The sequence below is a fragment of the Panthera leo genome, chromosome C1, assembly GCF_018350215.1.
Source record: "Panthera leo isolate Ple1 chromosome C1, P.leo_Ple1_pat1.1, whole genome shotgun sequence".
NCBI lineage: Eukaryota > Metazoa > Chordata > Mammalia > Carnivora > Felidae > Panthera > Panthera leo.
Window position 1 is genome coordinate 79,858,353 of NC_056686.1, and position 71,466 is coordinate 79,929,818.

Genomic DNA, 71,466 nt, shown 5'->3' on the forward strand with positions numbered 1-71,466 from the left:
ACCAGAGTGAGGGTTGTTGGCCAGAAAGGGGAATTGGAGGGAGGTGGTCGAAAGCACAACGGTCCAGTTAGAAAATAAAGCTGCACTAGGTCGGGCTGGAAAGTACAATAGACGACTAGCCAGTGCGGCTGTGAGATGCGCAGGAAAGCTGTTACGGGAGTCGGTCCTAAGAGTTGGCAGCACAAGGCGAATTTTTTTTTTCTTTTTATCCTATCTGTGTGAGATGATGGATGTTAACTAAACCTGTTGTGATCATCATTTCACAATATGTGAAAATCAAACCATCATGCTGTGTACAGCATGTATACCTTAAATGTATACAGTGATGTATACCAATCATTTCTCAATAAAACTGTGAAAAAAACCTGCACAGATTTCCAGTTCTGTAAGTCTGAGGTCAGGGTTATAAATTTGCTTTGCTTTTTTGTTTTTTAACGTTTATTTTTGAGACAGAGAGAGACAGAGCATGAACAGGGGAGGGGCAGAGAGAGAGGGAGACACAGAATCTGAAACAGGCTCCAGGCTCTGAGCTGTGAGCACAGAACCCGATGCGGTGCTCGAACTCACGGACCGTGAGATCATGACCTGAGCCGAAGTCGGATGCCCAACCGACCAAGCCACCCAGGTGCCCCTAAATTTGCTTTTCTAACGAGCTCTGGGGTGATGGTAATGCCGCTAGTTTGGGGATCCTCACACTTGCAGAACCATTGGATTAAGCTAACGCTGGACCACAGCAATGGTTTGGAAGTATCCAGGAAACAATACAATTTCTTTCAGGGAATCAGATATGCACACAAGATTTAATCTTTGCCAACACGCAGACAGCTTCCCTTTAAAAGGAAACAGTGTGGTTTAGCTGTTGGTCAGGGGAGGATATTAAAAATGTGAACAAGCGGGAACCCAGGCATGGAGCAAAGTGTAAGCAGTATTTTTTTAAATGTTTATTTATTTATTGAGAGAGAGAGAGAATCCCAAGCAGGCTCTGCACTGTCAGCACACGGCCCAATGTGGGGTTCGACCCCACAAACCCGTGAGATCATGACGTGAGTTGAAATCAAGAGTCCGACGCTTAACTGACTGAGCCACCCAGGTGCCCCAAAGTATAAGCCGTATCATGGGCGGATGCCGGAAGGGCCAGGGATCTGTCCTACAGAGTGGCAGACCTGCATGTGCTCTGATTTAGGACAGAGAAAACTCTTCTTCTGTCTCCACAACAGCTGATGAGTGAAATCCCACCAGCACTCTCTCATTCTTCTTCAAAGTGTGACTCTAGGTAAAATACTGTGATGAGTCACTGACCCCTTACTGTAAGTGATTTTCAAATGCTTTTTTTTTTTTTAGTTGGGACAGTGGGATGATGTGCTCTGAAATACCCTTGACCCTTCTCCCTGTTCAGTCAGTCCGCAGTCCTGTGCTCCTTGTTCGGGAGAGATAACAGGAGCCGAAAGCAGAGAAGAGTGGAGTTTCCTCTGGTTCTGGACAGTCTGGACAGACAGGACTAGTGCACAGACAGCAGATTGAAAGAGGACATGGCCGTGAGTACTAGCGAGGCTCCTGCCACCTCCAGCCCACCACGCCCGCCTAGAAAAGATTTCCTTGAGCAGGAGGGAGAGACTAGACACGGGAAGTGGAGGGACCCAAGGCAGGAACAGTGGCAGTGGACACAAGTCCAGGGAAAAAGTGGACGTCCCAGGGAAACGCCACATTACTCGGGATGGTTTCTACCAGCTGGTGCAAAGAGAGCCTAAATGAAAATTAAGTCAAGTGTTAAGAAAATGAAGAACAATCCTCCACTATAAGCTTCTGAATGAAAGTCACATTGCAACAGTGATGAACCTCAGGCAACCCTTGGAGAAGAAATAGCACGCTAAATACACATGTCCTAGAACAGGTAAAAATTGCATTTGGGAACGAGTTTATTTCCTATTTGATGGACAGAGATCATTGTTCATTTATATAAGAGATGGATATTTGGATTATAAGCCATCAGTTGTAACTAGGGTAAAATGTCTTTGGATTTCACAAGTCAAACTTCATCAGTATTTTAAGATCATAATTTAAGGTCATAGAAATCCCTTTTCAAAGCTTGGAAGTTGACTTTAGTAACAATCAGCTTTATGATACTTTAAGGGCCAGGCTAAGTAACGAAGTATACTCTGGCCCCCTGGAGGGCAGTAGTCTCTGGATGCCCGCCAGCCAGGACTCTAGGCTTTTTCAGCTCCCAGCGCTAACTGCTGTGTTGATTTTAGAGGCAGCTGTTTAGTCTCAGCCATAAGGACAGGTGGGGAAACCTGAGGCGCAGCGACAATGTGCGGTATGAAGCCTCCCAAACGTGGCCTCGTCGGGATGTGTAATGAATTCCTTCCCTGTGAACAGCCAGCCACCTCATTAGCACCCGACCTGCTTTCACTCGGCCTGTGCTCTCTTTAATGGGACCATTCAAATTCCTTAGATTAGGAGGCCGCACGGTCACGTAACGCTGCGATTATGCCTGGCAGGGAACAAGCAGCTTGATGGAAAGGCTCCGTCAGATGCCCTCTCTGGGAAGTGTTCTTCACCCCTCCCCCCCCTCCCCCACGTCTAGTGCACTAAGCTCTTTGTCCTGGCCAGCGCCGCATGAGCAGGACTTCCAGGTACTGGCCCAAGCACACCTACCTCAGGACATGCGCCCCTGACAAGCTCTCTGTTGTTGACACTGCTGCACACGCACACGCACCCCGTCCGTTCTCTGGCACGCTGCAACAGGGTAGACCGAAACGCTGCAACAGGGTACGATTCAGCCTCTCCCGCGTCGGTACGGATCGTCCAAGGCAAGCGCGCCAACAAAACTAGCCCAATAAACCAACATGTTCTCCTTGACGTCTCCAAAGTTTCGACCATGTATTCGCCTTTCAGGCTACCACTGGTAGGGGAACAGCAAAGGGGTTTTTGCCCATTCTTCCACAGACTGTGATGTTCTATCACACATTTCATGTTTAGAGTTTTACTGATAATGCTTGGAGTTCTTTGGAGCAGAGGAACAGATGAACTTAAAATTTATGAACAGCTGGACAGTGAACAGATTCTTTGCTTTTTTTTTTTTTTAATGTTTTTATTTATTTTTGAGACAGAGAGAGACAGAGCACGAGCAGGGGAGGGGCAGAGAAAGAGGGAGACACAGAATCCGAAGCAGGCTCCAGGCTCTGAGCTGTCAGCACAGAGCCTGACGCGGGGCTTGAACTCACGGACCGGACCGTGAGATCATGACCTGAGCTGAAGTCGGAAGCTTAACCGACTGAGCCACCCAGGCGCCCCTCTTTGCTTATTTTAATGTCAGCTCAGGTCTCCTTGGCGGGGCGCTTCCGGGTGGGTGTGCCATCTGGAGGCTTTAACTACACTGACTGCACCGGCCCAGACTTTCACAGTGGGAAGCAAACACGGTTGAGGCCCAGCTACGTGCTGGGAAAGTCACTTCCATTTCGAGTTAGAATCCTCTTCCAACACATTCGTGAGATCAAGACTTCTGCTGCGTTTTATTTGTATTTGAATATTTCCATTTCTCTTCTCTAGAGGGAGCTAATGCAGTCAGTTGGACTGAGCCATGACTAAGAGCCTGCTGGCCCCGCCACCATAAAGGGGAAGTAAATGTGAGCCAGACCCAGTCCCACTCACAAAGGGCTCTCCATTTAGTTTTTCTTATTTTTAAATGTTTGTTTATTTTTGGGAGAGAAAGAAAGAGAGAGGGAGTACAAGTGGGGGAGGGGCAGAGAGAGAGAGGGAGACACAGGATCCAAAGCAGGTTCCAAGCCGATAGCAGAGAGTCCGATGCAGGGCTTGAACTCAGAACTGTGGGATCATGACCTAAACCAAAGGTCATGATGCTCAAACGACTGAGCCACCCAGGTGTCCCTCAATTTAGTTTGCTTTTAATGAACTCTAGACACTCCACTTCTCTATCTTACATTGTCCTTTTGTCCAATTTTCTTTGAAGACAATAATCCAAAGAATTTTTCCTTTCTCCTCTCCAACTTTCATCTCAACTCAAACTGATGCCCATGGGAAGAAATCACATCTTCTAAATCTGCAGTCAGTTGTATCATTTTCTGTCTTCCCTGTAATGCCATGTGTCCCTGCCATTGCCATGCGACGGGGGGTGCCTCCTTGCAGGCAGAGTATTGTCAGGCGTGGTCGGGGCAGTTGCACGGGAGCAGAAGTTTTGTGTTTTTCTTTTTTTTAACAATTTCTTTTTGATTTTAATTTAATTTAATTTTATTGAGAGAGAGAGAAAGCACATGCACAAGTAGGGAGGGAGCAGAGGGAGAGAGAGAGAAGTTTTAAGAGGTGGCTTAAAGCTTGAAGATGTGACTACTCTTCCTCCTGTTTTTTGCTTTTCCCTCTGCCCTGACCCAAACAGAGCCTTCACCTTCGGTGTGGGTTCTAGAATGAGAACCTAATTAAGAAGAGCTGTGGTCAACTTGCAGCCGCCAAACTAATGTACGCGAGAATTCAAGGTAATGCTGTTGTGAGCCACTGAGAATTTGGGGGTCATTTGTTACCACAGCAGTGCCAACTCGTACAATGGCCAAATCGTAATCAATATGTGGAAGATATAATCAAGACGATAGCCACAATTCCCAGTCACCTTTATTTATATAAAAGTATATTAAATAAATTATCTCAATATATACAAACAGAACAATATTACTTCTATAAATAGATAATCCCCATGTGTAAAACCTCTTAAAAATATATAAATATACACAATATTGGCCATAAAAGCTCGAAGTACCTTAAATCATAAACTCTATGTGGTTTGTATAGTAGTCTTATAAAAATATAGTTAATTGTCAAGTGCTTAATCAACAGCACGGAAGTCAATTAAAGTGCTACCCCTAAGGTGCTTTAGGAATGTGCCCCAAACAGAAGTCTTCTGCATTTCACACATTCACATAAACGTTTGCCAATTGTTTTGAACCTCCAAGAGAACTCAGAAAAGAAGCAGCAGAAGACCCTAAACACCATATATCACAAAAGCAGAGACACAGGTTAGACAAGTCCACCCAATTTCCATTTTACTCTCCTGTGTGATTTGAAGTCAGCTTCTCAAAAGCCTTCCAAAAGTCTACCCAGGAGTTTTTTGTTTTTGTTTTTGTTTTAAGGCATTTGTTCATTCGTTTTTGATGAGACAACCTGGTTTCATCTTGGGTGTAGAATATACATTCTAGAACATGATATGTGCAAAGGATGTCATAGTGTTAAACAGAAATTTTAAAAACTTGGAATGGGTTGTACCGTTCGTTACATTCCACAGCGTCTAATGCTGCTGTCGAAACCAGAATGCTAACTGTGAGAACAGGTCAGATAAAGAGCTATTGTTGAGCCCGAGAGTCTCCGTGCTCCAAAATACTCATTTGTGTTTCCATATATTCTATTCTCTTCAAAGTTCTTGGTCGCAGTGCAACATGAACTGTGCCGTGGTCGGCAGCTCCAAGGGTGTGTTCTTTATGCAGCATTGAGTGGGGAGCCCTCCTTCCCGCCTCGCCCCCTGCGCACCTTCCTGCACTTGTACAGGGACACCCCCAGGATGATGGTCAGGATGATGACTGCAAGCACCACCATTCCAATGACGAGGAACATTTCTGGAAAACAAAAGGTCCCAGTCAACTTTGAGAGCTTGAACCCCATTTATCAGCGGGCAGAACGGAGGGTGTAACTCTAAATTACACCAGCCTGCTTTTGCGTAATTTGAAATTTCTTTCTTCCACCCTTTCCACCACAACATATTTTGATTAGGAAAGAACTGGTCAAACCCTAGATGTTTTAGGGCAATTGACAGTGGCGAAATCATTCAATGGGCTACTTAATAAACTGGATAATGTTCACAGCCAGGAGATGGTACACGTAAATGGGAGCAAGAACAGCTTTTGGAAACAAGTGGCTAAAAATAATGCTGGGTTTGGTGGCAACAATTATCATAGTAGAAGATAAATGATCAGTGCAAAGAGCAAGATGCAGAGTGCTGGCAGGGTTCAGGTCAATAGAGATGATCATTGGTTGGGGCAACAGGAAGGGCTTCCTGGTGGAGGAGGCATGTGAGACCGTTCTCAAAGACACATTTCAGTAGATGGAGCAGAGGCAGGGAAGCAGTGATCTGGGTGTGCATGAAGACAGAGAGGCAGCAGAACTCCAGCTGGCTTGAGGGAGATGGCTGTGAGGACTGTGGGTAATGATGGCCCAGAGGGGTACAGGACCAGAGCGAAGGCCAGCCCTTTTCTTCCATCATGGTTAATCAACAGGAAAAATTTGTTTAAAAGTGCTTTTAAATTTTCAAATCTCATCTTAGCAAGGAGCCATCCTGTGACTCTTTTGATCCCAGAATGTCCTCAGAGTACTATCCCTACAAAGCCCGGAGGGAGACTCAGGCTGTCAGCTTCATGGACGAGTCTGAACCCCTCTCAGCACTGCCAATTAGGAACTAGTCCTCACAAGGGGTCTGGGCCCCATGTAGGCACACACACTCACGTAGGTATATTTGCTAGAGGCAATCCCCTCCCTTCATGGGTTAAACTTTCTGTCTTCTGTGACAACAGCCCATAGCAAGTGCTCACAGATGTCTATTGGGTGCAGCTGCAGCTGGCCCAGAAACTCCCCCATAACCCGCAAAATCAGAATTTAAGTATGAAAAAAATAACCAGAGAAATCTGTGATTTGATGCTAAATGCTAAACATGTACAGTGTGTCCATTGCTCAGCAGTGAGCTTGGCACACAGTAGGTGCTCAAGAAAACACTAGCTAAAACAAGGGAACAACGCAGAAACATTTTCAAATGCCTAAAATTGTAAGAGTCTCCCCCAAACAACATGACCCAAACAAACAAACAGCAACAACAACCAAAAACATGGCTGTTTCTCCCTGAACAAAAATACTTCCTGGTTCTAAGGGTGCACTCGAACTCTGGAAGGTCTCCATGCCTCCCAGAAGAATAACGGACAGAGCCATTCACCTCTGGACATACCTTTCTCTTGGCTAGTACACTCGATGAGACTTTCTGGACTCTTTTGGTTTACTTTCCGTGATGGAATCACTGCTTGAACATTGAAACAGTAGCTTTCTCCTTTATCCACATCAATCAAAAACTCATTAGTGCTTGTCTTGGCTGTTTTCTGTTAAAAGATCAAGAGTTCTTAATTTATCTGGGCTCAGAGTGAATTCTTTCCCCTTCACTAAGTCAACTGTGGAAGCAAAAGCCTGCAGGGGCGCACCAGACATATAATGGATTAGAAGTGACTTGGCTGGTCAGTTCCCCCTGATAACTGCTAAGGATGCTTCTTCCTAGACCCAAAATACCCAACTTAAGCCCATCCAACCCAATTTAGCTCCTTTAGAAGATATTTGCAATAAAGGGAAAAAGGAATGAGGCATTAGTTGTGAATGGAAAACAGACTTTGTCTCTGGGATCCTCAAGAGAGGAAGAAATGGGAGAGCCAGTAGGAGCCTCAGAGAAGACCTGGTCCAGCCCTTGGCTGAGCAGCCTGTGTATCCGAGGGGCCACGCCCAGAGTCACAGAGCCGGGACAGCAGGCACCCCTGCTCCTCCACCACACTGCTCTCTCAACCACCCCATTCTGGCATCTTTGAATTGAGGGAAGAAGCGGGCTGTAAAGTCAAGGATCCACAATTTAAAACAAGTCCTAAAACCAAATGAAAGAATCCTCACCTTTCCCGTACTTGAAGCTTTCCAATAATAAAGTGTGTAACTTAAGTCTTTCCCAAAAACATCCCGGAGGCTTAGGAATGTGCCGTTCATCCTGACTAAGGTATGTGCATCTTGTACGGTCACATTCAGTTTTGTCCCAACTTGTTTGTAACTCTGAATCATGGGCTGTCCGAGCTTTGCTAAAACATAGAAAATGAGCTTCATTGGAACCAAAGAATTCTATACCAAGTAGAATCGCATTTAGTTATCACAGTTAATAACAAGCCAGTACCCACCCCCCCATTGTAAAACAGCCCCATAGAATATGCTCCCTGCAGGAGTTCGCTCAGTGGCTCCAGAGCAGGACATCCTACGGCAGTGCTATCCAGTGCAAATATAACAGCCACAGATGTGATTTAAAATTTCCTTGTAGTCGCATTAGAAAATGTAAAAAGGAACAGCTGAAATTAAACTTTAATAATACATTTCATTTAATCCAAAATAGCTAAAATATTATCATTTGGCATGTAATCAATAGAAAAAATTTTGGAGATATTTTTCAAAATCCAGTGTGTATTTTATACTTACGGCATTTAGCTGTGGGTGCTCAGTGGCCATATGTGGCTAGTGGCTGTTGTATTAAACAATACAGTTGTATACAGTTCCATATTTGAGATAGAGTAAATTAGGGGCTGTGGAAAGCCCAGGAAATGTCCTTGGTACCTCAAGGAACCAGTGTTAACTGGTCATCTCCTATGCTTAGGCTGAAGGACAGTAGAATAATCCCAGTAATTTCACACGAATTATATGCAGTTATATGTGTGTGTGTGTGAGCACATGCAAAATTAATATATAAAATACTTTCTCACGTCAAGGAAGGATTTGAAGTGGCTTAGAAGAAACTCAAGAATTATAAAAAGGGGAATGAGTGTCACTGAGCCTGCACTGTCACTGAGGTGGCTGTGGCTGTGGTGGCCATGCTCCAGCTGAGGGCCCAGAGAGACACGGGAGCAAAGGCCACAGAGGAGTTTGAAGGCAGGCTCTGGCCAACAGGGGCTCAAGAAAGGCACACAGATTCGCTCAGGGGTCAGGCCGCCCCCTATTTCCACCCTCCAAGTAGATACCTGAGGGACCAGGTGGTTGACGGTCCCTCCCCCCTCCCCCCTCCCTGCCGGGAGAGAGCGTTTTCACTGGGCAGCCGCAGGGCTACACACAAAAGCACCAGATAAAAAACATGACACGCTTCCATTCTAACCTTTCGTTCTAATTCTTCTTAAAAGAGCAGCTGATTTCACCCAGCACGATGTGCTGCATCTGTTTATTTAAAATACCTAGTTCTGACCAAAAAAAAAAAAAAGTTGAAATCTCCTACTTGGCAGGAATCCTCTGCATTCCGTTTTTAGATGCTCAGGTCAGCTTACTGGGACAAAGGCTGGGGAGGAAAGCATTCCTCATTTTCAAAACCAGCACGAAGGAGGCAGGCTGGGAGCCGGCCCAGCAGGGCATCACGTGACGCGGAGCACGGTCAGGTTATTTAAAAAGGTCAGCGAGCCTGATTGTGGACTCAGAGGGACACCGGACTTATCCCCTGGATTTGTGAGTGTTTGTGAAAACCCGAAACGGGGACTTCTGGTCTGATAATGGAAGAGAAAATTCAGGAGATTTAGTTGCATCTGTAATATATAATGTAAATGTCCTCCTAGACGCTGAATCTCCAGCTTTGACGGATTTCCTACTCCCCAGCCCCTCCATCCAGGCAGTTGCTGGGAGGGCCTGGTGACAGACAAAAGTTACTCAATGACACTGTTACCAACTCCAGAGTTCACGTTCTGTGAACCTCCTAGCACGCCTGGACGGAGCCAACAGCGCTGTGGCACTTACCAATTTCTGAGAAAGAGAACATGTTTAAGGATGAATATTCTTTTCTTTTAAATTTATTCTTATTTTTTAATTTACATCCAAGTTAATTAGCATATAGTGCTATAACGATTTCAGGAGTAGATTCCAGTGACTCAACGGATGAGTATTCTTTATGGAATAGCCCCTGCAAGTCACAAGCTCACAAAAACATTCAGACCACGAATGAAAGGGTATTACACATTGAGCACTTACTCTCTAAGTAAGGTGTGAACTCTGGGGAGTTTGTAAACTGAGGCTCCCCAGCGTAATCGGTGGCATCAGCTGGGTAGGAAAAGACCCGGGCCAGGTACGTCTGATTCACATTGTTCACGATCTCGTCGGTGAGGTCACACTCCGTGTCTGTGGTGTAGAAGCATTTGCTTTTCCAGTTGCCTAATCTGGGGCTGAAGGAAGGAGGAGGAGCGTATGAGGATCTGCAGCTGAGACAGACGGCTTTCTGGTGTGGTGCCGGGTTCCAACACCACTCACAAGCAGTCTGAGTAGGCATTTGCTACGCCGAGTCCTTTGGACATATCTGAGTCCTCACAGCAAACTGGGGATGGCTCTGTAATTACTGTTTTCACAGATAAGGCAACTGAGGCAAAGTGAGACTGGGTGACCAGCTCATACAGCAGGACTTTGGGCCACACAGCACTTTGCCTGCCGAGTCTGTGCTCTTAACCATTCGTTAAATGTCTTTTTTAAAATGTAGACAATTTGTTAGAGTCACACAGGAGAGAGAGCAACATCCCATCAAGACCCAATTATTTGTTCTAGTCTACTTATTATATCATTGTATAACACACGTATCTTTATCACATTCTATAGTCTGTGTGGAACATAGCCACTGTAGTAATAATAGAATCTACATAATAATCTATTCTATATCTTACATTTGACTGACCATTGCTGGTATGGTTATTTATCATTGAATCTACTGTATGCCAGGTACTGTACAGGGCCCTTTACACAGGCTACCTCATTTGATAGAATCCTTTCAGGAAGGGATTGGATCTTTTTTACATATAAGGACACATGCTCAGGACCACTAAGTGACTTGTACAAGGTCACCTAGCTGATGAGGTGCGGGCTGAGTCTGTCCATCTCATTTTACGACATGCCTCCCTCACTTTACAAGATATGAATACAGCCCAACAAAGTTTACAACATAACAATAAAGGCAGGATCGGAGAGTCTGAGAGACTAAGAGACTGGGACAGACCTTTCTTTTGTAAGACGCCATTGAAGGGGAAATAGTTTAAAGAACTGCTAAACACGAAATTATTCTAAAGGACCAAAACAATTTGTAGATGAATGCCCCTGCTCCTGGATCCACACACTTCTGACCCACGTATATTGACAGCCACACTGTTCTCTCCTTTGGCATCATGGACCTCCAGAGAGCCCTGCCCACCATTTAAGACCATGCTCCAGTCCCACTTTCTCCAGGAATCTCCAGATCTCCTTTCTCAGAATTGACCTCTCTTCCTTGTTCCCAGCAATGATACCTCCATTAAAGCACTTACTGTGAACTTGGTCCCACTCCCCATTAAGCAGCAGGGCTAACTTGAAGGATCACACATAGCTGGGCCTTGCTGAGTGTTAGGCAGTTTGCACTTACGAGTTGGATCAGGGGGAAAATGGAGCTGCCATAGGATTCGACTGTCTCAGTCCACACACGAGAGCCGTAAGTACATATTTTTTTAAAAAATCTGAACTAAATATCCAGGCTAAGAGGATGTGGGCAAACACACTCTGCCCTAAAATTCACAAACTGAGATCGACACAGAAATATTTTGGTTTTCTAGATTTCTCTTTCTGTGAAAAAGTAGAGAGTCTGTCTCAATTCCAGAATGACAAAAATGCTTTTTTAATAGTTATATCACTTCTCTTTTACACAGTGAATCAGAGCATGACGATTCTTCTCCATCACTGTGGCACACACACGGTTCAGATTATCAGGGGAAAGACTCCTGGGCTCTGTGACTACGTTCCATCCGAGAGACAGGTATTGGGCTCCCCCAGCTCACTCGTAGAAATCACAGTACTCTATGGTGAAATTTAGCACAAGCGCCTGGATCACTGAACGTCGTAAAGTAATGTGAACAGGTAATGAAGGGGCGGTTCTGTACTACATTCCTCTAAATGCTATTGCCAGCATTAATATTTAAAAGACTTCAAGGTTCCTCTAGGTATTGTACACCCTCCTGACTTGGAAATCATAAATGTCCCATCTGAATTACTAAAAAATTCCAGCAGAATCCAGATTCACCAATTTAGGAGCAGGTTGTTTTCTAGAAGGTGTGGAAGTTTAGTGTTAGAATTCAGAACATTTCTGTGGAATCAACATCACAGGTGGTGGTTGGGTGCTAAGGCTTGAGCCAACAGCACTTCCCAGCTACCTCTAGAAAGTGTTTCCAAAGAGGAAAAGTGCAGCTGGATCTCCAGGCACAGCAGTGGCACCCATGGCTGGGGACAGGCCGGCAGCGAGGTGGCGGGGGGGCGGGGAGTGGGTGAAGAGGGACAGTAGGTTAAAATGCTTTCTCTAGGGACAGAGAACCGGGAAGGAAGAAAGCCCACAGAGGAGATGCAGTGGGAATGACCTTCCTTCCTCCTCCCAGCCTTGGGGCCTCACATCAGACTGTGGCAGACCCACCCAAGTAGGTGGTGGTATGGGGTCCTGGGGAGACCTTGGTTCCAGACCTGGGTGGGCACCCGTTATCAGGGCAGGCAGTCACGAATAAACCGCTCACTTGCCCATGGCAACAGTGTCCTCTTCTATAATAGGATTGCTGTGGTCCTTTTCACCCAGGAATCCTACTTATTCATGGGGAGGCTGCAGGAGAGTATGTGTCTCCCAGGAGCAGGATTGGGGACTGTTCACAGGCCTTGGGGTGCAGGGCCAAGAGTACAGGGAGATCCCTCTCTTGGCAGGAACTCCCCACCCCTACCCTCAGGCACCGCCAAGCTTCAGCTCAGCTAGGATGTGCGCACATCGCTCTTCATGGGGCACGTGTTCATTTAAATATTAGCAGCCTTGCAAAGTCTAAGAACTTAGGGTTAACTAAGGCTTAGGTTTAAAAATCAGGTAGGGGCACCTGGGTGGCTCTATCGGTTGAGGGTCTGACTCTCAATATTGGCTCAGGTTGTGATCCCAGGGTCATGGAACCGAGCCCGTATTGGACTCCATGCTCAGCAGTGGATTCTCTCTCACTCTCACTCTCCCTCTCCCTCTGCAAACCACCCCCCACCCCACTCTTCTCTCCTGCTTGTGTGCTCTCTCTCTAAAATTAAAAATAAAAAGAATAATCTTGGGAGATTATTTACAATTGTGACGGGGAAGTGATTTATTAAAAAAGAATAAAAAATAAAAATCAAGTAAATCATAAATGTTTCCACATGTTCACCAAACATAAGACTGAGTATATTTAGGAGTAAGCATTCTTCCTAAAATCTTATTTTCTCAATCCAGAAGGAAGGTGTTTTACTAAAGTAAGCTTCAGCTCTCTATCAGAGGAATTAATTACTAATTCTCAATTAGTGGAATCTGAATTGACAAGTGTGACCACAATTATAATTATTCCCTGGGGTTATGAAACCCCCGTATCTCTATACATGAACGAACACACACACACACACACACACACACACACACACACACACCACACACACACACACACCACACACACACACACACACACACACACACACACACACACAGATTCTCCTCCTTGTCTAGCAAACAGTCGTCATGAAGTTCATTTTGAAAAACAAGAACATCCACCTAAAAGACCCACTGCGTATTTAGGAGCTGTGTTCAAACACAACAGCAAAACATCTTTAATTCTTAGCCAGTGATACTATTGTGCCTTTATTCAGTTAGTGTTAAAATAACTTCCACAGCAGCTCTCCTCTATTTAATAAGATCTCTAGCAAGCCTCCTGAACATTTCAGAAACCCCAAACTCACCAAGAATATGGTGAAAACCATCAAGGAACAGAGATGGCACATGTCCGACATTCAGACTGAACGTGCAAATCACCAGCTCTTGGAAAGAGCTGCCAATCAGAGCAGGATGGATGAGTGCAGACAGAGGAGGATTTCTCCCGGGCTTAGTGAGTCACAGATTTGACCTCCGAGATCATGGATGCAACTGAATTTTGAACCAGTGTCTAAAGATTAATGAATCAAATACTGCTTAAGGGCAATGTACACATTTGTACTCCTCCCCGCTTCCTCCTGAACATGTTAGATCTGGCTCACAGTCTAGACAGCGAGGAAAAAGACGGGTGTGCTGAGAGGATGTTAGTTATCTTCAATTGTGACCCACACCTACCCATGCTGCCATAGTCTGCTCAAGAGAGTTCACCTACCTACGGCTTACACTCCATTTGAGAATCTTCCCATCCTGTCCAAAACCAAGTAAAACATTCTATCAGTTTAAGCTGAGGAAATGTTGCAGGCTTCATAGACTATGCCACTGGCCAGCAAATTACCACCAATGCCCTCTTTGTCATCTGTTAAATACTCTCATCCATTAATCAGCTTTAAAGACGTTTGTATTCAGCACAGGAAAGTGAAAACATCAAAAACCTTAATTTTCTTTCTTTTTTTTTTTTTTTTGTACGTAGCTTACCTTATCTGAACAGTGTAGACATGATTGATGGGTTTGGGTTCCCACTCCAAAATTGTCTTGAAATTAGTTGATTTCCAAGTTAAATTATATGCTGCCACTACATCTGTAATGCCTTTAAACAACAGAGAAACAGCTATTATTACGTGAACTCAGTACATGATTTCATGTTGATGCTATAAAACATCTTCCCATCCCTCCCACATCACTATAAACTTCATATTAATTTTTTTTTGCAACCACGAAAGCTTCCATTCACTACTGAATTATCAAGACAAAAAAACATTCAAGTTTTTCTTAATTTTCTTAAATTCTCTTAATTTTCTCCTGGCAAGATTGACCTTGTAATCTAAGAAAATCCTTGTTTGAAATGATTTATGGAGGAAGCCCTGTGATAACCTGACCTAGCACACAGCCCAGGAGCTATCAGCCTCCTGGGAGGTCCCAGGCCAGCCCAGGGAAGTACAGGACTCCAGAGGTTCCACTCACCAGGGAGGGCCATGTAGGATGGGTTTGGGGTAAGCTATGGAAGAGAGCAGATCCCACATGTGTGAGAGAGGTTAGGGCCGCATACCATAAGAAAGTCAAATCTTGACTTTTCTCATTTGTATCTAGCATGTCTCTATACTGAAACTTTCAGAGAGCCAGGCGGAAGTGTGGCCCGTCACACCATCGGATATATTCAGTTAGGACGCTTTATTATTAAGGTCTGCTTTGCCAATACGCAGCAGGTCACAGTCTCTGCCCTGCCCCCCCACACCGAATAAGCATAAGGGTCATGCACCATGTGGTGTCTACGCCAATCCAAGCGACTTTTTGCCACAGGATTGCCTCTAATTGAATCTAGAAGGTGATTGAGGAACCACAAGTGCCTCTCCCGCTCCATCAGGGAACGTGGACGCGCAGTGAAGGATGGTATCTATCCAAACCCTGCACGACGCTGACCAGTGCAGGTGCGGGTCCACGTCCACCACCTTCAAGGTCGCGGACCACTGGAACAGACTGGTTAAACTTAGAGCGGGAGCCACACTCCACGTGTGCAATCCCAGCGGCCGGACACCGAGCAAGCCTCTCCAGCAGAAGCGGCAGCCGCCTCCTACCCTCCAACTCCCGCCTGCGCGCCCCGGGGGCCGGCTTCGCTGACACGGGTGAGAGCTGCCGCTTCAGGCGGGCGAGCCCATTCCTCCGAGCCTCGCGCTCCTGGGCTTCGGGGGCGGCCGCCACTCACCGGAGGCTCCGGTCACCTGCAGGAGGACCAAGCCAAGCAGGAGCATCCGAGCGACGGTGTCCTCGAGGCAGGGAGTCCGGGGTCCGGGGAGGGTCTCCATGTCCACGAGCTGGCGGTGAGGTCGGGAGGATTCCGTTGCGCCGCGAAGACTGGGGAGGCTGGGCTGGAGGCCCCTTTGGGCACTGGCGGCAACGGAAACGATCCCGGAGAACCCCGAGTCTGGGGGAGCTCTGGCCCCGCGCGCTTTAAAGAGTCGCGCGGACGCCGGCGCCTCCGCAGGTCCCCGGCCCGCCCCCGCCGCTCCTCCCCACTCCCGCCCCCGGCCCGATCACTGGCAGTCGTGCTGGGCGGACCCCGGGACCGGTCCCCACCCCTGCTCCGCCCCCTCCGGGTAGGAAACTCCGAGGAGTGATTCACGCGTGATTCAACCGCGCCACCGAGCGCGGTGCTGCCCTTCGGTCCGGCGGCTCCAGGTGCTGCGGGGAACCGGGTCCCCTGGCCCCCAGCGCTCCCCGCCCGGTCCCCGGGTCGCCGAGGCCGGCGACCCCGACGTCCGGCCTGAGTGGGCAGGTCTTGGGGCTGAAAGCGGGGGCGCTTTGGAAGCAGTTCTCGAGGTGGAGGGAAAGGATTCTTCTCTACCGTTTGGAGACCCAGTGCTGTCCCGGCCGGTGGGAGCGGCAGCACTGACGGGGTCTAACGGCAGGTAGGGGCTCCGGGCTCGGTATTTCCCCCGCGCTTCGCCCATGTGGGGCCGAGCCTCGGAATCTGCAGCCAGGTGGCCGCGTGACTCTGAGCAGAGCTCCCTCCCAGCCTTCGTCTTCTCCCCCGAAAGCAATCATACCTGGCCTTCCCACCTCACAGGGCCCTTAGCGTGGGCCGCGAATGCAGGTGTCTGCCCACTGGTCCGGAGGTCAGTTAGCGAGGCTCAGGCCAGCCCCGCTGGGGGTAGTAACTTGGGAAGAGCTGCTTCAGGCCGGCAGTTTGCCCCTGGGAGAATTCCAGCATGACATCTGCAGCCCTGTGGTTCCCGAAAGGACTGCTCTCACACCGAAGAAGAAGACGTTCGTGGGACTGAGTCCCACCCAAGTGTAGAGAAACCAAAAATGAAATAAAAAAATCAGACTTTTTTTTTTTTTGGCCACTAGTCCTCAGCATTGGTTTTTGGAACGTATTTCTGGCTTCCTCTTCTGGGCTTTCCTGTAAAATTGTCAGGCTATAGGATGTTACCGTGTATTCTACTAAAGCGGCATTGTAGAAAGCCTTGTTAAAGTATTTGCCATCATTCCTTTATTATTACTCCTTAGTTGCCTCCAAGACAGACTGGAGAGGTGTTCGGGAGAAAGTAGATAGAGTCTCCCACTTTTTTCTAGGGAAGTCAGCCTTGCATTTGCATTTAGTGTATACTAAATACTGTATATTTCCATATAGCCCGGGAAACCGTAGCATACACTCATTTTAAAAGAAATAAAACCTCGCAAAAGTTTTGTTTTCTCCCTTTGCCTGAACTGAAATAGCACATCCAGTTCTTGTTCTTTTTTCCTAGAAGCTGAACTCTGCACTTGGTGGTTTCTTTTTGTGGTCTCTTCCAGCTCTATACCCCACAAAGTTTGTATTTGCAAAACGAGACCATGTGGGCCTCCTTTTTGTAGTCTCCCGCCTGAGTCATTTTCCCTAACAGATCTTTAGCCCAGCCTGGGATGTGATTCTTTGTACCGGAGTTGAAGGTACCTAGGAGAAAACGTTACACTTGCTTTCCGAGACTCAGGGAATCGTTGCTGTGTCTACAGAGTGATTGGCTCCACTCGGAGTCCCTGACTCTCCTGAAACATAAAGGGACTTAAGTGTGTCAAGGTCAGCAATTTGGCAAGAAAAGTATGTTTCACGTTAGACGGTGACACAGAAGAAATGCCTTAAAGGTTGATACATTAGATACTTATTTTGCAAATTCACCCAAATTATCAGACAGGGAAGAAAGGAATTTGTTGAGTTTCTGCGTAGGTTTTTGAGTAAATATAGAATTATATCCTTCAAGGTTTGAAAAATGCTAAAATTTTTTTACTACTTCCAAGAAAAAGAGGAAGCAGACTGGCTATAGTAAATAATATCTCTGTGATATTGCACTCAATCAGACTGTGGCCAGACGATTTCTAGATCTCTGATGCTTGGCACTGTTAAAAGAACATTCCTAAAATTTCACTGTTGATATTTATTGCACAGAAACCAAGTGATTGTTAAAAATTATTCCCTACCCATACACATTTTTTTTAACCCCCTTCGGTAAACCTGAGCTTAGCAGTTACCAAAGTTCCCTCCGGTTTGGTATATCTTGGAGACTCTGAGAAGTTGGAAAAATTCTTAAACTATAATGATAATCAGGCTGGCTGTACCACTCCCTTTATGGTTAAGTCGTAGAGTATCAGAAGGCTGGCGGGGACCTCACAAACATTCTTTTAGGGATGAGGGTCCTACAGACAGCCTCACCATGCAGCTCTGGTCTTCTGACCTCAGGAACTTTTCTTTCCACAACCAACTTTCCTCTGTTCCAGTGCATGGAAATAAGACTGGCTTATAAACCGTGACTTACTTGATTAATTTATTCATCCATAGGCACTCAACAATGCTCTCCAAGTAGGTATAGAAAATGCTTGCAGTTTGGGGAACTCACTGTTCTCCGGAGGAAATATCCTGATGGTTATTCCTTGAAGCGTGCATACATGGAGACTTGTGGAGCAGCTGCATAGCTTTTGCATAACCAGTGATGCACTGTGGTTGATGAGGAGTGTGAGGATGAGGGCCATGTTGCAGCCCTTCCTCTGTGCCCCCCCCGAGAACTTCACTGACTTGATTTCATGGAGTACTTCACTTGATTTCAACTCTGTGTTTGTTGCCTTTCTTCCCCACTAGAGCTCCTTGGGGGTAGTCAGGACTGGATTTTTCTTCTTCACATCTCTCAACCCTTTGTGCAATTACCAGCACAGGGTAGGCTTTTATACATTTGAATCAATGAAAACGTTTTTTTGGAACCATGCATGCGGCCAAATATTTTCGCTGGCATTCAAGAGATGAGATTTGCCATTGAAGTTTTTCTGTCTAATGGCTGGGCGGTGAGTGTTCCATAAAGCTCAGATTGGTAAGAAAATACGAATCCATCATGGGTTGCAAGGTGTCCCTTGACAGTAAGCTCTGGCTGTCTCACTAGTGACTAATGATTCTTGCTATAGCAAGAAAATCTAATCTGGAGGAGAGGTAGCCGAACAGCAGAAAACAAATGTGGAAGTTTGGAAATGGTTAGCAGTTTTCTAACAGCCTGGATTCTGGGGTGATTCAGAAGATTTTCAGTCATATGATGAGGCTGTTCTTGCATGGAAAGGCTTCACGACTTTTCGGAAGAAACTGCACAAAATGTATATCTCTCCAGGAAGGGGACAGGCTAAGCTTTATGATCGCAGGTGAGATTGAGAGTAATTTATGTAAAACTATTATATTCATATAGAATGGTAAAAAGAGCAATGGATCCTTTTTACCCCAAATTCAGGAAAAGGGCTAAGTCTGAGAAAAGGCCAGAGGGACTTAGGAGTGGGAGGGAACACAGAGTTCTGGAAAAAGAAAATATGACTTAGCAGAACTTAAAACAACATCTGGGAGGGTATAGTTAGTCATGGAAAAATTGGCAGTCATGATTGTGCATTTTATGAAAATAATTATGTACTAGTTCAAAAGTTAGCGTTTACACTGAAATTAAATAGTCGAAAGCCTGTACGATGAACTCTATTATCCTCGCCATGCAAAAATACTTCTATTAGCTGTCTAAAATCATTTACAGGAAGCTTTACCAAGTACGTTATCGCACAGCACCAATATTTTCAAAGCATAATTTTAGAGAAATAACTTCCAGTTCAAACCTTACACAGGATTAGTATTTTCAGCACAAAAATATCTTTATAAACCCAAGGCTTATCAAACAGCCTGTCAACCTCCATTTCATGAGCAGTAAATGTTATTTTTATTCTGTACGTACAATGTTGATAAACTAGATACATCCTAAACACAAGTCGTGGATATTGTTTTAGCAACAAAAAGTCATTTAAAATGAAAACCTTTAACGTAAATTCTCATTAATATAGCACATATACTTTTAAAGTTTGTACATGGTATCATTTTATGTAAGCATCCCTTAATTCCCAATTTCTATAGCTCCTTATGCTTGACATATGCACTAACTCGATGAACAGAAATCCATTCATTCAATAAATACTTGACTGTCTTCCTGATGCTGGGTTCTCCCTAGACCTTGGATATACAGAATAAAACAAGGAGTCTCTTTCCAATTAAATATATGAGCACTCCTACTTACTGTCCTGGTTTTAATTGTTTGAATGACTTCCTGTCAGCATTTTGGATTGGATATAAAACAATCTTAATGTTATTTATTAATAAATTTTCTTCCATGCCAAAAAAATTTATAAGGTTAGGCATGTCATGGTCAATCCATCGAACAGGTGTCTTCAACTCAGAAAATTATCTGTAGCCTTAAAATCCATGTACTTTATCAGTTTGAAAGTATGGATGAACTTTCAAAATTTTGCACGTGGAAAAAAGTCAATATCCCAATATACAGAGCCATGTCTATAAACAGGCAAAAGATAGCTAAGTATGGGATTCCTCAGATGACGAGTTAAAAAAAAAATTGGTGAAATAACTAGTTTAAAAGTACTCGCATCTGGAGGCCTTGTTCTTTTTTAGATAATTTATTTGTTGACATTTTATAAAATAGCATAGTTTACAGACGCTGTAACATATTAGCTCGCAATCCATCCAGTCACTTGCCGCCTTTAATGGATGATACTCCATCCTGTTACAGCAATGCCTCTTTCACACAGAGCTTGCAAGCTGGAAAGTAATTGCTGAATAAGCAAAGTTTTCTGCACATTGGAAGCATGGTTATAGCATTCGGCTAGTTGTACTTGCCAACCTAAACCACTACCCTCTGCTACTGTATTGCAGCAACTCGAAGTTCTAAATCAGCTACACACCAACCACAAAATGACTCCTCTCCCCTGTCATAAGGACCATAACAGGACATAGACTATAGAGGGAGCTTGTGGTACCATGACAGGACTGGGTTTTCAGGATTTGGTAAACTTTATAGACAGCTGTTAAATTGACCAAATCAAAAGGATGGGCCTTAAACCTGGCCCTTATTTTTAAAAATAGGTTTTGTCTTACATCTCCTATCCTTTATGGATTTGTCAACCCAGATCTTCCCGTATACAGGCTAATAAATATGTACTGAAGGATTACTGTGTGTAAGGCAACGTACTAGGAACGTTATGAGTCCTTTTTTTTTTTTTTTCTGTTTATTTATTTTAGAGAGTGAAAGGGCGGGAGCAGGGGAGGAGCAGAGAGAGAGAGAGAGATCCAGAATCCAAAGCAAGCTCTAGGGTCTGAGCTGTCAGCACAGAGCCAGACGTGGGGCTTGAACCCATGAATGTGAGAACATGACCTGAGCTGAAGTCAGACGCTTAACCGACTGGGCCACCCAGGCACCCCATGAGTACTTTTTCTAGAATATCTTGCAAGCTAGTCAGAGAGCTGAAGCAAATGTGTAAGCTTCCACAGGAGAAGGCGGGGGGTAAGTGAAATGCGACACGTCGCCATGTCTCTCACTAGTAGATTGAGAGCTCTGTGCCAGCAGAGTCTGCTTTATCTTTACTGGCATCCCTAGTGCCTGGTGTAGTGCCTGGCACATAGTGTGTCCTCCACACCCATAAAGCTTTGTTTAAAGATATAGGAGATATTTGGGACTTCGAGGAGACAGTTCACTGTTGTTGTCTTTTTTTAAGTTTCTTTATTTATTTTGAGACAGAGAGAAAGGGTGAGGGAGGGACATGGAGAGGGAGAGAGAGAATCCCAAGCAGTCTCTGTGCTGTTTGCGTATAGAGGGGTTGAACTCGCAAACCATGAGATCGTGAAATGAGCCAAGATCAAAAGTCAAACGTTTAACCTGCTGAGCCCGCAGGTGTCCTGAGAGAATTCACTTTTCACTGGGATGATGAGAGAAGGTTCCCTGGAGGAAAGCGTTATCTGAGCTGGATCCCAGGGGAATGGGTAAGGGGGGGATGGGTAAGGGGGGAAAGGGTGAGCCAAGGGCTGAGGCCTTTGTGAGCAGAGTGGGGGCCACACACACCGGGTTTGGAGATCCTGCAGGTGACAAGTGTTGCCAAAAGCTAGAACATTGGGTCATGGGCAGCTCTGGGGGCTCCACTAAGAAGTCTGGACTTGGTTCAGCAGACGTTACCTTAAGAGGCTTACTCTTCTGGTCGTGGAATGTCAGAAGAATTGAGTCAAGGGGCATAGCAGGAATCTAACCCCCTAACCCAAATGGTGGCTGAGAAATGGAAAGGAAGGACAGCTGTAGGAAACTGTATGAAGGAAGAAGCTGCAGGACTCAATGACTGATTGTGGGTGCGGGCAGGAAGGAGAGAGGAGAGTAAGGTCTTGGGGCAGAGAAAAATGGCGGCACAGGTCAAGATGGAGCCTGGAATGGAAGGTTGGCAGCTCAGAAGCTGTGAATTTACACATGTTGAAGGGGAGGGGCAGTGGACATCTAGGAAGAGTGCCCAGCACAAAGAGTTGGGAGCGGGGCACTAAGGCTTGCGAAGAGATTGAGGGTAGAGCTAGAAATTGGGAGACATTTGCCTAGAGGTTTGGTCAAAGATGTAAAAGTGGACAAGGTCTCCAAAGGAGGGTCTTTAGTGACAGTAAATCCCTTAGCAAGCACTAACAACCTGCTCAGCCTGGCTCAAATCAAAGGGGCATTTACAAGTTTATGAGTCTGGGAAGCTCATAGCCCAGTGGAAGGGTTACAGAACCAGGGCCTCTGAGACTGGGTTTCTCTCTTGCTCTTGCCTGCTCTTTCTCCCATTGAAGCTGGTCTCCATTTGTGTCTGCACATGGACTCTACGTGGTAGGGCCTGGTTACTGCCAACAGTGTAGAGCAACATTCTCTCAGCTCTATCACACCAGGGTCCAGCCATCATTCTGGGGAAGGACTTTGTCCCTATTTGGGGCATTTGTTCACTCCTTGGCCAGTCACCATTGCCAGAGGAATATTAGGCCTGGCCATGTGTCCACTCCTGGGGTCAGGGAGTGGGTCTCCTCTACTAGAAAGAACAGGTCAATAAAGTTAGCCATCAGACAGAAATAATCGCTACCAGTGGGTCTAGAACTGAGGCTGGGACATGACTGGAGGAGGAAGATGACCTAGGGAAGAAAGTAGAAGAGAGTCCGGAGAGATGGGGGAGGACAGATGGGACCCCAACACTGAAGGAGAAGAGTTTTAATAAGAAAGAAGGGGCCAGGGCACCTGGGTGGCTCAGTTGGTTAAGCATCTGACTCTTGATTTTGGCTCAAGTCATGATCTCACAGTTTGTGAGTTTGAGCCCCCCTCCAGCACTGTGATGACAATGCAGAGCCTTCTTGGGATTCTCTCTCTCTCTCCGTCTCTCTCTGCCCCTCTCTCAAATAAATGCGCGCTCTCTCTCTCTCTCTCTCTCTCTCTCAAAATAAATAAACTTATAAAAAATTTTTTAATTAAAAAAAAAAAGGAAGGGACCATGGCAGCTAACAGTGAGCAGAAAACCAGTTATGTATGTAATTTTAATGGGTACTAAAAAACAACCCCAACTCCTAAAATTAACTTGGCTACCCATCTTGTCAAGTTTCTTATTTCTTTGGGTTAAAACTAGAAAGATCTACACGGCTGAATAGGGGAGAGACACATTAGGTTTTCTTAGTCATTCAGATCAATTCAATAAACTTTTATTAACCCCTTTCCCCTATGTGGTAGGCGTGATGTCAGGTGCTGGGGACACAAAAAGAAAGATGTATTCTTGCTCTGAAGATTCTGAGACGAAGGACAACCTGAAATTTACAACAAAGCACAGGAAGTGCTATGTTCCTTAATCCCATGAATGTTTATGGAGCAGCTACTATGGACTTGACTAGTGCTGGGTACTTGGGGGAGGTCCCGTCTTCTGCCTGGTCAGTGGCCAGAATCCCGATCTCACCCTCCTACCACAGTTAATGCCCTGTACTGAAGTTAGTTGTGAGGTCATTCTCTTCTGCTCTGGTCTAAGCATCATGCAGGCAGGAACGTGTCTGCCTTGTTCCTGCACTGAAGGCCAGTAGCTTAGATGCTAGTATCACATATTTGCCAAATGAGAGAATAATAAACTATACATAGCCCTGACATGATGTCATTTTCGAGAATCCAGGAAACATGCAAAATAACTTTGTTCTCTCTACATTTTCTTTCTTCTTAGCTGATATCATGCCGCCAGTGGAAAAGCGAATGGTCATTTGGAAGCATTCAGCAGCCCTCAGTAGCTGTCCATTTCTATTATTTGTGGCGAGTAAAAATCACCAGAAAATACTATTCTAGCATTCTCTAGGTATTAGCTTATTTAATCCTCACAACAACCCTGTGAGATGTAGGTAGAATTTTATACACGTGAGTTAACCCAAAGCCCAGAGAGGTTAAGTAACTCACTCAGGGTTACCCAGCTGGCAGGTGGCGAGAGCTGGGATTTGACCGTAGGCAGTTAGCTCCGGGGTGCACCTCCGCACCCACTATACCAGGCCACCTCTCCACAGGGGCAGCGTTAAGGTGCGCACCTTCCCTGCTGCACATCCCTTTTCCTTTTTCCCAGTGTTTCCTGCCCTTGTGCAGCTGGCCCTCTCTGAGGTTCCTGGCTTTGAAATACGGGGAATTTCCAATAGAAAACCATGGCAAAACCAGGCCTTAGTTGAGAATAAAGGGCTCCTTCTTTTGCTTTGTTTCCACCTCATTTAGTCCTTAATATTTTTTGACATCCAGATTTTTTTTTTTCTCTCCGGAGTGGGGAAAAAAAAGGAGACCCTAGCCTGAAGATGTCTTTTCCCCCCGCTGACAACATGAAACAAAAGCTCTTCCCTGTTTCTGTTTTTCATTAAGAAATAGGGGTCATGATGATAATTAACAAACCAGAGTTTAGGTTAGGAAGGCCCTTCTGACGTACTTCTTGCTTATGCCATAACTGAGCTGATGAGCTAGTTGAATCTAGAATCACCTCCACCCATCGATCCACCTTCCACATGCCTTTTCTAACATGTGAATTCTCGCCCTATTTGATACACATGTTCAGGCTTGAGATGGAACTTGTCGTAGAATCACTTATATTTCTACTGGTCTATGTGTACGCTGATTTCTCCTTATTCGAGAGCCCAGAGGGGATGCTCAGGCAGGTAAGCTCCCTCCCTTGGGATGCAGAAGCCATCTCCACCTCTGTGGCCCCTCACTTGCCCACACCTTCTGCCTCCTGCTAACCCCTGAGCTTGCCTCTGGAAACAAGCCAAGTGGCCCCAGTGCCGGGGTGACAGAGGCCTTTCTTAGCTGAACAGCTACGATCTTTTTGCCTTTCCTATGTGGTCATTTCCACGTCACCTTTAAAGCATCTTAGAAAAATGTTGATGGTATCTGAGATGGTATCTTCTCCCCCCTCCCACTGGAAACATTTTTATCATTTGGCAGTCAGGTTCCAATAATCATTAAGGGCATCCACGAGGCAACACCCCCTGGGGGCAGCAGGAGCTGAGTGAGACAGCGTGTGCGATGTTAGGGGGCTACAGGGAAAGATAGGGAGAAATCTGTGTTTGTAATAGGGAGGAGTTTGGGTCTGACTCTCTGACATGAACCACAGGTTCCCACCAGCTGCCTCCGAATACTCCAAGAGGTACTTCGGGGTATGTGAACACTTAGTCCCCATACCCGAGGAAGTCACTTTGCCTCTTTTTATGTGGGGCAGAAAGGTTGTGTTGTAACAGGGGATATTACTCTGATGCTATCAGGCAGTACTCACAGACTCTGATTCCCGCTAGCTGTTTAGCCCAGTGGGGCAAGGATGGTCACCGCACTCACGCCGTGATGGGTACCAAGAACATCAGGTGTGTGAGAGATGCCATTCCATGGGTCTTTCACAGAGAGTTCCACCCACCCTGAGTTACCCAAGAGAGCTGCTCCCTAAAGCGCAACCTCGGCTCTCGCTGCCACGCTATTTCCTGATAGTATCTGGTGCCTCTCCAGATAGCCTCCACTTCTCTCTGCCTCTGCTTTGATCTCTAACCTCGGTAAGCTGGATCTGACATCGGCTCCATAAAAATCTGGTCCTGGACCTCTGACCAGGAACTTTGTGTCGCTAAAGAAGTGTGCATGCAGGCTCCTTGCTTCCTTCTGTGCCTGTGACCTGTTGGGCAGGGCACTAATTCTTTAAATCAGCATTTCAAAGAGAAGATTAAGAACAAGTTAAGCCTTTAGTTCAAAAAGTTCAGTTAATCCTAGAGCAAAGCACACTGGGTTTTGAGGCCATGTGAAATAGCCAAGCCTTAAAGTCAACAGTGGTCATGGAAAAGTCACACACAGTCCTTCCACTAAGAGGGAGAAATTTATATGGTGAGTGTGTGTGTATGCGCGTGCATGTGTGTGCACAAGCTGTTTGATTTCTCAGGGTTTTCCTTTTCCTATCTGTAAAATGGGCACAATGAATCAGTGGTCCAGATGTCCGATCCTCTGTTTTGCTATCTTAGAGACGGATGTGTGGACCAGAGCTTTTCTTCCTGGCTGCTACATGCTTGTTGTATCAAATAGTTACTATTTCCAATTTTTTAAAAAAGTTTTAAATTGACATTTGTCTTCTTCTAAGGATTATATAGTTTATAGTTTCTGTGAACATACCTCCTAAACTGACTTGGTTCAAAGCATCCAGTGGTTCCAGACAAACTGGTTGTGCGAGCTGGAGACCAAACTGGAATTCACTCAGATATTAGGGGCCATTTACTTGTGAGTCTGCTTATTTTATCTCGGCATTGGCACATGCAGTATTATGGTTATCACGGTCTCAGCAATACCCATGATTTACTGAGGTCCAGACATGCAGTGGTGCACAATGGGTGCACAGCTCTCGGCGCAGATAAACCTAACCAGGTACACCAGTAGGACACATCACTCAGAGGGGGGAGGCTTGCTGGCAGCTGATTGCATGACAAGGTCTGCACCTGTTCCTTAGTGCCCATCTCTTTCCAAGGTCAGCGGGAGGTGCTGTTCCGGGAGGAAGAGAACTTGAGAGGGAACGTCTCAGAAGGTGAAGCACAGAGCATTTTCTGCGACTCTCCTACGTGCCTGTAAGACTCTTCTGCGAAAACTAACTGGGTTCTCCCTTCACCTAAAACCTCCTGAAACCTCCATTCTTCAAAGTCTTCTTCATCAAGAAGGGATGTTCACAGAAACTATAATCCTTAGAAGAAGGTAAGTGCCAATTTAAAACGTTTTTTCACAATTGGAAAAGGTAAAAGCATGTAGTAGCCATCGAAAAATGCTCTGGTCCACACGTCCGTCTCTAAGATAGCAAAACAGAGGATAGGACATCTGGACCACTGATTCATTGTGCCCATTTTACAGATAGGAAAAGGAAAACCCTGAGAAATCAAACGGCTTGTGTGCGTGCACGGGCATGCACACACACACACACACACACATACACACACACACCATATAAATTTCTCTCTCTTAGTGGAAGGAGTATGTGCGACTTTTCCATGACCGCTTTTGATTTTAAGACTTGGCTATTTCACCTGGCCTCAAAACCCTGGACAAGCTGGTGGTCTCTCCCCAATACCCACCTCTGAACACTCCCCTCTTTGCGAAGCACCATCTAAATGAGGAGGTTTTCATTTGCCCGAACACTTCATAAATAAGTAATTGTTTGGCTCGTATTGATGAACTTTTGCATCTAGATCATCAAGATTTAGTCACAATAACCATGTACTGGGATGATCTAATTTACGTCTGATGAAAATCCTGGAGAGCAGGTGCTGTAATTTCCCCCTGTGAGAAAACTGAAGCGTAGCAAGGCTAAAGTAACCTGGTCAAGATCACACACTGGGACGAGGCCGAGCTCACTCTCAAACCAGGTTGTGCAGCTCCAGAGCATGTACAGTTGAGCACGACCCAGCCTGCTAGCACCTCATCCTGGGCCCTCACTCTGCGCCCGCTCAGGGCCAGGTGCTGCGGGGAACCGGGGAGAGCAAGATGTTCCCCCTGCCCTCACGGGGGCCCAGGGAGGTGAAGGCAGCAGTGTGTGCTATAACATGGGAGATGCCGTGCTAGGTCCGTGACCCAGGAAGGACAAAAAGTGCTGCAGCGGCCTGAGAAAGGAGTCCTGAGTTCTCCCCGGGGAACTATTTTATCTTTTCAGTCTCACCTGGCTAACTTGAATTTTTTGTGTATTAAAAGGATGACTCAGACTTTGTAAACTGGGAGAAAGTACCTATACAACAAAACAAAACAAAATAGAAAAAAAAAAAAAAAAGACTTTATGGCTTTAAATAAAACCCCTTGTTTGCCTCCCCTGGTGAGTGGCAGGTAGTCTGGGACGCCCTTCTGTTTATTCTGTTTGCCTTTTTCTTGTATTGTCTGTTCTGCCCAACGGTGAAATTCAGCTTCCTTCAGCAGCTAACTTCATTGCCTTGCAAGGCATTAACTTTGATAGAAAATTTTCTAATTAACGCCGAGGAGGAAGGGCAGGCTCTGAAGCCTTTCCTGCCCTCCCATACCTGTTCAACGACTCCGGCAGCTTTCTTCCGCAAGCCAGAGAAGCAAACAAACGGAAAATCCAGCCCGTCTTCAAGTTTATCCCAAAACGGTTGTTGCATTAATGTATGAGGTGGACTTGACTGCTCCAGCCAGTGACGGTAGTGACACTGTTTTGAGCTTATAGACAAAGCCTAAACCTTCAGCGATGTCTCCAGGTGTTGAAAGTAACAAAACCCCTTAAGGAAGTGTCATGATTAAAATACCACTTAGGAATGGGCCTGAGCGGACTTTTTTTTCCTTGACAAATTCACTGAGAATGAGGCAGCAGGAAGCCATGGGTGGGGAGGGGGTGAGCAGATCTACCCTGGGTCAGAACAGAGGAGAGGTGCTTCCTGGGCAATCGGGCTGAGCTCCAGGCTGCAAGTCTGGGTGAGGGTGAAGGGTAAGGAAGTCCCCCACCCTAAGCAGGCTTCCAGCAGCCCTTATTCTTTCTGGAAAACATAAACAGATTGAGGGCTCTGTACAAATTGCTACATGATACCCAACATCCTGTGTCTGAGTAAATGGACATGGCTAGCTCAGGCCTTGATTGTGCTTCAAAATTTAACCTCTCAGGGTGCCTGGGTAGCTCAGTCAGTTAAGCGTCCAGCACCCAACTTCGGCTCAGGTCATGATCTTACAGCTCCCGCGTTTGAGCCCGGAGTCCGTTTCTGTGCTGCGCATTCAGAGTCTGGAGCCTGCTTTGGCTTCTGTGTCTCGCTCTCTCTCTCTGCCCCTCTCCTGCTTGTGCTCTGTCTCTCAAAAATAAGTTAACATTAAAAAAAATTAAAATAAAATTTAACTTCTCAAGGCAAACAGATGCGTAGGGAAGCAGAGATTCTATACCAAGGATGTTCGGGTTTGGGCATGACTTATTCTCTCTTAGGAAACAGAAACATATCTTCACTTTGAAGATAACAACAGTACTGTCCCAGGACAGCATAATACCAGGAGAAACAAATATCTTAAATAACAAATAGAGTCTTCATTTCCCCTTATCGGTCCAGAGGAACACATTAAAAAAAAAAAAAAAAAAAAAGATTTGCAATGTAAGAAGTCTTGTCCAGACGTATTTTCCCCCTAAATATTAATAAATCAAAAAGTAAATTATGGTACTAGACTATTTAAATTAGGTATATTTTTGCAAGGCATTAATATAAAAGGAAGAAATTAGAGTCAGATATACTGGGCTCTACTCCCTTCCTTCTTCCAGAAGGAAAGAAGGACTGTGAGTCCTCCCCAGCCCCACGGGACCGTTCGAACTTCTTCAGGCCTCAGCAGAGCAGTGCAGGGTCCCGTCTTGTGTCTGTCTGGTGGCTCCAGGGAATTTCCTCAGCTGCTTTCCTGCCTGAACTTCTTTCCTTTTTTTACTCATTTAAAAAAAATTAAGACTTTATTTTTTTTTAAGAGCAGTTTTAGGTTGACAGCAAAATTGAGCAGAAAGTACAGAGATTTCCCATATGCCCCGAGGCCCCCACACATGCACAGCCTCCCCCATTGCGAACATCCCCACCAGAGTGGTACGTTTCTTACAACAGGTGAACCCACAGTGACACATCGTTATCACCCAAAGTCCGCAGTGCACATTACGGTCCACTCATGCTGGTGTGCATTTTATAGGTTTGGATAACTGTGTAATGGCCTGAATCCATTATTATGGTGTCAGAGTATTTCACTGCCTTCAAAACCCTCTGTGTTCTACTCACAAAAATAGGGAATGTTTCATGCATTCGTGTGTCATTCTTGCAGGGGGGCCAAGCTAATCTTCTCTGTATGGTTATAGCTTTAGGACATGGGCGGCCGAAGAGGGCACTGACCTTCTTATGAGGCAAAACCAAAAAGACTCTCCCTTGTTGAAAATCAGCCCTCAGTGCCTGGAGGGCTGCAGAGTTGGCTCAGGTCAGCTTTGTGTTGCCCTGGCCGGTATTGCCACCCCTTTGCCCTGGTGGGGAAACCAATCTCCATCCTCTACGTGAATCTGTGGAGGACTCAGGTCCCTGGAAGCAATTTCTGGGTTTGGAATTGCATGGATTCACCAGTCTTCCTATGCTGAGGGCAGGTTCATTGCTTTTCTAATAAAATGTTCATAGCTCTGGTTCCAGGCAGAGAATTGGCACACAGTAAGTGTTTGTTGAGTTCAACTGAATAAACTAGAATTCAGGGGAGAAATATCATTGTTCTTTATAGTAATATCTCTATTAATGAAGCAGGTGTATCCCTAGTGCATGTGTAATTGCCATTAACGTGTCCGGCAGAGCCAGGAATAGCAGAGGAAGTGGGAGTTTCGGTTTCTCTCTGACCACATCCTTCCAGGACATTCCCCCTTCCCTCTCCTCCAGATAGAGTGGATGGTATTGCTCTGGCTCATGTGAAGGGTTGAGGGGTTTCTATTCATCTGCAGTGCTTAGAGTAGTGCCTGGCACACTGCAAGTGTTCAGTGAATTTCTGTGGAATCAACGAATAAACCATGGTTCTGCACCCCAGCAATGGGAGGGCCTTGGGAAGCTGCAGCCTGTGCAGTGCTTTTGCAGTTTTGGAATTAGACCCATGAGAGTCCAGACACACAGCCATCCACCCTCTGCCAGAGCTGGGGCTGATTCTATCCTGTTTGGCTCCTTAGCTGCTGCTTTCAATCTCCATTCTTCTAGACGAGCTTTATTAGAATGAGTTGTATCTACAGGAAGCGAGTTCTGTTTACCTTCTGAATCTTCTACTTTGCAATCCAACCATGCATTATGATTCTTTAATACTCCCTTGGAGTTCATGCTTCCTGGATTTCAGCCCAGTCTCATGGCCATCTTCCTCACTTTCCTAAAAGTGCTTTAATATATTTGATAATATATTTGATAAAATATATATGATATTTGTTGTCATGGATGAGCAGGAAAAAGTCCTTTGTGCCACCTAATCCTCTTTAATCAGTGGCCTACAGCAATACTTTCAGGCTCTCCTTTCCCCACCCCATCCTACCCACCACCATATTTGCAGCCTATTCACCGCCCTATTGTTGATTTCTGAATAGTGTATTTCCCATTAGATTAGAGATTGGTCCTTCTCTGTCCAGCCCTGTATGGTAGGGGAGTACATTTCCCAGGCTCCCTTTTAGCTTCTTAGCATAGTCATTGGGAAGAAGTGGTAGGAGACTGATGGGCGACAAGAAGGGAGAAGCCAGGGTATCTCTCTCCATCTCTAGCCCCCACTTTGGTCAGCACGCCCCCTGTCAGCTGCACCTCCTCCGTGGACCCAGCATGGCAGTTCTATCCCTGGGATCTGGTAGCACTACCTACTGTGCCTCCATCCCTAGGGATAGTGGCAGATGTTTGCTCGTGTTCTTCTTGAGATTGCTTCCCTGTGTCCTCTTTGGTTTCTTAGCTCTTCCATGATCTCTGTAACCAATTCCATGTATTAAAAAAAAATGTTTATTTACTTTTGAGACCGAGAGAGAGAGAGGGAGAGAGAGAGAGAGGACCATGTGGGTGGGGGGAAGGGCAGAGAGAGGGGGAGACAGAGGATCCAAAGTGGGCTCTGTGGTGACAGCAGAGAGTGTGACACGGGGCTCAAACTCATGAACCGTGAGATCCTGACCTGAGCTGAAGTCAGACGCTTAACTGACTGAGCCACCCAGGTGCCCCATGTAACCAATTCCCTGTATTAAATCCAGTCTGGTTTGAGACACCTAGAGTGGTGTCTGGTTTTTGACTAGACTCTAATAGATACAGCATGCAAATACTACTGCTGACTTCATGTGAACTCCTCACTTTTCTTCTGACTCCTCTGTGGACTGAAGCACTTACCTCACAAGGTGTTGTCATAATAAGTTGTTTGTGGAAGATCTCTGAGATCCTGGAGTGGCTGGTAAATTATAAGCAAGTGCAATATGTCATTAATTAGCTTTCATCCAAATACTCTGTGCATGCTAAAGAAGGCTTAATTTCTATTCTTTTTGGAGGGACTATTTGAAAAGTCCCTGGTTGAAGAGGCTGCAGCACTCCCTTGACAGTGCTTTGGCTTAGCTTCTAAGCCTGGAGGCAGTTGTGGTACCTGACTTGTCACTCACTCAGTGCTGGGTCACCTTGCACCTGTCCCAAAGCCATTCATCCTCTCAACTTTGGGTTCCAGTGAGCACCCAAACCTATATTTAGGGTAGCTGTCCCAAGGGACCCGGCAAATGACTCAGGTCTGCAGGTTTGGGTGGAGCACAGCTTTGAGGGCTGGATACACCTGGATTTGAATCCCAGCTTTGTATCTCCTGAGATGTGTAAGTTTGGAAAAATTACTTCACTTCTTTAAACCTCAATTTTTTGTTTAATGTCAAATGAAGAGAAGAAAGTTTCACATCAGGCTTTACATTAGATGGTTGCCTCAAAGAAAAAGATCTATCTTAAGGCCCCAACCAGAGTTTACAAATATTAAGACTTGGCTACTGAGAGTTGGATCTTCTCCTTTCCCATCAACACAGTATGTAAAGTAATACATGTTCTGTATGGTCTGTGGAGAATCCAAATCCAGATAGGCTCGGAAGTAACCTAGAACCTAAGACTTTTTATTTTTATTTTTTATATTAAAATGTTTATTTACTTATTTTTGAGAGACAGAGAGTGCATGCAAGCAAGGGAGGGGCAGAGAGAAAGGGAGACAGAGAACCCCAAGCAGGCTCTGTCAGCACAGAGCCTGATGTGGGGTTCGAACTCGTGAACTGTGAGATCATGACCTGAGCCAAAATCAAGAGTCAGAGGCTTAACTGACTGAGCCACCCAGGTGCCCCAAACCTAAGACTTTTAAAAGAATACAATAATTATGTTTCTGATAAAACATCAGCCTCCTTAATTTATTTCTTGTCTGTGTTTATTCACCTTGCCTATTTATTAAACATGTTCGATTTCTTATTCTTTGCAAGTAGGATATGAAAAGGGAGAGATAAGGAATGCTTAACTTTGTATAGCTCTGATTTCACACCTGGTAAATATTGGATGGTGTTGACAGGAATCCAGGTCCTGAATGTCTGACCTTGAGGGACTAGGCAAGAGTCTTTCATTATGAGATGTAGTCTAAGCTCTGGCTTGACCAAACTCTAAGCTGGAGGGCATCACATTGGCATTATGCTTTTGTTTTGAGCTCCCTTGAAAAGAATTGATTTCTGCTGTTTGGGGGGAATGGGCAAAATATGCCACTAACTTAATTTTATTTAATAACTCTGTTAAATGGTTTTAGCCAGTGCTTTCACTATTTAAAAGGGAAAATGTAAGCCAGTCAACCCACATTATGATCTAAAAAGCAAACCCTGTTAGATGAATGGGAATGTGGAGGAGGAGGAATTCCACATCTCAAACTATCCTACCAAGTGCTGATTTGCATAGATTTGAACCGCCTGGCTGGGAAAGAAACTGGGGCACAGCTTTGTCAATGAGGTATCAGAGATCTAAAGACTGAGATGTTCTCAGATGAAGAACCTCAGAACCTTAACTCTCGTCAAAGAGGGACTTTCGCCATAGGAGGTGGTCAAGGGACTTTTGGGGCAGCTGAAAGAAGCCTTTCCCCTTCTTGCCCTTTGAGGAGTCGGGGGAAGGGTGGGCCAGGTGGTGTGAGGAATTGCTGGTCTGTCAGAATACATATTGCTTAAATAGCAGCAGAGTCAAAGTTCTTCTGACTCTGAAACAATTCAAAAAGCAGCATGTCTCTGGGGACTGGTCCTAAAGAAGCCCCCAACGAGAATACGAGGAAAGCCCAGGTAAAATCGCCCTTATGTAGGACAGATGTGATCAATGTGCTTAGCTTCTCTTTCTAGCTTTCTTGCCCAGCCTGCAGGTTTGCAAAGGAGCCTTTGGATAACATGTGTGGTCATATGTTCACTCTCATGGGCCTAAACCAGGCAGCACCCAATTGAGCCTTTTTCATTCTGCAATCTATTAAGTACTCTGGATTCTTCTTACCTGATTCTACTGTTATTTTTCAAAAATTTAAATAACACTTCTCTCTTTCTAAAATGCTACGTACATATTTTTAATTTTGTTAAATGATTGTCCACCCTCCAGGACTATAATTTCCTTGAGAATAGATATCTTTTTGTGCTTTATTCGCCCACATATGTCCCCAGCACTTAGAACAGGGCTTGAAACATAGCAGATCTTCAATAAATATTTGTTGAATGCGTGAGTGAATAAACCACAATCCTGGTTTCATATTTTCAGTATATCAGAAGGCTAATAATAGAGACTTACATTTAAAAAACATTCAAGAGTAAGTAAAAATTCAGCTCAGTATCTTTTCCCTCTCTATACCTATAGTCTACACAGCTGGTTGGACCTGTGTAGATTCCAAGTTGGATATCTTAGCCAGATTAGAACAGGATTCTTTGTGCTCACTGCTGGAGATTGTACTGGAAGGCAGTGGAATTTGGGGACACAGAGGGCTCTCAATAGGAGGGATACATTAGCTGGACTTAATGAATTTGCCACTTGAGTAAGTCGTATAGACCGGGAAACACAATTCATTTATGTGCTTCATTATGTAAATGAACTCCATGCTTAAAAATTCATAAGAGACTACTATCTCTAATCATAAATTCAATTAACTTACCAGGCTGGAAAAACAGAATTCAGGCAGACAAGATAATCAAGCCAAGCTTACTACATTGGTCTCTCCCATTGGAAAACTGTGCAGGAAGGCAATGATCACCTTAGTAATGCTGGATTCAGAGCCAGGTATCTTAGTTCTAGAACTCAGATGTTGGAGCCCACACTCTGAGGGCTGATGTGTGTTTCTCCACAGCTGGGCACTCTACACCCCCATTGGCCTCCATTCTACTTCCAGTCAAGACACCCTCGGGTCTCTTGGGATGGTGTGTGGATGGGCCAGCCAGATTCTGAAACTTCCCCTTTTCTGTGCTTCTGTAGGTGATTAACACATTCCATGAAATATGTTCATGCTTCAGTCAAGTCTTGGTCTGGCCTGGGAATCATTCCATCTCACTACTTCTTAGATTAAATATGCATGCAGATCATATTTTTTGAGTGTTTGCCCCATGCTGACCAATCCAAATGGTTCTTCTGTGACCCACTGGATGGTTTGACTCTTCAGAAGTTATCCATTTCTGTTGTTTCCAAATGTTTGGGATATCCCTCTATCTCCCCTATTCACTGTCTTTGCCTATGAAGTAAGCTCCAAATACTGATGGATCTGCCCTCCTGAGCAGCCTCTCCCCCAGAGAGCAAAGTGATGACTCTCTGAGCCAAACCTTCTGATCCCTGATCATTAGTTTCTTCCTATAAATCAGTAAGTTGTCTTTTGAGTGTATATGACCACCTCCAGTGAAGTGAACTCCCCTCTAGTGAGTTCAGCTTGTTCCTCTAGAGCTTGATCATTCCTGGCATATTGGAAAGTCACCACAGGATTGAGAGATGTGGCCTGAAGGAAGCTCACATTAGTGGCTGTCTCTGCATGGGTTCCCCCACCCATTCCCACACCACAGCCTCTCTCGCATAAATCCACCCACCTTTAGAGCCCCTAAGCCCCTGTGCAGCGGATCCGCCCTATAGTTTGGGGCCCAGCCCATGACTTTTGGGAGGTGAAAAGCTGAATTAGCAAGATGACAGATAGAATGATCCAGAAAACCCTGTCCTTCTGGGAAGTCACTGGTCTCACACCAACTCTTGAGAAATGTGTTCCTATGGTCCCAGCCAAGAAACCTATTAAGTTCATGTTCTGAAACCTGTGAAGCTAAGGACCCCAAGCCCGGGGCCCCTCCATGGGCAGTGCCAGTGTGGGAGAGCCATTTTCACCACCCTTACGACAATGGGGCCACTGAGTAATGTTTAGAACAAAGCTTTGATGATGCAGAATAACTGACACACTCTCCACGTTAATGAAAGTAAATTCAATTACATTAGTTATACTTTGCATGGTTTTGTTTATTAAAACTAGGAAATGGACAATACACTTTGGAAAAAAAACATTAAGCAAGGCTTGAAATAACAAGAGATTTCTTCAAATAATTCAGTTTATAATACCAGGGCTATCCAATAGAAATATAATCCACACCACAAATGTAATTTAAAATTTTCTAGTAGCGATATTAAAAAAGTAAAAACAATTTCCCTATCTACTTTTGTCATATCCTAGTAATAGAAAAACTATGAAAAAGGTAAAAAGAAACAGGTGAAATTAATTTCAAGAGTATGTTTTTCCAGTCCTGAGGAGAACGTGCCTCCTCCCGGTTGGGCAGATAAACCTTCATCCTAACATATGGAATCATGGACCCTAAGGCAAGACTTGTCTACATTCATCACCGACAGCGGGGGACATTCAGGACTGAATCTTGGCACAAAGAATGATTAACAGCTGTGGGGACCAGAAGTAGCAGGTGAAAAAGAGCCCGTAATCAAAGCTTCTGACTTCATTTGGAAAATGTGGTCCTAACTTAAAAGTGAGATTACTTTCCCTTATCACTGCTTTGCCAAATTAACTCCTTTGAGAAGAAAAGCCACGTTATTCTTTTTTTTTAATGTTTATTTTTAATGTGTATTTTTGAGAGAGAGCACGCGAGGGCACGTGAGTAGGGGAGGGGCAGAGAGAGGGACAGAGGATCCGAAACCCACTCCAAGCTGTCAGCAGAGCCCCCCGACGCGGGGCTCGCTCGAACTCACCAACCACAAGGCTCGTGACCTGAGCCGAAGTCACTCAACCGACTGAGCCACCCAGGCGCCCCCCACGCTATTCTTTTTATTGCAACTTGTCCATAGGCTGCTGTAGGAATGACCGTACATAGTAAGACAAACTGGATCTCGATAATTGTGAGAGCAGCTTGCCTGCAGCTTGGCTGGCATTCATGGCCTTCCTTTTGATACAAGATCAAGCACTTACAAAGCACATGTTGTGGGACCGACAGGGTGTACTGGGCCCTGTAATGTATAAAGAAAAAAACTAAGCCCTTGTCATTTTGCCGAAGTTAGGCTTTTTTAGAAAACAATACAATATCTAATATAATGCTAATTATGTGGCATGCACACTACATGTAATAAAGGTTTTGAGGAGAGAAAAAAAATATGTTTCACTCAACCAATATATCCAAAACATTATCATTTCAATATGTAATCATATAAAAATTATTAATGAGATTATTTTATATTCTGGTTTTTGGGAGTTTTGTTTTTTCTACCAAATCTTTGAAACTCAGTATAATTTATACTTCTAGAACATCTCCATTTAGACCAGCTGTATTGCAAGTTCTCAATAGCCACATGTGGCTGGTGGCTACTATGCTGGACAATATTAAGACCCTTCCATCCCACAAACTTTTTTTTTTTTTAATAATGTTCATTTATTTTGAAGGAGAGAGAGAGACAGAGCATGAGCAGCAGAGGGGCAGAGAGAGAGGGAGACACAGAATCTGAAACGGGCTCCAGGCTCCATGCTGTCGCACAGAGCCCGATGTAGGGCTTGAACCCATGGACCGTGAGATCATGACCTGAGCTGAACTCAGATGCTCAACTGACTGAGCCACCCAGGCGCCCCCACAAACTTTCTGATTAATTGAGATTCCGTGGTTTTGAACTCAAAGAAGGCATTATTAATTTACCTTGACCTGGGCTTCCGGGCACAGATGACAAAGCTCATGTTAATAATGTGCTAAGGAGCTACACCCTGGGGTTGTCCCTGGAGTATTCCTGCTTCTGTTCTGTTTTGCAGACACAGCCAGAGTGATCCCTATAAAGTCTAAATTAGATACCATCACTTCTCTGCTCAGAAACTTTCCACGGCTTCCTAGCTCAGTCTTCTCACGGCTTACAAGGCCCCACACAGTAGAACCCCTGCCTACTTTTCTGTCTCATTTCCTGCCATTCCTGCCTGTCCCTCATTTGCTCAGCCACACCATCTGTTGCTGTTGCTTGACCTTGCCAGCACACTCTTGCCCCAGGGACTTTGCACTCGCTCCTCCCCTTCTGCCCGGAACACTTTCCCCCCACAACTTCCCAGGGTTTACCCTGCACTTTCTGCACAAATGTCACTCATCAGAGGAGCCTTCCCTGGCCATTCTATACACTTGCCCTTAAAGAGGGTTTCTCTTGAGGCCCCCTTCTTGTCATCCTGCATCCCCACCCGCTTACTACCTGCCTTATTGCTTTTCATGGCACTTGCTTATTTATTAGTTAATTTTCTGTCTTCCCCAGCTCCACCCTACTAAAATGTGAGTTCTATGAGGGCAGGGACTTTCTCTGTTTCTTTTGGAGGCACTGAAGCCCCAGCGGCAATAGTATCTGGCACATAGTAGGTGCTCACATACACTGGTGAGTAAAGGAAAGAATCCAACTTGGCAAGAAATGCTTATAGGAATCACAGGCTTTCATAACAATAATAGATTTATATTTAAGATCCTTATTTGAGTTCAGTCTTGGAACTAAGCAAGAGTTCTCCTGGTGGTGAGTAACTCACCTCAACAGAAAGGCAACGGCCTCGGGGCGCCTGGGTGGCTCAGTCGGTTGAGTGTCTGACTTCGGCTCAGGTCATGATCTCACAGTCCGTGAGTTCGAGCCCCGCGTCGGGCTCTGTGCTGACAGCCTGGAGCCTGTTTCAGATTCTGTGTCTCCCTCTCTCTGTGACCCTCCCCCGTTCATGCTCTGTCTCTCTCTGTCTCAAGAATAAATAAAAAAAAAAACGTTTAAAAAAAAAAAATTAGGCAATGGCCTCTCATCCAGGTCACCCCATCCAGCTGGGGTCTCTCTCTCCATGACCTCCTTATTGCTCTTATCACTTCTCAGCTGTGACAGGCCTGGATTAGACACACTGTTTTTATTTGATAAACCATAAACTGACAGTCACCTAACGGTCCTAGATGTGCTGCTTTGCCAATGTTGCCTGCTTATAGCACCTCAAATTGATCTTAATTTGAGATCAATAATCTCAAAGAATTCCTGTCCCATGTGTATCTGACTGCCCTTCTCTTCATCAGTATTTAGATACATTCCCATCAGGAGTGCGGGGTGGGGGAGTGGGGGTGGGAAAGGCTCCATATGCGTTCTTTAGGTCTCTGGAATTCACAATTATTTTCCTGTCTGGGTTGGGTGTACACAGATGCAGCCATCAGCGGCTCCTAGCTCCTTCGTGCCTCTCAGGCTCCTGCGTTTCCTTTGTTCTGCTTTGGAGCAGATCGAGGGAGCTGCCTCAGAACCCACCATTTAGCGGGATTTATAAAAAGCCCTCCTGCATTAACTCTGTAAGGTTGTGTAGTATCTACCCTAATTAGTCTATATTCTCACAGGCTCCCCCCGCCCCGGCCCCCAGGGCCTACGGCACAGAGCTGTGAAGTCACTGGTCAGGGGTGGAATGAGACCAGTGGCCATGGGATGGACGACGTCACCAGGATCCAACCTGAACGTCCCCCAAATGCGCCAAAGACATCATGTTCTCACCGGGTGAACCGTGAGAACTGTAACCCACCGGGCCTCTGATGTGTTAGCTGTGAGATTGGACCAGTGTGAGCCCACAGAGGTCTGCACGCTTGGAACTACTCAGAGGGATCTTTAGGAAACACAGCCGCAAATGCTGCCACTCAACCCAGCTTCAGCGCGTGATGAAGCGTGTGCTCCAGGGAGGTGCGGAAGAGAGCGTCCTCTTCTTGATAAGCGTTCTTACTTTACAGTGACAGTGTAGAGTAAACGCACAGTGAATTCTCACTAGTTGTAGGACAAACCTAAAAAATCTTTTTATATAAGGACATAGAAAAATGTAATGGCCACAGGCCATGAGAAACAGCCTGTCAGGATTAAGCAAATTATTCAGAATTTATTTGAAGCTGTGAGAGCCATTCCTTTTTTGCACAGCTGAGTCATGGTGTAATTGTCAGACATTCTGTGAGCACACTGAGCAAATTTCTCCCTGCTATTCTCTATCCTATATGCTGTTTGTTTCTTTAATAGTAGTAATTATAGGGGCGCCTGGGTGGCTCAGTTGGTAAAGGCGTCTGACTTCGGCTTAGGTCATAATCTCGTGTTTTGCAAGTTCGAGCCCCCCGCCAGGCTCTGTGTCGACAGCTCAGGGCCTGGAGCCTGCTCCAGATTCTGTATCTCCCTCTCTCTCTGCCCCTCCCCTGCTCACACTCTGTCTCTCTCCCTCCCCCAAATAAATAAACATTAAAAAAATTTTTTTTAAATCGTAGTAATTATACATTTATTTGTTTTTTTTTTTTTTTGTTTCTTACCTGTATCCCTGACAAGACTATAAAGTCCACAAGGCAACAGAACATTATGTATTTTATTCACCAGTGTGTACCCAAGAACAAGTACCATACCTAGCCCCTGGAAGTTTTTAAAACTAATATTGACCACTAATAATATAAATTGAGTGAATAGATCAGTGTCAGTCTTTTCAACAACATGTTTAAACAAAACGGCCAAATCAAGATAAAACATTTTCCACAAGTCACTGTTGTAGATATCAATTTCCAAAGTGTAAACTATTTTTGAAAGAGATAACTAATCCAATCCAGGAGTTAAAGCATGTTAATTCTTGAGAACAAAGTGATTCCAACTAGGCGAACAGTGATTTGTGTTCCAGAATTTTATATTCATGTAATGCAGGTGTCCCCCACTATCTGAAAGTAGAGCGTTCTGGTGAAACTTTCATAGGCCCAAATGGCATAAAGCCCAGTGTATCTGTCGCTAATTTAGGTCTTTCTTAAAAGTCGAGTGGTCTTTCCTAAACTTTCAGAAGGGAGGGAATACCTGTATTGATTTATTAAAGTTCACAAACTTTGTCAAGTTTTACCCAGAGAGAACTGGAGCATGAGGACGCTGGCTTAACACAGTCCGGGAATGTAAGGATTGACCTACAGCTCAGCAATGGGAGGCTCTGCCTGCCACGTTAGGACCCTAAGTGCCATTCACTTCACGTCCACAGATATTGATCCGTGACTTACAGTGCTCCAGGTAGCATGATGGGAATTAGATGCCGTTCTTGTATTCAATGGACCCATAGTCTGTCAGAGGGAGATAAGCTTGATGACGTTGACAAGCACACACATAGGAATATGGTCGCTGTGCTTTAGTCACTCAGAAGAGAGGTGGCTTGTTTCCCTGGTGTGCTGGGGACACTTCCCACAGGAGGTGGCTGTGGGGGTCAGCCCCTGAAGAGCCCATGTTATGGCCCTGGCACCTGCTATTGCCACTCCCGGAATAGATCCTGGCCCTGGATTTTCCAAACCCCCTCACACCACCTCAGATTACCCCCTCAGTCACTATTTCTCTGTTTTCTTCTTGGCACTTAACATTATCTGAAGTTATCTTGATGTTTTTTGGTTTCCTTATTTGGTGTCTGTCTTATCCTTCAAGTACATAAGCTTTGTGAGAGCAGGAACCTAGTTTTCATTGTGCATTAATGTATGCACAGTGGCTAGAAAAGTGTCTGAGACATAGAAGGAAACCAGTAAATGCTTGTGGAGGGATGGAAGGGTGTAGTAGCATGAAGGAGCCATTGGAGCTTCTTGATTGTGAGATGACATGATGAAATTGTTCTGGAAAAGCCATTCTGGCAGTTGGTTTAAGATGAATTGTGTGGGACATAGACTTGGGACAACAACAATGAGGAGATTCCTGCAGTAAGTTAGATGTGAGTGCTACAGGTCAGGAAAGGGTTGTGGCAGGAGGAAAAACACGTTGAATCCAAGGCATATGTTGAGAGAAGAGACTCCACTCGCTCTGGCCCGCCTTTTCATCTTACAGACACAGCTCATTCCCACCTCAGCTTTGTGGTTGTCCCCTCTTCCTATAGCTCCCCTTCCCCAGATCTTTGCTTTTTTTTTTTTTTTTTTTTTTTTTTTTTTTTTTTTTTTGAGAGAGAGGGGGAGCTGGGGAGACAATCTTAGGCAGGTTCCACACTCAGCATGGAGCCCAATGTGGGGCTCAATCCCACAACCCTGGGACCATGACCTGAGCTGAAATCAAGAGTTGGATGTTCAACTGACTGAGCCACCCAGGCAGCCCCAGGTCTTTGCATTTTATTTAGGTTTCTGTTAATATATCAGAAGTTCTTTATTTAGAGAGTTCTTTCCTGACCCCCTTAAGCATCCCCACCCTATACCCTGGTTTTGATTTTCTTTTAGCACGCTTACCCCCTGTCATTACATTATATATACTACGTGACCTTACACATCACAAGGAAGTTCCTTGAGGCCAGGGGGCAAAAACTCCATCTGCCTTGTCTACCACTGTATCTCTAATGGATGACACATCACAGGGGCTCAACACATATTTGCTGAGTGAATAAATAGATTAGATTGAGTATGATGGTAATTAATGAGAGAACCTATCAAGGAAGACCTGAGTCACTAGGAAATTAAAATAACAAAAATAGAGAGCTTTCCATTAAGACAGACTCCGCTAAGCCTCTATGTTGCTGCATTGAACAGTACCTGACACATAATAGGCCCACACAATAGACTGATTTAAAGTGAATGAAAGAACACTTGTTTGCTCTTCCAGTTACTGTATTGAGAAACCAATAAAAATGATGTCCTCAGTGAAGAACTTTCTTTCTTCAGAGATTTGACTAATTCATACTGGTTCTCGCACTGTTTTATATGTACCAGTAAAGCTTTGCTGGATTAAACTAAACCATTCGTATCACTGATTCATGGTTGCCCTGGGAATTACAGTGAACATCTCATAATACTCTAGTGTGAATGAATGACAACTTCCTTTTAAAAGTATATAAAACTTTGCTCCTTTATAGCCTCATTCTCTCCCCCTCCTTCACAGTTATTGTCATAAAAATTATGTTTTTATGCATTGTTCACCAATCAACACAGATTTATACTTATTGTTTTATAGAGTTGTCTTTTAAATCAAAGAGGAGAAAACAAGTTACAAACAAAAAAATACGTCTATACTGTCTTTCATATTTGCAACATCATCTTTACCAGTTTATTTCTCCATATGGATTCATGTTATTATCTAGAGTACTTTCACTTAAGCCTGAAGGAAGGATTCCCTTTAATATTTTTTGTAGGGCAGGTTTGCTACTGACAAATTCTCTCCATTTTTGTTCATCTTGGAATGTCCTAATTTCTCTTTCATTTTTAAAAAATGTTTATTTATTGTGTGAGAGAGAGAGAGTGCGAGCTAGAGGAGGGGCAGAGAGAGAGGGAGAGGGAGAGAGAGAATCCAAGCAGGCTCTGCACTGTCAGCACAGGGCTCAATCCCACAAACCCATGAGATCATGATCTGAGCTGAAATCAAGAGTCGGACATTTAACCAACTGAGCTACAGGTGCCCCTCGCTTTCAGTTTTGAAGGATAGTTTTGCTGGACATAGAATTCTTGTGGCAATCTTTCTGTCAGTACTCTGAATATGCCACCCCACTGCCTTGTGGCCTCCTTGGTCATGGATGAGAAATCAGCTGTCAATCTCATCGAGACTCCCTTACATATGATAAGTCCCTTCTCTCTTGCTGCCTTCAAGATTTTCTCTTTGTCTTTAGCATTCAGCAGTTTGATTATGATCTAAATGTTAATCTCTTTCTGTGTATCCTACTTGGAGGATTTTTGTTTTTTTCTTCTTTCTTTCTTTCTTTCTTTCTTTCTTTCGTTTTTAGCTTCTTGGATGTGTAGATTGTTTTTCATGAACTTTGGGAAGTTTTCAGTCATTATTTCTTCAAATATTTTTTCTATCTCTTTTTGTCCTTTTCTGGAACCATCATTATGCATATTTTGGTATGCTTGATGGTGTTCCACAGGTCACTGGGAGTTCTGTTCATCTTTCTTTATTCTTTTTGTTTTTTTTCTTTTCCTCAGACCATATAATCTCAATTGACGTATCTTAAAATTCATTGCTTCTTTCTTCTGCCAGCTTAAATATGCTGTTGAACTCCTGTAATGAGTTTTTACATTTCACTTATTATATTTTTTAACTTCAGAGTTCCTATCTGGTTCTTTTTTATAATTTCTATCTATTTATTTGGTGAGACATCCTTCTCATACTTGCCTTTAGTTCTTTAGACATAGTTTTTTTTAGTTCTTTGAACACATTTAAAATAGCTGATTTGCAATCTTTGTCTAGTGTAAGTCTAATACCTTGGCTTCCTCAGGGACAGTTTCTACTGACTGTTTTTTTCCCCCTGAAAAAAGGCCATATATGCCATATGTTCCTGTTTCTTTGCACGTTTCATAATTTTTTATTGAAAATTGGACATTTAAAAAATATAATTTGGTAGTTTTGGGAATTATTGTATCCCCCCTCAGCATTTGCTGTTGCTGCTGATTTGGTTAGTAGCTTTTCTGAACTAAGTCTGGAGTTTAATTCTGTATACTTTGTCATGTATGGCCACTGAAGTCTCTGCTCATTTAGTGTTGTGGTCAGTTAATGATTGGACAGAAATTTCATTAAAATGTGTGGGACTAATAAGTCTGCTGAGGAGCTCTGTGTGAGCATTTCGGGGCACACCTTCAACATTTGGATAGGCAGTGTCCAACTCTTAGTCTTCACTTCCTGCTTGCATGCAGGCTCACTGTCAGCCAGAGGTGAGAATTTAGGACCTTTCTCAGTCTTTCCTGAGGTTTATGGCCTTGGGCATGCACGAAGCCTTCTAGATTCCCAGGAATATATGAAAGCTTTTCAAAGTTCCCTAAAGATGTTTCACTCCCCAGCTTTTTCTTTAAAGCTTTTTGGTCAGCCTGTTTGACCCAGCTGTTATCTGCCACCTTGGGCAGCTGTAATATTTTCAGCTAATGCTTCTGGGGAAAGGGCTCTTCATAGTGGGTAAGTTCCAAGTCAGTCCAAATAAAGACGGTTTTGTGAGTGGGGTCTTCTAAGAACCACCAGATAGATCAAATATTGCCAGTTCTCTGAGAATAGAAATTTAAAGGAGCCCCAGCTCCATTCTGCCCCCTCCAGTGGTTGCAAGGATGCTGGTTTTCACCGTGCTTGAGGGTCGTTGGTTATCAAGGCTACTTTTGGGTTGGGGAGGTGAATTGGAGATAGAGCAAGTTAAAATGTCACAAAGCTTGCCAGTCTTGCTGAGATTCAGCCTTTTTTCTTTCTTTCTTTCTTTTTGAGAGAGCACATGCATGTGGAGGAGGGGCAGAGAGACAGAATCCCAAGCAGGCTCCACACTGACAGTGTGAATTTTTACATTTCATTTATATTTCACTGACAGTGTGGAGCCCTATGCGGGGCTTGATCTCACGAACTGCGAGATCATGACCTGAACTGAAACCAAGAGTCAGACACTTAACTGACCCAACTGCCCAGGCACCCCTCAGCCTTTTTTCTCAAATAAACTCTTCTCAGATTGCCATAACTCTTTGACTAATTTCCAGAGTTGTGAGAAAGTAGATTCTGACAATTTTTGCAAGTGTTCTCACTGCTTTTATTGAGATTTTTCAGAGGCCCACTCTCTGCCAGTTTTGCTGCTATCCCTCCACAGATTCTTTCAGTGCAATTTATCCTTTCCTTGACATAAACTACTATTTTCGAAATATTGACCACCTAAAGCCACAAAGTGTTTAGATTTATTCTAAATTTTCAGGAACTGAGTTTTCTGAGACAAACGTTTACTTTTATAAAACTACCAAGGAAACAAGGCAATTAAAGTAGGTACAAACAGAAAGCCACAGAGAAAAGATAAATTGTTCGTGGCTGTCTACAACTTTCACCATTACTTATGTCTTTTTGCTTTTTGTTTTAGCATGGACCTGGTTACTTTGAAAATACCTGGTTAAGGTTCACCTGTGTGTCTGTTTCCCATCTCCTCCCCGGGCTTGGGTAAGCTTGAAGCAGTATAAGACTGAAGCAGTCTTCAGCAGCCCCTTCACTGTTGGCCATCTTTGTTGTATTAGTCAGCTTGGGCTGCCATAATAAAATACCACAGACTAAATAACAGGATGGCTTAAAACAGAATGGCTTACTGGCAGAAATAACAGAAATTGACTTTCTCATAGTTCTGGAAGTTTGATGTCCAAGATCAATCAGTGCCAACAGGTTTGGTTTCTTCTGAGGTCTCTCCCTGGCTTGCAGATGGCCACCTTCTTTTTTTATTATATTATATTATATTATATTATATTATATTATATTATAATTTATTTAAATTCAAGTTAGTTAACATACAGTGTAGTATTGGTTTCAGGAGTAGAACCCAGTGATTCATCACTTAAATATGACACCCAGTGCTCATCCCAAGTGCCCACCTTAATGCCCATCACCCATTTAGCCCATCTTCTTATTATGTCCTCCCATGGCTTTTCCTCTGATCACATAGGCTCCTTCCTATAAGGACACCGGTCCTATTGGATTAGGGCCCCATACTTGTGACCTCATTTAATCCTAATTACTTCCTCAAGGTCCTGTCTCCAAATACAGTCACAATGGGGGTTAGGTTTCAACATATGAATGCTGATGTAGCGGGAGGAGGAGGGGGCACAATCCGATCTGTAACAAGTGTCCAACATGCAATAAGTAGGTTCTCCATAAACATTTCTATTGATGATATGCATCCTCTTTTGTCCCTTGTCCTTTATGCTTCTGTACCGTCTGTCCTTTATCCCTCTGTAACACGTCCCAAACTAGGCACAGTGGCTTCTGGTCTATTGGGAGAGCAGCACTGTGTGGAGCTTCCAGAGTAATCTCAATGCCACAGTTCAAATCCCCACTCTGGTACCAACTAGGTCAGTTAACTCACTTTCTCTGGCTTTTGTATTCTCGGGTGCTTTGGCTCTATTCTCTTTCACTTCTCTCTACCCTCTAGGCTCTGGACTTTATACCGACTCCTACTCTAAACCGTCTTTACTTCAGCCTCTGTGTAGCACATCTAGGGGTCCACTAGTAAAATATATCCTGGGTACATGCACTGATTAAACACTTCTGAGTGGTCTCCATCTCCATCTGGGTAACATATGTGTTTCCAGAGATGCTGTCCCTGCTATGGCTGCTCAGGCAAGAGTGGCATTAACATTGTTGGGCAATGTAGTTCAGGAGGGAAGGGAAGGTGCAGTGTGGGCTAGTGGCGAGATAACAAGGGGTAGACCAGAAGCTGGGAGTCCCCTCACATATACTTACTTCACCAACTTTCACCGAGAATCTGCTTTGTTCTGGGCGCTGTGCAAAGTGATGGGCCAGAGCTCCTATCAGTGGCTTCTCTGACCAAAGGATTGGACTTGGCATAAACTACAGCACTGTAGTGGAAAAAATGGCCTGAATTTAAGTCTTGGGTTTATTGTTTATTTCTTTCTGACCATAGACAAGCCACTTAGTTTCTCAGAGTCTTAGTTATTCCTGTTTTATTTATTTATTTATTTATTTATTTGAGTTTATGTATTTATTTTGAGAGAGAGAGAGAAAGGAAGAGAGTGAGGAAGGGGCAGAGAGAGAGAGGGAGAGAGAGAATCCCAAGCGGGCTCCACAACACAGGGTTAAATTCACCAACTGTGAGATCATGACCTAAGCTGAAGTCAAGAGTCAGATGCTCAACCAACTGAGCCATCCAGGTTCCCCTAAGTTATTCTGTTTTTATTTTTTTATTTTACTACTGTTTTTAATATTTATTTATTTTTGACAGAGAGAGAGAGAGAGAGAGAGAGAGGCAGAGAGAGAGGGAGACACAGAAACCAAAGCAGGCTCCAGGCTGTGAGCTGTCAGCAAGGAGCCCAGCAGGGGATTGAACTCATGAATCCTGAGATCATGACCTGAGCTGAAGTCAGATGCTTAACTGACTGAGCCACCCAGGTGGCCCAGTTATTCCATTTTTAAAATAACGGATGGGTCAGGTGCTCTATATGCTTAGTTCTACCATGTTGGCTCTCATCTTCTAGAATTCTCTACTGGGAGTGTGGATTCTGCCTAAGGAAGAATCTGTATCTTTAATGTTGATTTCAGCACATGGCCACTCCAGCTGGGATGATGGGAGGAGAGAGATACATACAAGTGGTTAATGTTTGGGGGAGAAAGTTAACCCTACAGTTCATTCAGAAAACATGGAAGTGAACGTTTAAAGGAACCAAATGTTTGCATTCTTATGCTATCCTTTGATGTTATTATTCACGAATAGCTCACATACGGTGAGAAAGAACTCACCTTCACAGTTTAGGCAAAGAGAGGTGTATTGTGGGTTATTAATCCTAAAGAAATTCATAGTAAATGCAGACTTAAGAGGCAAAACTCTCGTTTGCCCAGTGTCACAGATGAAGTATCACATGTTGATGTGTTTCAATGCAGGAGCCATGTTTTGTTAGCTTCCCTATTCCTAGCACCAGGCTGCACAGAATGGACATTTGATGGACACAATAGTCCTTATTCTCCAAATGGAATTTTCTTCACCTTACCTGCTGAAAAAGAGAGGTAAAATCAAGACCCAATTTTAATACTGACTTTGTCCCTTAAATTGTTGGAGAACTGGATTTCATTATTTTCAACAAATTCAGTGGAAATTGTCCTCACCTTTGGAATAAACAATTTAAGCCTTTGGCTCCCCAGAGCCTCGTGTTCAGGCTAACCGCCTTGGTGGCAGCCTTCAGGGACAGCTTGTATGTCTGAGGGTGGCAGCAGATAACAAGAGGGAGGAGGCTCAGGCTGCTGGCTAGAGCTGGATTCAAGTTCAGGCTCTGTCACTCACAATTTTTAACCCCAGCAAGGTGTTAATCTCTCGAAGTTCACTTTCCTTATCTGTCAAATGGGGATGATACTGTCACCTACCTCACAGAGTCATTTTGAAGATCAATTTTAAAAAGGCCTGAAAGTATACAGTGGCTGGCATGCAAGTTAAAAGCACAGAAAATCTTAGCTTGAAGAACTGACAGTAATGGGCAGGAAGAACTTTCTATTTCTTTTATTTTTTTCAAGATCCACGCAGCCTACTATAATAATAATTATTATTATTCTATTTTTTATAATTAGTTTTAATAGCATGATTATTTTTATAATTATTTTAAATATTATCGTCGTATTTGGGGACTTTAAGTCTTTGTACTTTAACATAATTGAGAAACTTGGATGCTTGTGAACTATGGGTACTCAACCAACCTGGGAAGTCATTAGTTTGTCTTTTAGGTGTCCTTTTAGAAAGCCTCACAAACCACCATCTCTTATCATTGGGGTGCTTACAAAGGTCGGAAAAAACAAGTCAAAAGATAGATGCAGTCAAAGAAGGTGAGGAAAAGAAAATATCAATAAGAGCCTTAATTCTTTTAAAGAACATTTACTCTCATCTCATACATTTGTATTTATAAACAGCAGCATATTCTCTATGAAATAATGCTTAAAATCATTGAGGATTTACATGTAATTTCTTCAAAGCCTTCTCAGGAAATAAAACATAAATAAGTTCTTGATACTGGTATAAATATTTTTAAAGTCTTTCCAAACCAGTGAATCTAAACACTTCCTTTCTTTGTGCCTTCCCCGCCTTCCTCCTTCAAATGAGTACTGTTGTTATCTTTAGATCCCAAAGGCGCTTTGGATTTATGTACTGATGATTAGAGAGTAAAATTTTAAGAGTCTTCTCTCTAAAGTTTTTAGAAATACAGTAGTCTCCCTTATCCACAGGGATATATTCCAACACCCCCAGTGGGTCCTCAAAATCATGTGTAGTGCTGAACCCGACATATACTAGGTTTCTTCCTATACATACCTACCTATAATAAGGTTTAATTGATAAATTAGGTACATTAGAGATTAACAACAGTGAGTAATAATAAATAGGCAATTATAATAATATAGCTGTAATAAAAGTTAGGTGAATGTGGTCTCTTTCTCTCTCAAAATACCTTTTTGTGTTATATTCATGCTTCTTGAGATGATAGGAGGTGATAAAAGGCCTACGTGAGGAGATGAAGTGAGGTGAATGGTGTAGGTGTTGTGACACAATGTTAGGCTACTACCGACCTTCTGATGATACATCGGGAGGATTACCTACTTCCAGAAACTGCAAATGATGGGAAACTACTGTATTTTAAACCACTACAGCCAGGTAAAGAGAGATTGTCTGAAAATCAAGCTAGCTTTGCCTCAAATTATGAGAAATTTAGTGAGCACTGATTCCTTTAGAATCCTCAAAGAAATCTTTTTTTTTTTTCTCCCAAAGAAATCTTAAGCAGGGTCGTGGTGATCTTGGAGAAGGGAGAAAAATATGAGCTACGTGCTAGAGAAAGGTTTTGGTCAAAATTCTATTAAAAACAGGAAGGTTAATCTGCCAGGACCTGATTAAGCTTCACTGGATCAAATACACAGCTCATGATAACCTTTTTTTCTAGAGAACTTTGGGGGAAAGAAATGAATGACCTGATATCTACACTTGTTGAGATGCCAGAGATTGAAGTCACAATAACCTGGGGTTGAGTGAGGTGTCCTAGCTGCTCTATTTGCTGAGGATTTTTCCAGGGACCAGAGGCTTCTCTGAAGTTTACATACATGCACAACTCCCTGTGTCCACTCCCTGCAGACCCGAGGCCTCCCTCATTATCTGGGACTCCAGATCTCACCCACCTTGTAACAATTACACTCACAATTTTTCCTGAGTCAGGGGACGGGGTCAGTGAAAGCACAGAACAAGACTAGAGGTCTAAGCAAATGAAATGACCCTGCTATTTTCTTTCCCTCTGCTGGCACAGCCTTCCCCTGAGTGTCTCACTCAGATATGGGATTGTTTGTTGTTGTTGTTGTTGGTGGCGGTGGTTTTAATTTTTTTTAACGTTTATTTATTTTTTGAGAGACAGAGACAGAGCATGGGCTGGGGAGGGAACAGAGAGAGAGGCGGAGTCACAGATTCCGAAGAAGGCTCCAGGCTCCGAGCTGTCAGCACAGAGCCTGATGCAGGGCTCGAACTCATGAACCACGAGATCATGACCTGAGCTGAAGTCGGATGCTTAACCGACTGAGCCACCCAGGCCCCCCCAAATATGGGATTGTTTTTAAAAAACGTCTCAAGCCAGACAATAACCTTTGATTCACAGTGAATGGACCAAATGCCCATCAGTAATAGAATGATTAATCTGAGCCGTATTCAACACAGTGGGATGCATTGCAGTGGTTAGAAGGAGCCACCTGCTACTAAAACCACAATATGGGTGACTCTCATAAACATGGTGTTAAGTGAAAGAAGCCAGGCACTATAGGGTATACGCTATTTTCTTTCTTTTATATAAAACCCAGAAACAGGCAAACTAATCAGGTAGGTCTCCCTTTGGGGAAGGAGGTATAGGAGGGCCTTCTGGGGTGCTGGTGATATATATATATTTTTTTTAACATTTATTTATTTTTGAGAGACAGAGAGAGAGTGCAAGTGGGGTAAGGGCAGAGAGAGAGAGAAGGAGACGAAGAATCTGAAGCAGGCTCCAGGCTCTGAGCTGTCAGCACAGAGCCTGACGTGGGGCTCAAACCCATGAACCTGAGCCGAAGTCAGACACTTAACCGACTGAGCCACCCAGGTGCCCTGATACTCTGTTTTTTGTTGTTATAGTTCTGAGTGCTGGTCACATAGCTGTGTTCTTTGTTAAAATTCACTAACCTGTACACTAATAATACATGCCCCTGATGTATTCTTAATTTCATTAAAAAGCTTTTTAAAATGATATATGGAAGGGTGCCTGGGTGGCTCAGTCGGTTGAGCATCTGACTTTGGCTCAGGTGATGATCTCCTGGTTCACAAGTTGGGTTTCTTAGAGTCGCCTAATTTTAGAGGGCAGCTGAGGTAGAACAGATGTGAGGGTGCTGGGGCACAGGTCACACAAAGGCCTTTTGAGCATCGAAATACTTGCAGTTCTGAGTGTTCTATTTGTTCTTTGTTTTTATACTGATTGGTTGTTTTATACTGATTGGTAGATGATAGGTGTTGTCCTATGAGTTTTAACAAACAAGAAAGAAAAGCAAATAAATGAATTGAGCAATAAAGGCATCTTTTGTTAAAATATTTGGATTTTGTCCTCAGTTCTTGAAATAGCTTCAGAGTAATAAATGTGAGGTGGATATTTTTTGTTATTCATAACAAACCCTTGTTAACCACATCTGCGTTTATGTTAAGGGAGTGACTTTTGGAAAGCCCCTAGGTCACCACTGGATGGGGACTGGTTGCCAAGAGAACCAGTTATGATTAGAAGGTTGGAACTTTCCATGTGGGAAGGGGAGACGGGCTGGAGGTTGAATTCATCACCAATGGCTAATGATTTGATCAATCATGCCTATGGAACGACGCCTCTGTAACAAGCCCAAAGGACAGGGTTTAGGGAGCTTCCAAGTTGGCTAGGAAGGTGGCACACTGGGAGAGGGCATAGGAACTCCACACCCCTTCCCACATACTTTGTTCTCTGCATCTTTCCCATCTGGCTTTCCTGAGTTAGACCTTTGGCTTTGAGTGTCCCTCTCTTGCAACCCTGGCTCAGAAGTCTTCTTTAGTACATGAAGTTGACTTCAAAGCAGAGCTAGAGACTTCCTCCCTGTATGACCAGGGCTCCTGTATCAAAAGCCAGATTAAGCGTATTAATTTTGTGTGACCTCTCAAGCTAGCACCTTGCTTAGATTTCATCCTACACAAAGACCTACGATTCATTGAAGACCGAAAACACTTCACGGTTTTTCCAAATCTGCCCCCTGGTATATGAAACAAATTTCATGCAAAATGAGATAATTTCTCGGGATGCTTGCCTTTCCAATGCACATTGCCAAAAACTGTCACTGCCTTGGTTAGCGAGAGCCCAGGGGTCATCTACATTAAACACCATACCCTTGTGTGCTTCCGCTGAAGGGTCTGCCTTAGCCATATCTGGTACGCAGGATCCTCTTTCTCTCCATCCCCACCCTCCAAGGCACTTGTGCAGCCATAGAAAATGGCCTGGGATGGGCTGTTGACCCAGGGTCATGCATAGTCTGTCTAGCTCAAAATGATGAGCTCATCCCAGGAATTTCAATGAAAAATATCGAGAGGATGAGTTAGCACCAGGAGCTGAATCACAAAGGGACATATTCAGGAGTGGATGAAGCCAGGACCATGCAGGGCCCATGGTCATGACATCCAAAGTTAGGGGCGAGGAGGAGTGACACCCTAAGCAACAGCCAGGAGGAAAAATAAGACTGAACAAGCAGGAAAGAACACGGCAGAAGGTGGAAGAGCAGAAAAAGAGTAGCTGAGAAGATTTCCTGAATATTCTGTTTCTTTTCCTGTGTTTCTGTGCACTCCTTAGAATAAGGAATAAACCTCCGTTCTTTGTATGTGACCTGGATAAATATCTATGTCTTGCATCCAAAGCCCAGAAAAGTTGGACCAGATGCACACACTGCTCCCTTCTTTCCGCCCAGTGATTGGGAGCAGGTGTGGAGGAATCCCAGATTATTCTTGTTATGGATTTTCGGTGCTGATAGGGCTTGCTAACTCATCAGTGACCCTACAAACTTTCCAGGGCTCAGATGGACAGGTCTCTAAATTACAAGACTAAATAATTATACCTCACTGAGTTTCCTCATTTCCGGTTCCCTTCCAGTTTATAGACAGGGCCCTCCTTCCGGGTGAGAAATGGCTTGGGGGAATAAAGGTCATTGATTCTCATGGCTTTTCTTTGATTTGTAAGGATGGGGAGGAGGGAATTCCTCAAGAAGGCATTTTGCATTTCTGTACAAGAAGAAACTAGAAAAAGTCCATCACCTTGCAGCACTATTTGATTTTGCATGATCATGCCGTTAGGCATTAAAAGAAAAAAGGCCCAAGCAGCAGTGCTGAATTTTAGGGCACTTCTAGCTCATCTGGTGCTTGCTGATTAGACTGGATGGTTCTGGGCGGGATGGGTGCAAACTTCATCCCTGCAACCAAACAGTGGGGGTGCCCACATCAGCCCGAGGGCAGAACTGCCAGATCCCGGACTCTGTCTCCCCAGTGTGCCTGTCACCGGTCTGTCTTCCAAGCGGGGCTTTATTGCACAAATGAATGCTTTATGGCTTTTTTGCACTTGGAAGTTCACTGAAGGTTGATTGATTCAGTTAGTTGCTCTTAAAAAGAGTTCTCTCATTGTAAACTTGCTTTGTGAGATGAATTTAAAACAAGCCAGGCTGATCTGACTAGCTCTGCTTCTCTCCTTGTCTACCGCCTTGAGAAGCATTTGAAGCTGTTTGCCGAGGAAATCATGTTTTCTTCAAACGTTCATTCCTTTCCGTCTCGTGGATAATCGGACTGTTAAGGCCCCACCGCTTGCTGCTTTCCACCTGTAAAAGCAATTGGAATCTGGGCTGTGGGCTGAAGCAGTTAACAGGGTGTCCCCTCCACCCTGGGGAGCGGCCCCTTGAATGGGAACAGTCCAGAAATTCCTAACTGCCAGGCCACTGCAGGTGCCCTCCTAACTTGAGGCGCTCTCATTTCTCTCACCCCACTTCTGAGAGGCTCAGGAGCCCAGTTCCGTCCCGGGGAGGGGGGCAGCATGTGGCTGGGACTTAGAAAGGCTTACAGAGAGAAGAAAAGAGTCCCATGTTTTCCCTGCCAAACATGAAACAGAGGCCCGCTTGTGCCCCTTCTCTCCGGTCGTCCTGCCTCTGTTCCGGAATAATTTGCTCCGTGAAGAGTGGGCAGGGGCCCCAAGTTGCAGCTCCCTCCCCACCCCCACCCCCATAGCTGTTCTTTCATCCCTGTGGTAATTCCCATCCGAGGAATGTCTCTGGTTTACCTCAGAATAAACCCCCTTCAGGAAGAAGTGTCCAAACAACCCTCCAAAACAATAGTGCTGATGAGCGTGGTGGCATTCCTTCCCTAGTGGGAAGGGGGATGGTCCTGAAGATGAATTAACCCTGTTGCTAAGCAACCCTCTCTAACCCCAGTCCCAGATGAGCAAGATGAGAAAGAACCAGGCCACTGATTTCCCAGTCTCTGCTCATTACCAGTCACAGCTTTGTCTGAACTGAGGGCGTGCAGATGTCCTCGGGCTTGCTCTAGTGGCAATGCTGGCTTTCATGACAGAGTGACAAAACAGCCGTGGCCTGGAAGCAGGCTGGGTCACTTCCTGCAGGCCTGATGAAGTGTCCAAGGCAGCGAGGCTGTGCCAGAGACCAGCCCTGTACAGCGCAGCTCTCTATACCTTTTCTCAAGCCACACAACCCTGGGCGCTGAGTGCCAGTTACGCTTGACAGATGATGGGCTTGAAGCTCAGAGAGATGCAGCGACTGGGCTAAGGTCGCCCAGGAAGTGAGCAGCTCATTTACCCGGCTCTCTCTGGGAGAAAGCACGGCGGTCCCCCCACGTCGTCAGCTGCGGTTGCCAGGCTTCTGCCGCACCGCTGGGGAAGAAGAGTGGGGCCAGCCACGCAGGTACTGGTGTTCGTTATCAGACTAAATATTTGCAGATGAAGAAGGCCTGCGGAGCTGCTCACCAGCCGGTCACGATGTGATTTCTTTCTGGTCACACAGCAGCTTACTGTCTGTCCACGCAGTTACGCTCATCTGGAGAGGCTGAGCCTTCTCCGCTTCGCGCGGGAGGGATGAAGTCAGGTCTTCCTGGCGGGTGAGGAGTGTTACCCTCTTACTTCCTCTCAATGCAACCCCCCAGTCTCTGGGGCAACAGCAACCCGAGGCCCTGCGACTCGAATTTACTACACTTTTTCTTCCTGAAAGCTCTTCTCATCCTCCCAGACTCTTCTCAGTGGAGCCTTCGTGACTGTTCCCCTCCCTGTTTTCAGAGCGCTCTGGGTGACGGGGTGGCCACCGTGGTCCCGCACGCAGGTTCCCGTAATCGGCGGCCGTGTTGCCCGACTGCTGGAAGCTTTGCCGGCGGACGGTCTTCAGCCGCCTGGCTCCCCAGGGATGGCCCCGGCTGCCCGAGTCATGCCCCATTCCGGGGGCCCCAGCCAAAGATTAATCAGTGCAGTGACCTTCCCTCAGCCTAACTCTGTGAGGCCTTTCTAGCACCGGCGCTGCCCGTGGGTGGCGGAGGCCATCACCAGGCCTACGCTGCCGTTGGACATCCCCCTCTCCCCATCCTGCATCCCTCCCTGCCCTTCCGCACGTGTGGATCCCAAGGGCACCCTGCACGCTCAGCTCTGTCTCAGCGTCTGCTTCCTGTAGCGCTCACCTGCCACATTCTCCGTTAGACTTTCTCTGTACGTGACTGTCCTGCCCTTTAGACTGAGCTCCTTAAGGGCAGGGGCTGAACCTTGTTTATTTCCCAACCCACAGTGCCCAGGGCAGGCGTGTAGTAGGTCCTCAGGAGATGTTTGAGGATAAATAAATGTAGTCATTTACAAGCTGTTGTGAGACAGAGGAAATGAAAGGCGGGATAGGGCACCTCATTCAGTGCCTTTTGTTTACTGTCGCCTTCCCAGAAGAGTATGAGTTTCTCTTATCCTGTCCTCCCCTCCCCTGCGTCACTTCCCACAGGCAACTCCACTCTCCAAACCAGGATTTCCCCCCAGACTCCATCTGTCTTTCTGCACTAAAAACTGGGTTTGGGATGTGGTCTCTCAGGAGCTGTTGAAGTAACAGGAGAAGCCAATGTGTGGGCTGGAGGCTGCTTATTCCAGAAGAACGACCTTGTGCTCCCCGGCTCTCTGCACGTGTAGACATTTTTCTCTTAGTTGATTCCTATTTATCTCAACCTTGGCACTTTTCATTAAACACTCTGTTTCAGATGAGATCAACGTGTTGCTGACACCTAGCCAGGCCCGTCCCAGGGCTCTCAGGAGGTGGCACCCGTGGGGTTGGCGCTTGTGGAAGGAATGCCATGTTGAGCCGGGACACAGTTAGTAATCAAGACGAGGGACTTGGGCAGAACAGCAATTCCTTTCCATGATCCTTCCTGGAAGACGCTTCAGGGACAGGTGCTCCCATCTCCATTACCCCCACAGAGTTAGGAGGAATGGGCAGTTCTCTGAAGGGAGAAGCTCTGATAAGCTTCACATGAGGGACCCCAGTGCGCACGCTAAAGAAAGCTTCGTGGGTCTCAAGTCACAACCCTGACTGATCCTGGGATTATTGTGTCAGGAGCTTCAGTACTCTACCCCAGGTGCACTTTTGAATAGCCTGGGCCCAGCCACCACGGCTGTAGAGGCTCCTCGCTGGGCCTCCTTGAGGACTGGAAGGAAATTGGCCCAAAGGAAAAATCGACTGAGAGTCTTATCCCCTCACGGAGGACTCTCCTCTCCTAAGCAGGCCAGGCACTTTCCTCGTGTCATCTCAGGCCTAAAGTGGCTCCCTGTGACGTGACATTGGAGGCCCCCCCAAGGGAGGACATTCCTCTGATCTGCAGTCGTGCAGCTGTGCTTGTGTGGGGATCAACACATAAACAAGAGCCGCCCAGGCGGCGTGGCAGACTCCTAAGGTAATCAGAACGCATTTTTATCTGTAGTCTCAGCATTCTTCACGATCTGTTTACTGTTGGTAATTCTTCCCTGCCCCTGCACGAGAACTCCAGCAGGCCCCAAAATGTTTTTGCTTATTAAGTAGGAGACAATCCTTGAGTCCTATTAGGCTTCAAGTGCTGACTTAGCCCAGCAATGAGCGTGTCTAGTTCCCAAGAGCAGTCAACATCCTGAACCCAGTAAGAGGCCAAACCTTGTCTCCTTCCCTAGTGGCTGCCTGTGGGCTGGAAGCCAGCTGTGGGGAACTGGGTGGCAGTCTGGTTGACTTCTCCTCAGTCTCTCTGTGGCTGGCCCACGGGCTCATGGCACAGGGGAGGACGAGGAAAAAGGTGAGGAAAAGTCTCACTTCATGGATGGAATCGTCATAAACTGGCCTCATCTTTCAGGGATGATCAGTCATCTAAAGCCGGCTCTCCCTCTCTTGGGGTGTTCTCATGAGCCACTTATAGGTTCCCCCCGGACTCCCCACTGTGACAGTGCCCTTAGCCTCCACATCAGGGCATTTCCATTTCAAGAGGTTATTGACACTCCTTTTTCAGCCTTTAGTCATTTACCTCCAACTACTCTCTACTAGAGTCTCTCTGCACCTCACAGAGGTGCAAGATCCTTAGGCCAAGATCCTAGGTGACCCCACATGAGATCTCTCTCCTTAAAGTCCATTGTCCCAACACTACACAACCCTTACCCCAACAAGCCTGGTGTTCTGGCCAATCCTGCCATGACAGCAGTCTTCTGGCTCAGCTTCCAAAGCTGGGGGCTCAGTCAGTTGACTGTCTGACTCTTGATTTCTGCTCAGGTCATGATCTCACAGGTTGGGAGATCGAGCCCTGTGTTGTGTTCTGTGTTGAAAGTGTGGATCCTGCTTGAGCAATCTCTCTCTCTCTCTCTCTCTCTCTCTCTGTCTCCCTCTCCCTCTTTCTGCCGCCCCCCCAAAACCTATGGCTCACAGGGATGATGCTACCAATAAACTTGTTGTTTACCTCATAGAGTCAAGATCACTAGCAAGAGGACAAAGTCCCAGATTTAGTCATTAGTGAAAAGGCAATCTTTTTGGCAATCTTGCTTATAAAACTCAAGGAACTGAGCTGTGCAAACTCGTGACCACAGCTCTGCCCCTGTGGACTGAGGGGGAGAAAGAAAGGCTGGAAATGGACCCAGATGTCACTTTGGGTGACAGCAGAGGTTGAAGGGGGTGAATAACAGGAAAATCTTCTGCTCTTTGAGCAGCAGTGTGGTCAATGGCATGGATTCTAGACCCAGGTAGCTCTGGATTTGAATCCCAGCACCTGTGTAATTTGGGGTAAATATTTCACGACCTTGAATCTCAGCTTCTTTAGTAAAATGTGGATGTCCCTTACCTCACGTGGTGCATTCATGATAACAAGATGAGATTTTAGGTGGAAAGTGACTGCACAGTGACTGGCACCTGGCAAGCTCCCCATAAGTCAGTTCAGCCCCACCAGATGCTGTGTTTTACGGCGACTCAGGAGAAGAACTCTGAAGAGGTCATACATGTTACCCTGGTGAAAGTCACAGCAAAACCTTTCAACCCTGAGCTGGAAAAGCAGGGACGTAGGAAAAGGTATTTATTGATCACATCCTGTGTGTCAAACTAAGACTTAAGAAGAGTCTTCTTAAAGAGCATTTTGAAAGAGCTTTCTCGTTTAGTATTCCAAATAATGCTATGACATTGGTAGTTTTTATAAAAAGAAATCAAGGCTCAGAAATATCTCAGATTGGCTTAGATTTGAATGCATGGGACAGAAAAACTCAAAATAATAATGACTTAAATAGGAAAGAGAGAGACATAGTGTTAGCACCCAAGCTTCTCCTATCTTGTTGCTCTCCCATCCTCAGCATTGGCTTCCACTCTGTGGCTCAAGATGGCTGCTTAAGCTTCAGCCATCCCCTCCACATTCCAGCCAGTACGAAGGAGGAAGGACCAAAGAAGGGTGCACCTTCTTCCTTCAATGACACTTTCTGGAAGTTGTACACATACTACTTTCCCTTACAAGCTATTGGCTAAAACTTAGTCACCTGGCTACACATAGCTGTCAGGGAGTTGGGAAATTCAGTCTTTATTCTAGGCAGCTCTGATTTAAAAATCAGAGCCTCTGTTACCAAAGGAGTAAAGAATGGATAGTGGGCCGAACAACGAACAATTTCTGCTATGGATATTAAGTAACTTGCCCAGAGTTTTCCAGTTGAACTCTGTCTGAAGAAGATGCTGGTGCTACCAGAGGGAAGAGGCAGTAAGGACATAGGAGTGTGAGGAGGTAGAAGCTTAGGATAATGTCGGCCCTGCTCCAGGGTCTCCTGTCTGCTCTGCTGAAACTCCAGTTGCTTTGCCAGGAGTCTAGTCAAGTACCTAGCCACCTGAATCTTCACTGAAAAAGAAAGCCACATGGCTTTGGCCATTGGACGCTGGTGCTAAAACCTACATGGCAGAGGACAGAGGAAATATGTCAAAGTCAGTGTTGAAAGGGTGGGAAGGGGTAAAAAGTAGAGCGATTTTCATTTCCCTTCAGCTTTCTGCCTCTTGGCTTCTCTTCAACAATGGTTGACTCATGGTTCCATTCTATTCTAGCTGATACGTGGTCAGCTTTTACTCCATGGAAGACCCCAAATGGGCCCTGGGGCGGGGGGTTGTTGGGGGAAGTTCATTGAAAAGATGTGATGGCCAGGGGACCTGTGAGATGGATCTGGGAAATCTGAGTCTGGATAGCAAGAAGAACTGGAATTTGAATTGTGATCTTTTGACCTCACGTTACAAACAAGCGAGACGAATGAAAGCAAGACTAAGCAAACCCAGCTCTCTCCAGAGACCCCTAATGCCAACACCAGACATGGGTACCCCACTTTACAAAATGTCCCTCCGTCTCTTGTCCAGGCAATGATCCAGGGCCATTAATGGCTAACAGAAGCATCACAGCCACCAGACCCAACTGAGGACAGGTGCAAATAGACAACATGCTTCAGTAGCCCCAGGGGGCAATGTAGAACTGAGAATGGTCTCCAAACTGGTTTTCATAACAATGACCTTAAGTCAGCAAGGCAAATGGGATCCTATCCTCGTTGCACTCTTATTTCAGAAAGCAGTGAGTGCGCAAGAGATTTGAGGAAATCAAAAATGTTTAACACAGATGTTTAATCAAGAGTAAATTGTTTAGAGCACTTGTAAGTTTTCAATAACGTGGAGAGGAGTTGTTGACTCTGGCAGATGGAGTAGGCGGCTTCTGAGGAGAAGGGATCGCCCCAGAATTTCCCACCGTGAAGCTGAGCGCCCAGGACACTGTGGTGGATGAGCATTGGGGTTCCGCAGCATATGCCAATTCCCTTTCCTTTCATCAGGACAGGAAGAAGGGAATGAGCTTCCAAAATCCCTGTTGGAAGTTACATTGATTTACCATTTCCATTCTTTATGACATTTTTCAGGGACTATTAAATGTTTCTGGTCAGGGCTGTGTTATTATTTCAGCCTTAGTAGCCCTTTAAGGGTTCCCGACACCTCTGGAGAGCAGCAAGTGGACTGCATCAGCACTGAGTGGGTCTGAGCTATAATAGGGTGTCTTCTGACCCTAATCCCAACTGCCGTCTGGACTTACAGGCTCCCACCAGTGCAGAGGGTGGGTGGAAGGACCAGGGAGGCTCACTAGCTGCGCGATCAGCCTAGGGAGCTGGGATTACATAGCTGGGATCTGCTCAAAGCACCAACTTCATAAGATTCCCCCATTTTGCACAACCCTGCAACAGAAGCCACATCCTCATTGTGCAAGTTCGGGTTTAACCACAGACCAAACAGCCTGTGCCTTGCTAGGCAAGGAGGGGCCTGACCCACTGAAGAGTGCTTTCTTTTAATAAGGAGGAAGGGGTTTTTTGGAGGGTGGGAATCAGGGGCCCTAAGGTTTCAGATTAGGACACTGTGCAAGATTTTGTCTTATAAGTTGTTAGGTCACTGTTCCAACATGTGATTAAAATGAGCAACTGATTAAAATCCAGACATAATGCCATTATAAAATATTTTAGTTTGGACAAAGCCTGAGAAAAACTCAGGCTTCTCCTCCACAAAAACTGACAAAACAATTTATGCAGAAAACTCACGGTTGTCCAGTGAATTGAATGAATGAATACACACAAACCATGGGGGAAATTCTAAAGGCTGAGTTGAGAGAACAGTGGATGGTAGAAATAAAACTTTTATCTTGAAGCTATAATAAAAGGAAACCCAATAAATTAAATGGGCTACAGGATTCATAAAGCTGAGTTATAAAAAAAATAATAAACACAAAATCCCGTGGGTCAGGCAACATAAAGATAAGAATTCAGAGTCTGTTTGTTTAATAATAGGCTCTTTCCTGTTTAGACAAAGAGCATATCAAGGAATTGATGCAAATGTGTTTCTGTTTCTATTCTCATAGTTCCACTTTCCCGCTAAAATTACTTTCTGTAGCAGATGTAACAATTAAATGAGATACTATGTGTCACTAAGCTTCCGTGCACAAGAAAAACAAAATACATGTGGTTAAATTGGAATCTGAATAGTGCTGTTCTTCCTCCGTATTCCTTCTCCTTTTTCCAGTCTCCTCTGCTTTGTTGGTTCTGTTTGAGAACTATGTCCCTGGATCAGTGCTGACATGGCCCTGATCTCCAGGAATTTTGCTCATTCACATCCTCAGTCAATATTTATTGAGTTCCTATGATGTACCAGGCTCTCTTCAAGGCCCTGGAGACTCAGTGTTTAAGGATGACAAAGTCCCTGTTTACATGTGAGGGGTAATAAACCAACAGATGCATAAATCTATGGTATAACTTGGAATCCTGTAAAGTGCTCTCAAGAAATGCAAAGGAGAGTAATGGGATAGAGACCAGCAGGTGGGTGTTGGGGGACATTTTATGTGGAAAGATCAGGGAACCCTCTATAGAGAAGGTGGAGCAGTGTCCTGAATCATGTGAGGAGTAAATCCACAGGAGGATCTGGGCAAAGGATGTGGCAGAGGCAGAAGAAACAGCATGTGCAAAGGGCCCAGAGGTGGGAAACAAGATTGGTGTGATTTTAGGAAAACAAAAAGGCCGTGTGGCTGGAACAGAGTGAATTGCAGAGAGGGTTGTTGGTGATGAGCCTAGAGGCTTGCTGAGGGGCCAGGTCACGTGGGGCCTCATGGGGCATGCTAAGCGGTTCATTCAGATTGTTGAAACGTTATTGATGAAAACAGGATTGATGAAAAGTTATTGGAGGGTTTGAGTCACAATATCGTTTATGTGTATTAAAAGGATCAGTCTGCCTACTGGCCAAAAGGGCAAACCAGAAACAGAGACACCCGTTAGGAGAGGCAGTGTAACATAGTGGGCAAGGCTCTGGAGCCGGACTGCCTATGCCATTAATGAGCAACGCGAACATAGCCAAGTTAAATGACTCGTCTGTGCCTCGGCTTCCTGATCTGTAAAATGGGGATGATCGTAGTAAAGTCTGCCACTTTGTACAGGTGGAACCGCCCCCTGGAGCAGTGAACACCGTGTGAAGGGAACCTTTTGGAGCTGTGCAGCACTGTGGTCTTACTAATAACAGAGGTGGGTCTTTCTACCTCGTTGGGTTAAACGGTCAAACACAGAGAAGTGCTTAGAACAATGCCTGGCACCTAGGAAGAGTTTAATAAATATTAGCTATTATTTGTAGTCCGAGTGAGAGATGATGGCGGCTTGGACTAAGGTGCTGGTGGTACCAACTGGGGTGGTGAGTGCTCAAGTTTGAAATAAAATGTGAAGAAAGAACCTGCGCTGGCTCCCAGGGGCACAACGGGTCCCGATGATGGAACTCGAGGGCTACATCTTCGCCAAGACTTCTAGGTGGGGGGTTTTTTCAGTCTGATTCATTTTGGAGCTGAGTTTTTCAGCATCTTCCCCACCAGTATGTTTCCCGCCTCGAACGATGAGTGTACGTAGTATCTCATTGATAGAGTGACCGTGCAGGGAAGAGAGTTCAGTGCTTCTCTCGTCTTGTGAGGATAAAGTGTGCAGAGACTTCAGGAGTTACTGTCTTGAGGCCACAGTGTCCCTGAAGTCCTTAGTGTCTCTGGTTCCTGAAATGCCTGTCCTTGTGCCCTCGGACACCCTCCATGGCCCCCAAAGTGCTCAGTTAAGCAGCCCAACCAGGAAAAGAAGCATGAGAACATACATAAAAGCAGATGGTTCAAAGGCACCATTCATTTTCATTTCATCGCTTTCATCAACCACAGAACCCAAGTCAACCATTTAAGGTTAAGAAATTTGTTTAGAGGGGCACCTGGGTGGCTCAAGGTGGTTAAGCGTCTGACTCTCGGTTTCCCCTCGGGCCATGATCTCACGGTTTGTGAGTTCGAGCCCCACCTTGGGCTCTGCACGGGCAGCCTGGAGCCTGCTTGGGATTCTCTCTCTCTCTCTCTCTGCTCCTCCCCACTCTCTCTCAAAATAAATAAATAAATAAATAAATAAAATAAAATAAACCCTGAAATTTGTTTAGGTTCTGTTCCATTTTCTCACCCACTTGGCCCTAAGGAATCTCAAACACGAGTATTGGAGGCAGCAGGGGCATCGGGCGGGCTCAAGAGTGCAGACGCCTAACTCCTCCAGGGTCTTCCTCAACCCTCCAGCACGGCAGCCATGGGGTAGGAGGTGTGGGTAGCTCTACGTAGCTGCTCTGCCACCCTCGGCCTTAGGTGCCAGTGACATTGCTGTCTGGTAACTCATACGTGAGGTAATCTCATTTTATTTGTTCTGGACGCGTGAGGCATGCGATTCCTTCTTCAGAAGTTATAAAGTGGGGCCCCAGCCAATAACTGAACATAAAAAGAGGCTGCCATTTTCTCATTCTCAGGCTCAGTAATAATTCCTGCCGTGAGCCAGTCATCATGGAAATGACTCAGGCTTTCTCTCCAGTGTTAATAAGGTTTAACTGTCTTTGGTCCTGACTCAAACTGGCTGGGAGCAAAGCCCGAATATTGGAAGCTATACCGAAGTGTGCCACTGTGTAACTGTTTACTTGACTTACCCGGATACTCTGCAACCCGGTCATGCCAGCCCTTGGCCTTCCTTCTGAGTCGGCTGCCTTCTTAGCCCCGTTCACCCAATGGGGGTATCTGTTGCCCTCTGTCCTCTCTTTCCAGGGAGCTGAGACCACAGTTCTGAACTCAAAATCAGGCATCTGGCTCTCTTTGCATCTCTAATATTAGTGATGCTTCGTGTCTTCTTGGGGGGTCCCAGTATGAGAACTGATCCAGCCCCAGGTCTCAAGTGAACCCTCTGGTTAGAGGGCTATGACGGAGGGAACCTCCAGTCTTCTTTTAGTTGAAATGATCACTCTGGGGTACACCTGAGATCCTGGCAGTTCAGAAGTGAGCCAGAGGCCCTTCATTTACCTGCAGACATTTTCGATTATCTACCCAGCACCCGGCAGTGCTAGTCATCAAGGACAGAGAGACAAAGGCATAGTTCCTAACATCAGGGACCCCGGTATGGTGGGCTGATGAGAAAATAAACAATTGGAGAACAGTCTGGCCACTGTTGTAACAGATCTTCAGGTGCTACAGGGAATTCAGGGGGTACCTGACCCACACCAGTGGCGAAGAAAGAATTCCTCAAGTCCGGTATGCTTAAATGTCTCCAGAAGGGTGCACAGAGCCATGTAATCAGAGAAGGGCCAGGAAGGGTGTTCCTAAAGAGAGAGGGAACAGCATGAAAGGCATGTGTGACAAAGCCAGCTAGCTGTGACAGGAAGATCTACTTTCTCCCCCTTCCTGGGCTCACAGCCCCTCTTGCAGTATGACAGAAGGTGTGCAGACATGATGGGTGGGCCTGACCCAGAAGACCCTGTCCTATATGTTCTTCCCTGGGCTTTCCCATGTCAGCTAACTGGGAGCAGGTAGGAACCAGAGCTCGAAGTGCTCGCATGCCACTTGCAGGAGCTCCAAAACTGAGGTGCGGGTGAGAAGAAATCACATTTTGTTTTTAGAGTAAAAGAGATGGTACTTTGTCAGTGGTCAAGCCCAACTTGACCTGGGCTCTGTGCTCCTGGAAAACAGCGCTATTAAAGAAATCCCCTGCCCTTTTGTTTTCCCAAACCCTTTATCCTTTGCCGTTCCAAGGCTAAGCCTCAGAGGACCACCGTGGCCTCCAGTGTTTCAAGATAATAAGACCCCTCTGCCTCCTTTCTCAAGGCTTCTATAGGACTCGAGGATGACTCCCTCCTTTACCAACCCACCTAGAACCCCAGGGCCCCTTCCTTTTTTGTTTGAGACTTTCCTCCCTCATCATTATTCTCCTGATTGCAATAGCTGGAATGAAAGCAGCTCTTTAATCGTCTGTGGCGTTTGGTCTTTATGTTAATACAGTAGCATCGAACTGAAACTCACTTCTACTTGGGAGTAGACGGCTATCTGCTTTATTTTTCTTTAACAACTTTTATTATATATTAATTTGTCACCAGTCAGCCATGAGAATATAGCCTCCTTGAGGGAAGAGTTTGTCTTCTTCACCATTTGCCACCGTATCCCCAAAGGCCTAGAACAGTTCCTGGTACACAGTAGGTACTCAATAATTAGGACAACTCATGGCATGGTGATCCCCAGCCCATGTGAGCTTTCTGCCATCCTCCCTGAGCTCCTCCTGCCCTTCTCTCTCTTGTCTCTTTACCTCTTTCTCTGTGTCTGGTTGTCTGCTGCTCTAGCCCCTTTCTGACCACCTGCCTGCCCCTCTCTTCCCTCTCTCTTTTTTTATTCAAGTTTTTTTTTTCTTTTTTGAGAGAGAGAGAGAGAGAGAGAGAAATCTCATGAACTGTGAGATCGTGACCTGAGCTGAAATTAAGACTAAAGCACGTGGACACCCCTTCATTTTGATCTCTTTCCTAATCCCTCTCTTCCTCTTGCTTCCCTCTCTCCTCCTCAGGCCTGGCAGTCCCGTCTCCTCCCTTCAGCCCCTATTCTCCAGTCAGGTTGTTCAGTTGGGAGTGTGCAGGGTCAAGTGAGAAGGCTCCACCTATGGCAGGAGCGAACCAGCCAAGCTCATGTCTGTATCTGCTGGGTCAGGACAGTTCTAGTGACTCTGGACATGCATTTGGCCAAGGGATCCTTCAAAGTTAAAGATTCACTCAAAACTACCCAAGTGAGTGTTTGGAAAACAACCAACAATTGGTCACTAAGCTTTGCTCTAAGCAAAATGCTGATAGCTGGGGAGGAAACAGGGAACAGGATGAGGCCCCTGCCTTCAAGGAGCTCCCAGTCTATTAGCCAGGGAGGTTAAGGCCCACAGGTGATCTTCTGGGAAACAGTGGGGGAACAGAAACAGTCAGACATAGGGTGCCCGTGTGGAAGCCAGAGAGTTCTGGAAGGCATCAGATGCTGTTAACTTTGGGGCATGTGGCCTATATGTGAACGATGGCAGCCAGACAGAAGAGGAGACCAGGCATTCAGCTGCAGAAGGGAAAGTGTCTGCCCGTGACTGCCAGGCTCCTCCGGGCCACTTGGGCCAGGGCTTGAAGAGAAGCCCCTTCACTTGTCCAACACCTGCACTGCTTCCTCTCCCTGTCCCCTCCCCGAGGCTGAGGAAAGGAGCCCAAATCAATGCCTGCAGATTTTGGGAGAGCACAGAATCAGCACTGATGAGCAGGACCTTCAGTCGTGGCTACAGAAAGCATCACAAAGCCTCAGTGTCCTGCCGCTGGGTGACCTACCCTCGGTCCTCAACAGGACAAAGTGTCTCAGCAGAGTCGGGCACAAGCCCTCCCCCTAGTTTCTTACTAATTATCAGCTGAACTGGTTTAGCTGCTCGGAAGCTGATTAATAAGACCTGCCGTATCAACCCCTTCCTCTCCACATTAGCGTCCAATACTCTGGGGCACAGGGTGGGGCGAGCCAGCTGGAGGCAAGGGGAGAAAGAAGGTGGGTGGTCCGTGCTGGTGCACCCACTCCAGGCAGATGGCAGCCTGCCCAGTGTGAGAACTGTTTATGCTGAGCACAACCTGGTCCTCTTGCAGCTGCTTCTACAAGAAGGGTGGGCCAGAGTCCTCCTGGGAAATTCCTGGGGGAACCTTGTGGCTTCCTAAGGTGGGTCCTTGTTCTGTAACTCTGGGAAGGCAGAGGAGGGAGAGAGTGTTCTAGAGCCCTGGCATTTACAGATGTGCTTTGGGGAAGGAAAGAGAGGGGAATGGCGGTAATGAGTAAAGCCATCGATGAGTGCGTGTTTGCCCAGGAGGCTGATTCTCGGAGCCCAGGGGGAATAGCGAGGGACGGGGTTAGCAGAAAGGGGTTAGGGTGAGTGTTTGCTCGAGCCACCCCCGAGTTCCTCCAGAAAGAGAGCCCCCATTTGGTTATCCTGATAACTTGTGCCACTCTCCCCAATAACTGTGAACAAAGTACCCACTGAAAATATCCCCTCGAAGGCTTGTTGGCTTAGTCATTCCTTCCTTATCAGTGACGGTCTCCCTACGTGTATTTCACTCCCCTGGCTGACTCACAGATTCCCTTAAAAGCTGCACTTTTTGTGCCTTGGAAAGATAGTTTTATAATACCACAGCTGCTCCCTGGCCTGTGTGCTGTGTGAGTCGGTGTGTTATGAGTGTGCTGACAATATCTGAAACCAAAGTTCATGGCCCAGGTTAATGGATATTTAGGACAAAGTTCCTGGTTCCATTTCCAAATCTCCCTCCCCCGTCAACTGGGATATTTTAAAACATGTCTAAATAGCAATGCAAAAAAGACTAACTTGATTTACTTCTGTCTCCACTAAAAAAAAAAAAAAAAAAATTAGCATTTTCCAGGTTCCACATTTCAATATTAAGATGCCTTACGTTATTGAAATGTCAATAGCAGTAAAGCAACACAAGGAATCCTGGAGGCAGGGGAGCGACAAGGGGTAGATATTTCTAATATTTAATGACTATCTGTGCTGTGCCAGGCACCATGCTTTGCTCACATTTTATCCCTCACAGGAATGGGGTGTTAAAAACTGTGATGGATCTCATTCCACAGTTGAAGAAAGTTGAAGAAAGGCTTAGAAAGGCTAAGTGCCACATACAAGTTCACTTGGCCAGTAGAAGATGCAGCTAAGACCCGAGTCCACATCTGCGTGACTTCAAGGCCAAGATCCTTCCCACCACACCAGAGTCTGTCCACAAAACCAGGATGCCTTCCTCAGCCACTGGAGTCTCCCTTGACCATCCAGCGGCACAGACAATGGTTGTTGCCTTTGGTTATAGTATCAACGCAATGTATCTCTTGTGTGTGTGTGGAAAAGCAGAATTATCTACTTAATGAAAAAAACAACTTTTAGATATAATTGCTTTATGATTTACAAACCTCTAAAAAATCCATATGATTTAACTCTTACCACAACCCTGTAGAGTAGTATCATTGTTAGGGATTATGGTAAACACCTGTTGTTTTTGCCAGTCCATTGTTTTGTTTTGTTTTTTTCTGGTACCTTCTGCTTCCTTTAGGGGATCACTCTTTATTCACCAAAGTCCGTGTATTTTGTCTGAGGCTGATCCCACCCACTGGCTCTGGGGGTCTAGACCCAAACCTAGCCAGTGAGGGCACGTCATCTTTGATCGGTTTTGGGGTGACCACACTGGGCCAATCAGAGCAAATGGGAGTCAGCTCCTGAACTTTGGCGGGAGTTTTCTTTTTGTTGGTGATGCAAAGCTCTAGGAAATGCTGCTGATTGTCTCTGCCTGTCTTTGCGGAAGGCTGCTCTGAGAATCGAACCGCTACAGGGGAAGTAGACCTGAAGAAGAGGCAGGGAGCTGGGCCCTGATGACAGTGTCTGTGCACCTGGGTCCAGTGGCACTCTAGGTCCCGGAAGCCTGGACTTCTCGATTCATTTTTTGCTAATTAATTTGCTTTTGCCTAATCTACTTTGAATTGGGTTTTTATCGTTTTGTTATGTAACATTCAAGTTATTGCTCTACATCATCAAAGGAAATCTGGTTCATGTCATTGCCTTCATCATTGTCAACCTTAGCGACTGCTTATTAATTGGGGGTTCTGCAGACAAAAGAAGCATCTAGCCCCAGAGATTTCATATTTTGTTATGGGGTGGCAGGGCGTGGTGGTGGAGTGAGTGCTGATAACAGTATAAGGCATTGTGGACTAAAAATTGCACTTAAAACCACCCTTCCTCTTTCCCTTCCTTCTCCTCAATCTCTCTCTCTCGTTGGAAAGGGTACAGAGGAGTCTAGAGAAATGACAGAAGTGGGGAACTAGGAGGAAGAGGTGGTGTTTGGAAACGTTGTCTATTGGGAAGGAAACAGGACTCCATGTGAAATGCACACTAGGCAATATCAAATGTGACCCTGGGTATTTGATGAGAGGTCAGAAATGAAGATGCAGCTTTAGGTGATACCCACAGAGGTGAAAGATGAATTTTCAGAAGCTTATACCGTGAAGGGAGAGCAGGGTACTAGCACTGAGCCGTGGAAGAGACGACTAGTCAGCATCAGTGTCATTCAAGGGAAAACTCATGCAGAAAATTTACTTGAGAACACGGGATAGATGTGTCTTCAGGTATATACATTGATTTTCAGAAAATGCAGACTCTTGTTAAAGTAACAAAATGTATTATTCCTCCATACCTCATTAATTTCTTTGTCAGTTGGAAAAAATGTATTTAGGGCGAAATGCCTTCAGCGATTTTGACCACAATAGATAGTTGTCATTTGAAAATAATTTCGGAACGTCAGAGAATTAAATAATGTTTATGTGTAATTTTGACTAAATTTGGAATCGAAACAAAATGCCCACTCAAATGATAAGACTGAAGTGTTATTGTAGAGCAGAGCCTTGTCAACGTTGTGTGTAAGTCAAGGGTCTTTTAATTATTTTGAGAAGTCTGCAGGCTAGAAAGCACATCACATGAGAAGACGGTACTCTGATTGGAGCTACTATTGGAAATTCGTATGTAAGGATTTTGTTTTTTCCTGGCTTCGTGGAGCCAATGTTTATTATTATTTTTTTGATGTTTATTTAATTTTGAGAGAGAGAGAGAGTGCGTGTGCGCACACAAGTGGGGGAAGGGCAGAGAGAGAGGAGACACGGGATCCGAAGCAGGCTCCAGGCTCTGAGCTGTCGGCACAGAGCCCGATGCGGGGCTCGAACTCACGAACCCTGCCATCATGACCTGAGCCAAAGTCAGACGCTTAAGTGACTGAGCCACCCAGGCTCCTGGGAACCAACCCTTATTTATCTAGAATGAGAGAGAAAAAAGAAAGCAGGGGGCATATCACACTCCTAAGAGTGTGTATACTTAAATGCAAGTATCCTGGACAATAGTAGTAGACAGATTTTGAGCCCACTTGATTTTTGAAGCATTTCCCTACTTTTCCTTAAGTAAGCCCTGCCCTCCAGGTCACAGGCTCTTTGTACATATTTATTGAGGCTGAGGCTGAGGCTGATGATGACGTCAGTCCTTTTTCGACAAAGCCCCCTGAAGATAAAGCTCAGATTGGCTATGTAGAGTTTCAGACCAGATCCAGAGCTGAGCACCACTCCAAGGGCATGGACCCACCCAGGAGTGCAGCTGACATTTGAGACAGGATGTTCTTCATAATGCAGAACTGTCCCTTCACTGCAGGATGGTTGGCATCCCGGACCCCTGCATTAAATGTTTGCAACACCCCCCAGTCACTCTGACAACCATATCACCATCCGCATTTCCAAATGCCCTCCAAAGGGTACTGTCTCCCTTTCTTAGGCTAGGGGATTGCCTCTTTGGGTCTGAAGACGTTAGCTCTGGAGAACTTGGAGGGTTAAGTGTTAAAAGATAAACTGAGGCACGTTAAACGTTTTTTAAGAGTTTATTTGAGCACAAATTGACCTGAATGGGATGCAGCACCAAACCAGAAGTTGTCAAGAGTGCTTGGAGGAAAGGAGCTGAGGGTGTATGTGTTGGGGGGCTTATATAGAAAAAGTGCAGAAGCAAAGAAAGGAAATTATTTGGTTGGCTGTAGCTTACAGCCTAGTTGGCTGTTTGTGGTTGGTTGTCCTTAGGGTTTGATTTCATAACCTTGGGGCATTTACAGACTCAGAATCTGGTCTCTTTCC

The 71,466-nt window shown here is 45.3% G+C and overlaps 1 protein-coding gene, 1 long non-coding RNA gene and 1 other non-coding gene across 4 annotated transcripts; 1 reads left to right on the forward strand and 2 right to left on the reverse strand.

The window, feature by feature from the left end:
• Positions 1-4,605: 4,605 nt before the first annotated feature.
• On the reverse strand, positions 4,606-15,565 carry F3 (coagulation factor III, tissue factor). The gene is made up of 6 exons (XM_042952932.1): positions 15,435-15,565; positions 14,210-14,321; positions 9,787-9,977; positions 7,696-7,874; positions 6,995-7,142; positions 4,606-5,618 (listed from the first exon to the last, which is right to left on the reverse strand). Exons 1-6 carry the CDS (start codon positions 15,532-15,534, stop codon positions 5,482-5,484), a joined length of 867 nt encoding a protein of 288 aa, XP_042808866.1. The 5' UTR covers positions 15,535-15,565; the 3' UTR covers positions 4,606-5,481.
• Positions 15,566-15,860: 295 nt separating this feature from the next.
• On the forward strand, positions 15,861-28,335 carry LOC122228073. Of its 2 annotated transcripts, none has more exons than XR_006206384.1 (3): positions 15,861-16,137; positions 26,555-26,775; positions 27,969-28,335. It is a non-coding gene; the product is annotated as an uncharacterized LOC122228073 (long non-coding RNA). The 2 variants fall into 2 exon arrangements; XR_006206385.1 differs by having other exon boundaries at positions 26,560-26,775.
• A 1,472-nt stretch (positions 28,336-29,807) lies between these two features.
• Positions 29,808-29,914, reverse strand: LOC122228990. The gene has a single exon (XR_006206867.1). It is a non-coding gene; the product is annotated as a U6 spliceosomal RNA (small nuclear RNA).
• Between the last annotated feature and the right edge of the window lie 41,552 nt (positions 29,915-71,466).

Excerpts from the sequence above, each read along its gene's own strand:
- F3 (XM_042952932.1), bottom strand. The coding sequence starts at position 15,534 with ATGGAGACCCTCCCCGGACCCCGGACTCCCTGCCTCGAGGACACCGTC. Across the intron at positions 9,978-14,209 it reads GTCTACACTGTTCAGATAAG|CCCCAGATTAGGCAACTGGA; the intron begins GTAAGCTACGTA and ends TCCTTCCTTCAG. Across the intron at positions 5,619-6,994 it reads GTGTACTAGCCAAGAGAAAG|AAATGTTCCTCGTCATTGGA; the intron begins GTATGTCCAGAG and ends TTTGTTTTCCAG.